Source organism: Pongo pygmaeus, chromosome 8, assembly GCF_028885625.2.
Source record: "Pongo pygmaeus isolate AG05252 chromosome 8, NHGRI_mPonPyg2-v2.0_pri, whole genome shotgun sequence".
In the NCBI taxonomy this organism is placed as follows: domain Eukaryota; kingdom Metazoa; phylum Chordata; class Mammalia; order Primates; family Hominidae; genus Pongo; species Pongo pygmaeus.
Genome location: NC_072381.2, coordinates 100,178,037 through 100,250,125, shown reverse-complemented (window position 1 = coordinate 100,250,125; position 72,089 = coordinate 100,178,037). Strand labels below are relative to the sequence as shown.

General features: G+C 36.3%; 1 protein-coding gene across 1 annotated transcript; it reads left to right on the top strand.

The window, feature by feature from the left end:
- The first annotated feature begins 37,053 nt into the window (after positions 1 to 37,053).
- LOC129006200 (cytochrome P450 2C8) lies at positions 37,054 to 70,336 on the top strand. Its single transcript, XM_054435640.1, has 9 exons — positions 37,054 to 37,316; positions 38,855 to 39,017; positions 39,189 to 39,338; positions 41,572 to 41,732; positions 48,852 to 49,028; positions 61,381 to 61,522; positions 64,268 to 64,455; positions 67,978 to 68,119; positions 69,796 to 70,336. Exons 1-9 carry the CDS (start codon positions 37,149 to 37,151, stop codon positions 69,975 to 69,977), a joined length of 1,473 nt encoding a protein of 490 aa, XP_054291615.1. The 5' UTR covers positions 37,054 to 37,148; the 3' UTR covers positions 69,978 to 70,336.
- The last annotated feature ends 1,753 nt before the right edge of the window (positions 70,337 to 72,089 follow it).

The window sequence follows — 72,089 nt, the reverse complement described above, 5'->3', positions numbered from 1 at the left end:
ACATACGAATGCTTTTACACTGTTGATGGGAAGGTAAATTAGTTCAACTATTGTGGAAGACAGTGTGGCAATTCCTCAAGGATCTAGAACCACAAGTACCATTTGACCCAGCAATCCCATTACTGGGCACATACCCAAAGGAATATGACTCATTCTATTATAAAGATACATGCACACATATGTTTATTGCAGCACTATTCACAATAGCAAATATATGGAATCAACCCAAATGCCCATTAATGATAGGGTGGATAAATAAAATGTGGTACACATATATCATGGAACACTATGTAGCCATAAAAAGCAAAGAGATCATGTCCTTTGCAGGGACATGCATGAAGCTGGAAGCCATTATCCTCAGCATACTAACACAAGAACAGAAAAACAAACACACATGTTCTCACTCATAAGTGGAAGCAGAATAATGTGAACATATGGATGCAGAGAAGTGAAAAACACACACTGAAGCCTGTCAGGGGTGGTGGGGAGAGGGAGAGTATCAGAATAAAACTAATGTATATGGGGCTTAATACATAGGTTATGGGTTCATATGTGCAGTAAACCACTATGGCACATGTTTACCCAGATGTAACACACTTGGATGTTCTGCACATGTATCCTGGAACTTAAAATAAAATTTAAAAACAACTCTTGTCAAGCAAAGTTTATGATTCTTTTTGTGGAGCACTTCATGCTGATGACATCTTGTCCATTCATTTAGGCAATGATGGAAAATCTTACTGATATGAAAAGTCACTGAACAGGGAATTGGAAACCTGGATTTGAAAGCAATGTCTTCTTCTCATTCGTAGGTAATACATCACCGTACTGAGCTGTGAGTTCCTTACTCTTAAAGATAAAGTAGGGAATTAGAAGAGTGGGTCGCTGAGGTTCCTTCTATCTCTAATTATCTGTAATTCTCTCGTTTTATAAAATGATACAGGTGGGAGTCTTATGATAGGAAGGAAGAGGAGAGTAGAGACCTGCATCTCTTAGGGAATAAAGCAGATGATCTAAAGAGAGCTGGTGTTCATTTTAACCATAATAAAGGAGTGTGTTTCTTTCAGAGTTTAGAGCAATGTGAATCAGGCATCAAATTGCTGCTTATCTTTGTTCTAGTATAAAAAGTTCACTAAGACCTGGGTTCATGCAAGTTCAAAAGGTTACCAAATCAAACTTTCTTAACCCCCTTTTTAATCAACTGATGCTGCAATGATTAACTCAATGTTTATTTTGAAAGTCGCTGATTAGAGGAAATAATGAAATGGTGTATCACAGTACACATTCATGAATGTTGAACTAAATAATTTGCTTAGAGAGAAGTTTTTGAGGTGCAAAGGTTATGGGTACTAGCCTCTGCTCTACAACTTGCAGACACCATGTTCTTGGCAAAGATGATAAGTCTCTCAGTCTTGATATCCTCATCTTTAAAATGGGGATGATTTTACCATAGGTGAAGGTAATTGAGAGAATCAAAAGTGATATAATGGGAGTGAACACTCTGTGAATTATCAGTCCCTGAAAACCTGAGGGTTAAACATTGTGTAACTGGAGTCTTGACAAAAACTCAATTTTTCCTTATAAAACAGCTTAGAATAATAATGCTGACCAATTTAAAATAAATATGATAAAAATTAAAATAAATATGTTAATATTTCTACAGGACATACCTTTGCACAAGCATTGCATTAGTTATCTAGCAATGTATATCATCCTAATGATACATAGGTCCTTATGCTCACTGAATTCCATCTCCCATTCAGGTTTGTATATTGTGGTCCTTATGTGCTATAAGTTTGTTTAATAAAGTCTCCTCTAAGAATAGACCACATGTTATGTACCAAAACAAGTCTTAAAATGTTCAAAAAATTGAAAAAATAAGCATCTTCTCTGACCACAATGGAATAAAACTAGAAATTAATAACAAGAGGAATTTAGAAAACTATACAAATATATGTAAATTAAACAATATGCTCCTGAATGACCAGTGGGTCAATGAGCAAATTAAGGAGGAAATTCAAAAATTTTTTGAAGGAAATGTTATTGGAAACACATTATATCAAAACCTATGGGTTACAGCAAAAGCAATACTAAGAGGGAAGTCTGTAGCTATTAAGTGCCTACATCAGAAAAGAGAAAAAACTTCAAATAAACAATCTAACAATACATCTTAAAGAACTAAAAAAGAGAAAACCAAACCCAAAATTAATAGAAGAAAAGAAATGGTAAATATCAAGGCAGAAATAAATAAAGCTAAAATTACAAAATTACAAAAAGCAATGAAACAAAAAGTTGGTTTTTTTGAAAACTTAAACAAAATTGACAAACTTTTACCCAGACTAACAAAAAAAGAGATAAGATCCAAATAGACAAAGTCAGAAATGAAAAAGGAAACATTACAACTGATACTTCAGAAATTCCAAGAGATCATTAGTGACTACTATGAGCAACTACATGCCAATAAATTTAAAAATCTAAAAGAAATGGAAAAATTCCTAGATACAAAAAACCTACCAAGATAGAATTAGGAAGAAATCCAAAACCTGAACAGACCAGCAACAGGTAATAACATCAATGTCAGGATAAAAAGTTTTCCCATGAAGAAAAGCCCAGGACCTGATGTCTTCACTGCTGAATATTACCAAACATTTAAAGATGAAGTAATACCAGTCCTACTCAAACTATTACAAAAAATAGAGGAAGAGGGAATACTTTCAAAGTCATTCTAGGAAGCCAGTATTATCCTGATACCAGAACCAACCAAAGATTCATATGAAAACAACTACAGAGCAATATCACTGATAAACATTGATGCAAAAATCTTCAACAAAATACTAGCAAACTGAATTCAACAGTACATTACAAATGTTGTCCATCATGATGAAGTGGGATTTATACCTGAGATGCAAAAATGGTTCAACATATGCAAATCAATCAATGTAATACATTGTTTCAACAGAATGAAGAATAAAAACAATATGATCATTTAATTGATGCTGAAAAGCATTTGATAAAATTTAACATCCCTTTATGATAAAGACTCTCAAAAAATTGGGAATAGAAGAAACATACCTCAACATAATAAAAAGAATATATGACAGACCCACAACCAGTACATACCGAATGGGAAAAGACAGAAAGCTTTTGTTCTAAGATCTGGAACAAGATGAGGATGCCCATTTTCACCATAGTTATTCAACGTATTACTGGAAGTCTGAGCTAGAGCAATCAGACAAAAGAAAAATGCCAAAGGCATCCAAGTTGGAAAAAAAGTCAAATTATTCTTGTTTGCAGATGATACATCTTATATTGGGAAAAACCTAAAGACTCTACAAGAACACTATTAGAAGTGATAAACAAATTTAGTAAAGTTTCAGGATACAAAGTCAACATATAAAACTTAGTAACATTTCTTTATGCTAACAGTAAACAATGTGAAAAAGAAAAAATAGTAATCTCATTTATGATAGCCACACAGAAAATTAAATAGCTAGGAATTAACAAAAGAAGTAAAAGATCTCTATACTAAAAACTATAAGACATTGATGAAGGAAATTGAAGAGGAAACAAAAAAGTGAAAAAAATTTCATGTTCATTGATTGGGAGAATCCATTTTGTAAAAATATATATTGTTAAAATATACGGCCCAAAGCAATGCGATTCCTTGCATTGCTACAGATTCAATGCAATTCCTATAACAATACCAATGACAGTCTTCACAGAAATAGAAAAAAAATTCTAAAATTTATATAGAACCATAAAAGACCCAGAATAGCCAAAGCTATTCTAATCAAAAATAACATCACTAGATTTCAAATTATACTGCAGAGCTATAGTAACCCAAACAGCATGGCACTGGTATAAAAACAGACACATAGATCAATGGAACAGAATAGAGAACCCAGAAATAAATCCATGCTCCTACAGCAAACTCCTTTTTGATAAGGTGCCAAGAACATACATGGGGTGAAAGACAGTCTCTACAATAAGTGGTGCTGAGAAAACTGGATAGCCATATGCAAAAGAATGAAACTAGACCCCTATCTCTTGCCATATACAAAAATCAAATCAAAATAGATTAAAGACTTAAATTTAAGACCTCAAATTACAAAACTACTACAAGAAAGCATTTAAGAAAATCTCCATGACATTTGTCTGGGCAAAGATTTCTTCAGCAATACCCCACAAGCACAGGGAACCAAAGCAAACATGGACAAATGGTATCACATTAAATTAAAAATCTTTTGCACTGCAAAGAATACAATCAACAAAGTGAAGGGAAAACCCACAGAATGGGAGAAAATATTTGCAAGCTACTCATCTGGCAAGGGATTAATAACGAGAATATGCAAGGAGCTCAAACATCTCTATAGAAAAAAAATCTAATAATCCCATCTAAAAATTTGCAAAAGTTTTGAATAGACATTTCTCAAAAGAAGAAATACAAATAGACAACAGGCATATGAAAAGGTGTTCAATGTCAATTATCATCAGAGAAATGAAAATCAAAACTACAATGTTACCTCACCCCAGTTAAAATGGCTTATATCCAAAAGACATGCAATAACACATGCTGGTGAGAATGTATACAAAAGCACACCCAGGTACACTGTTGGTAAGAATGTAAATTAGTACAACACAATGGAGAACAGTTTAGAGATTCCTCAAAAAAAAACAAAAACAAAAACAAAAACAAAAATAGAGCTACCCTATGATCCAGCAATCCTACTGCTGGGTATATACCCAAGGAAAAGGAAATCAGAATATTGAAGAGATAGCTGCACTCCCATTTTTGCTGCAGCACTGTTTACACTATTCTAGATCTGGAAGTAACCTAAGTGTCCATCAACAGATGAATGGATAAAGAAAGCATGGTATATATATATATATACACAATGAAGTACTTTCTAGCCATTAAAAAGAGTGACGTCCAGTCGTTTGCAGCAACGTGGATGGAACTGGAGATCGTTATGTTAAGCCAATTAAACCAAGCACCAAAAGACAAACATCACATATTCTCATTTATTTGTGATATCTAAAAATCAAATAAATTGAACTGATTGAACATAGAGAGTAGAAGGATGGTTACCAGAGGCTGGCAATGGTGGTGAGGGGCTCGAGGAAAGGTAGGGATAGTTTATGTGTGCCAAAAATAGAAAGAATGAATAAGAACTACTGTTTGATAGAAGAGTAGGGTGACTATACTCAACAATAACTTAATTCTATATTTTAAAATAATGTAAAGAATGAAATTGGATTCTTTGTAATTGAAATGATAAATGTTTGGGGGATAGATACCCCATTCTTCATGACGTGCTTATTTCACATTGCATGGCTATTTCAAAACATCCCATGTACCCCATAAATACATACATCTACTATGTACCCACAGAATTTTTTTAAATACTAAAAAATTAAATAAAAAATAAAAAAATGAATTACATAAAAATAAACACAATAAAGTACATAAATATTTTGCTTGTGTTAAAAGTTATTTTTTGGAAAAATAAAAGAACCTCAATAATTCCTGAACATTACTAATCCATGAGAATTTATAATTTTTGTATCAAAATGGGACATGTAAAATTTGCTTGCCTACATTTTTGCAGTTATTAATTTTGTACTTATTGGAGACATTGAGATGATCAGTCCAGAAGTATTTGACAAGCACCTATTGTGTATATGGATGTGGCCTAAGTTTCATGGAAAAATTAAAAATTAAATTGTTAAATAATTAGAATATACTAATTACACTGTTTTTAGTTAATAATAATCTAAGAAAGACAGAATGCATATGTCAGGTGAAATGGAAACGCAAACAAGTTAAAAAATACAAATATAAATTGAAAGTAGGCATAATCATATCACACAGCATACGGAAGAGAGAGAAGGAAGGGTTAAACCTAGGAGGGCCTCTTGCAATCCCTGAGGTTTGATGTAGATCTTTAAATATTTGCACAAAACATAGGAGTGGGGATTTTAGATGAGTATAATGGTGCTGTCAACTAAAGAAAAACATCTTGCTTTTAAAGAATTAAAGTTAATTTTATTCAGAGTCTTCCTGAGGACTGCAATCTAGGGTAGTTTTTCAGAGTTTCTGTTAAAATACTCCAAAGTACTGTTTCAGCCAAGAGCTTATATACTGGTGGTGGAGGTTCTGCATGTGCTCAGAAGTTGCATCAAATGTGGTTAGAAGTTACATTAGAGCTAAACTTCATGAAAGTTTCAATGTAAAGGTACATCTACTTATAAACTACAGATGCATAATTATTAAACCTGTAAGATATTATCTTAGGTACAGAAAAAGGCAAAGGCTATAATCATTAGACTTACATTTTTTAAAAATGCCATAATTCAGGAAAGATTAGTGGAGACCTGTACTGTATCCTGCTTATAGCCTTCAAGTTATTCTCCCTGAAAGCTGCACTCACTGGCTGAGTCAGAGTTTTGTGAATTCATGCTGACAAGTGGAATGAACAAACATAGATTCTTCATGACAAGGGCTGACTATGTGGCTGGACAGAGCCATATGTTTGCTACTATTGTCTTGCAGTATGAAGAGACATCCAGAGGTATTTGGTGGCAAAAAGATGGAGGAGAGAAACCTTAATTGAGTGGAACCAAAAATGAATTTGAATAGATATGGAGTTGGGGATGTCTTTCAATAACCTGCAAGCCTGAATGTTGACATGGAATGTTACTTGGTCAGGTATGTGCCAGAAAAAGAGTTGAATGTGGATAATTATTAGAGAAAATTATAGTAGTTCTGTAGAATGATACATACAATGAGAATAGAACTCAGGGACCAGATTATGAGATTGTTCCTCTCTTTGGCCTCTGTCTTGAAGGAAGTATGGATTATGGAAATGCAGATTCTATAATAAAGCCTGGCTGTCCATTCCAAGATGGCTGAATAGGAACAGATCTGATCTGCAGCTCCCAGCGTGATCAATGCAGAAGACAGGTGATTTCTGCATTTCCAACTAAGGTACCTGGTTCATCTCATTGGGACTGGTTAGACAGTGGGTGCAGCCCATGGAGGGCAAGCTGGAGGAGGGCAGGGCATCGCCTCACCTGGGAAGAGCAAGGGGTCAGGGGATTTCCCTTTTCTAGCCAAGGGAAGCCATGACAGTCTGTACCTGGAAAAATGGGACACTCCCACCCAAATACTGTGCTTTTCCCAAGGTCTTAGCAACTAGCAGACAAGGAGATTCTCTCTCATGCCTGGCTTGGCAGTTCACACACCCACAGAGCCTTGCTCACTGCTAGCGCAGCAGTCTGAGATTGAACTGTGAGGCAGCAGCCTGACTGAGGGAGGGTGTTCACCATTGCTGAGGCTTGAGTAGGTAAACAAAGTGGCCGGGAAGCTTGAACTGGGCAGAACCCACCGCAGCTCAGCAAGGCCTACTGCCTCTATAGACTCCACCTCTGTGGGAAGGGCATAGCTGAATAAAAGGCAGCACACAACTTCTGCAGACTTAGATGTCCCTGTCTGACAGCTCTGAAGAGAGCAGTGGTTTTCCTAGCACAGTGTTTGAGCTCTGGGAACAGACAGACGGCCTCCTCAAGTGGGTACTTGGCCCCCCTGTGTAGCTAACTGGGAGACACCTCCTAGTAGGGGCCAACAGACACTTCATATAGGTGGGTGCCCCTGTGGGTGGGACGAGGCTTCCAGAGGAAGGATCAGGCAGCAATATTTGCTGTTCTACAATATTTGCTGTTCTGCAGCCTCCACTGGTGATACCCGGCAAAATCTGGAGTGGACCTCCAGCAAACTCCAACAGACCTGCAGCTGAGGGACTTGACTGTTAGAAGGAAAACTAACCAGCAGAAAGGAATAACATCAACATCAACAACATCAACATCAACAAAAAGAACATCTACACCAATGGTCACTAACATCAAAGACCAAAGGTAGATAAAACCACAAAGATGGGTAGAAACCAGAGCAGAAAAGCTGAAAATTCTAAAAACCAGAGCACCTCTTCTCTAAAGGATCACAGCTCCTCACCAGCAATGGAAAAAAGCTGGATGGAGAATGACTTTGACAAGTTGACAGAAGTAGGCTTCAGAAGGTCAGAAATAACAAACTTATCTGAGCCAAAGAAGCATGTTCAAACCCATCACAAGGAAGCTAAAAATCTTGAAAAAAGGTTAGACAAATGGCTAACTAGAATAAACAGGGTAGAGAAGATCTTAAATGACCTGATAGAGATGAAAACCATGGCACAAGAACTTCATGATGCGTGCACAAGCTTCAGTAGCCAATTCAATCAAGTGGAGGAAAGGGTGTCAGTGATTGAAGATCAAATTAATGAAATAAAGTGAGAAGACAAAGTTAGAGGAAAAAGAGTAAAAAGAAATGAATGAAGCCTGCAAGAAATATGGGACTATGTGAAAAAACCAAATCTCTGTTTAATTGGTGTACCTGAAAGTGACGGGGAGAATGGAACCAAGTTGGAAAACCCTCTTCAGGATATTATCCAGGAGAACTTGCCCAATCTAACAAGGCAGGCCAACATTCAAATTCAGGAAATACAGAGAACACCACAAAGGTATTCCTTGAGAAGAGCAAACCCAAGACATAATTGTCAGATTCACCAAGGTTGACATAAGGAAAAAATGTTAAGGGCAGCCAGAGAAAAAGTCAGGTCACCCACAAAGGGAAGCCCATCAGACTAACAGCAGATCTCTCTGCAAAAACCTACAAGCCAGAAGAGAGTGGGGCCAATATTCAACGTTCTTAAAGAAAAGAACTTTCAACCCAGAACTTCATATCCAGCCAAACTAACCTTCATAAGTAAAGGAGAAATAAAATCCTTTACAGACAAGCAGATGCTGAGAGATTTTGTCACCATCAGGCCTGCCTTACAAGAGCTCCTGAAGGAAACAATAAACATGAAAGTAAACAACCGTTAACAGCCACTGCAAAAACATGCCAAATTGTAAAGACCATTGATGCTATGAAGAAACTGCAATGAACAGGCAAAATAACCAGCAAATATTATAATGACAGGATCAAATTCACACATAACAATATTAACCTTAAATGTAAATTGGCTAAATGCCCCAATTAAAAGACAAAGACTGGCAAATTGGATAAAGAGTCAAGACCCATCAGTGTGTTGTATTCAAGAAACCCATCTCACATGCAGAGACACAGAGACTCAAAATAAAGGGATGGAGGAAGATCTACCAAGCAAAAAGAAAGAAAAAAAAAGAAAAAAGCAGGGGTTGCATTCCTGTCTTTGATAAAACAGACTTTAAACTAACAAAGATCCAAAGAGACAAAAAAGGATATTACATAATGGTAAATGGATCAATGCAACAAGAAAAGTTAACTATTCTAAATATATATGCACCCAATACAGGAGCACCTAGATTCATAAAGCAAGTCCTTAGAGATCTACAAAGAGACTTAGACTCCCAAACAATAATAATGGGAGACTATTAACACCCCACTCTCAATATTACACAGATCAATGAGACAGAAGGTTAACAAGGATATCCAGGACTTGAACTCAGCTCTGCACCAAGCAGACCTAATGGACATCAATAGAACTTTCCACCCCAAATCAACAGAATATACATTCCTCTCAGCACCGCATCACACTTATTCTAAAATTGACCACATAATTGGAATTAAAGCACTCCTCAGCAAATATAAAAGAATAGAGATCACAACAAACTGTTTCTCAGACCACAGTGCAATCAAATTAGAACTCAGGATTAAGAAACTCACTCAAAACTGCACAACTACATGGAAACTGAACAACCTACTCCTGAATAGGAGTAGGTAAATAATGAAATGAAGGCTGAAATAAAGATGTTCTTTGAAACCAATGAGAACAAAGACACAATGTATCAGAATCTCTGGGACACATTTAAAGCAGTGTGTAGTGGGAAATTTATAGCACTAAATGCCCACAAGAGAAAGCAGGAAAGATCTAAAATCGACACCCAAGCATTAAAATTAAAAGAACTAGAGAAGCAAGAGCAAACACATTCAAAAGCTAGCAGAAGGCAAGAAATAACTAAGATCAGAACAGAACAGAAAAGATAGAGACACAAAAATACCCTTCAAAAAACCAATGAATCCAGGAGCTGGTTTTTTGAAAAGATCAACAAATTGATAGACCACTAGCAAGACTAATAAAGAAGAAAAGGGAGAAGAATCAAATAGATGCAATAAAAAATGATAAAGGGGATATCACCACTGATCCCACAGAAATACAAACTACCATCAGAGAATACTATGAAAACCTCTATGCAAATAAACTAGAAAGTCTAGAAGAAATGGATAAATTCCTGGACACACACACCCTTCCAATACTAAACCAGGAAGAAGTTGAATCTCTGAATAGACCAATAACAGGCTCTGAAATTGAGGCAATAACTAATAGCCTACCAACCAAAAAAAGTCCAGGACCCGAAGGATTCACAGCTGAACTCTACCAGAGGTACAAAGAGGAGCTGGTACCATTCCTTCTGAAACTATTCCAATCAATAAAAAAACAAGGAATCCTCCCTAACCCATTTTATGAGGCCAGCATCATCCTGATGCCAAAGGCTGGCAGAGACACAACACAAAAAGAAAATTTTAAACCAATATCCCTGATGAACATTGTTGTGAAAATCCTCAATAAAATACTGGCAAACCAAATCCAGCAGCACATCGAAAAGCTTATCCACCAGGATCAAGTCAGCTTCATCTCTGGGATGCAAGACTGGTTCAACATTTGCAAATCAATAAATGTAATCCATCACATAAACAGAACCAATGACAAAAACCACATAGATGCAGAAAAGGCCTTTGACAAAACTCAACAGCGCTTCATGCTAAAAACTCTGAATAAACTAGGTATTGATGAAACGTATCTGAAAATAATATGAGCTGTTTATGACAGACCCACAGCCAATATCATACTGAATGGGCATAACTGGAAGCATTCCCTTTGAAAACTGGCACAAGACAGGGATGCCCTCTCTCACCACTCTATTCAACATAGTGTTGGAAGTTCTGGCCAGGGCAATTAGGCAGGAGAAGGAAATAAATGGTATTCACTTAGGAAAGGAGGAAGTCAAGTTGTCCCTGTTCACAGATGACATGATTGTATATCTGGAAAACCCCATTGTCTCAGCCCAAAATCTCCTTAAGCTGATAAGCAACTTCAGCAAAGTCTCAGGATACAAAATTGATGTACAAAAATCACAAGCATTCTTATACACCAATAACAGATAAACAGAGAGCCAAATCATGAGTGAACTCCCATTCACAATTGCTTCAAAGAGAATAAAATACTTAGGAATCCAACTTACAAGGGACATGAAGGACCTCTTCAAGGAGAACTACAAAACACTGCTCAATGAAATAAAAGAGGATACAAACAACTGGAAGAACATTCCATGCTCACGGATAGGAAGAACCAATATTGTGAAAATGGCCATACTGCCTAAGGTAATTTATAGATTCAATGCCATCCCTACCAAGCTACCAATGACTTTCTTCACAGAATTGGAAAAAACTACCTTAAAGTTCATATGGAACCGAAAAAGAGCCCACATTGCCAAGACAATCCTAAACTGAAAGAATAAAGCTGGAGGCATCATGCTACCTGACTTCAAATTATATTATAAGGCCACAGTAACCAAAACAGCATGGTACTGGTACCAAAACAGATATATACACCAATGGAACAGAACAGAGGCCTCAGAAATAACACCACACATCTACAACCATCTGATCTTTGACAAACCTGACAAAAACAAGAAACAGGAAAAGGATTCCCTATTTAACAAATCGTCCTGGGAAAACTGGCTAGCCATATGTAGAAAGCTGAAACTGGATCCCTTCCTTACAACTTATACAAAAATCAATCCAGATAAGATTAAAGACTTAAATGTTAGACTTAAAACCACAAAAACCCTAGAAGAAAACCTAGGCAATGCCATTCAGGACATAGGCATGGGCAAGGACTTCATGACTAAAACACCAAAAGCAATGGGAATAAAAGCCAAAATAGACAAATGGGACCTAATTAAACTAAAGAGCTTCTGCATGGCAAAAGAAACTACCATCAGAGTGAATAGGCAACCTACAGAATGGGAGAAAATATTCTCAATATATTTGTCTGACAAAGGGCTAATATTAAGAATCTACAAAGAACTCAAACATATTTACAAGAAAAAGACAAAGAACCCCATCTAAAAGTGGGCAAAGGATATGAACAGACACTTCTCAAAAGAAGACATCTATGCAGCCAACAGACATATGAAAAAATGCTCATCATCACCGGTCATCAGAGAAATGCAAATCAAAACCACACCAGTTAGAACAGTGATCATTAAAAAGTCAGGAAACAACAGATGCTGTAGAGGATGTAGAGAAATAGGAATGCTTGTACACTGTTGGTGGGAGTGTAAATTAGTTCAACCATTGTGGAAGACAGTGTGGTGATTCCTCAAGGATCTAGAACTAGAAATACCATTTGACCCAGCCATCTCATTACTGGGTATATACCCAAAGGATTATAAATCATGCTACTATAAAGACACATGCACACATATGTTTATTGTGGCACTATTCACAATAACAAAGACTTGGAACCAACCCAAATGTCCATCAATGATAGACTGGATTAAGAAAATGTAGCACATATACACCATGGAATACTATGCAGCCATAAAAATGAATGAGTTCATGTCCTTTGCAGGGACATGGGTGAAGCTGGAAACCGTCATTCTCAGCAAACTATCACAAGGACTGAAAATCAAACACTGCATGTTCCCACTCATAGGTGGGAATTGAACAATGAGAACACCTGGACACAGGGTGGGGATCATCACACACCTGAGCCTTTCGTGGGATGGGAGGCTTGGGGATAGATAGCATTAGGAGAAATACCTAATGTAAATGATGAGTTGATGGGTGCCGCAAACCAACATAGCATATTTATATCTATGTATCAAACCTACACATTGTGCATGTGTACCCTAGAACTTAAAGTATAATTTAAAAATAATAAATAAATAAATTAATAAATAAACCCAGTTGTTCATGTTGTCATATCCTCAATGACCTATAAATATTAGCTGTAGTTAGAGAAGTACATGAGTGCCAAATAATAGGAGCCATGTGGGAAATTTTATTAATGATACTAGATATTGTATTTGATAAATTAAACCAAGAAGGGAAATGTTTGGATCATGAATTTGAATAATAGTAGAGTCAATTTGGACACTGGGATAAGAGTAATATAGATGTTAAAAGGATAAATATAGGTGTAAAGTCTTCTTTAAACTGGGGAGAGACCCAATCCAGAACAAACTGAAAACAACTCTAGACAAGAAATTTTTTACCTAAGACCACTAATATTTTATTCAATCACTTCTTAGTACTGGAAAGAAATGAGGAATCAGTCAGTCAGTGAAAATGGCAATGAGTCGATAATGCTGATGAAGGTGACTTTCAAAGAATTGTCCATGAATGTGACCAGTACCACTCAAATTATGTGTTCCAGATGGAATGAAGTAACGGTGGAATAGTTTGATACAATTGGAGGGGAAAGAAGCAAATTGTTCCTACTCTTTGCCTTCTTTCTCCAAGGTCAATGATTCTTATCTTTTGGGAATCAATTAATTTTAGAATCTCATTAAATGTATGAACACCTTACCAGAAGAATGTAACTACATGAGTTCCCAGTAGTTTTCACACATTTATATGGGGTTTCTTAATGCTATGGAGCCTCTCCACTAATCCAAGGTTAAAAAGAACTGTAAGGTTTCTTGTATTTCAGTTACCAGTGGCTATTTTCTCATTACTGTCTTTTAAAACTGCATTGCTCCTTAGACCTCACTATAGTATTCAGAATATAACTTTTTTTCTTTTTTGTTCTATTTATATAATATTTTTATTGAGGAAAATTCATATACCATTTCTTCATACATTTTAATTACAATTCATGGTTTCATTATTTTCTTTTTATTATTATTATTATTATTATACTTTAAGTTTTAGGGTACATGTGCACAATGTGCAGGTTGGTTACATATGTATACATATGCCATGCTGGTGTGCTGCACCCATTAACTCACCATTTAGCATTAGGTATATTTCCTAATGATATCCCTCCCCCCTCTCCCCCACCCCACAACAGCCCCCAAAGTGTGATGCTCTCCTTCCTGTGTCCATGTGTTCTCATTGTTCAATTCCCATCTATGAGTGAGATCATGTGGTGTTTGGTTTTTTGTCCTTATGATAGTTTACTGAGAATGATGATTTCCAATTTCATCCATGTCCCTACAAAGGACATGAACTCATCATTTTTTCTGGCTGCATAGTATTCCATGGTGCATATGTGCCACATTTCCTTAATCCAGTCTATCATTGTTGGACATCTGGGTTGGTTCCAAGTCTTTGCTATTGTGAATAGTGCCACAATAAACATACGTCTGCATGTGTCTTTATAGCAGCATGATTTATAGTCCTTTGGGTATATACCCAGTAATGGGATGGCTGGGTCAAATGGTATTTCTAGTTCTAGATCCCTGAGTAATCGCCACACTGACTTCCACAATGGTTGAACTAGTTTATGGTCCCACCAACAGTGTAAAAGTGTTCCTATTTCTCCACATCCTCTCCAGCACCTGTTGTTTCCTGACTTTTTAATGATCACCATTCTAACTGGTGTGAGATGGTATCTCATTGTGGTTTTGATTTCCATTTCTCTGATGGCCAGTGATGATGAGCATTTTTTCACGTGTCCTTTGGCTGCATAAATGTCTTCTTTTGAGAAGTGTCTGTTCATATCCTTTGCCCACTTTTTGATGGGGTTGTTTGTTGTTTTCTTGTAAATTTGTTTGTGTTCATTGTAGATTCTGGATATTAGCCCTTTGTCAGATAGTAGGTTGTGAAAATTTTCTCCCATTTTGTAGGTTGCCTGTTCACTCCGATGGTAGTTTCTTTTGCTGTGCAGAAGCTCTTTAGTTTAATTATATCTCAATTGTCAATTTTGGCTTTTGTTGCCATTGCTTTTGGTGTTTTAGACATGAAGTCCTTGCCCATGCCTATGTCCTGAATGGTATTGCCTAGGTTTCAGGTCTAACATTTAAGTCTTTAATCCATCTTGAATTAATTTTTGCATAAGGTGTAAGGAAGGGATCCAGTTTCAGCTTTCTACATATGGCTAGCCAGTTTTCCAGCACCATTTATTAAATAGGGAATCCTTTCCCAATTGCTTGTTTTTCTCAGGTTTGTCAAAGATCAAGTAGTTGTAGATATGCGGCATTATTTCTGAGGGCTCTGTTCAGTTCCATTGATCTATATCTCTGTTTTGGTACCAGTACCATGCTGTTTTGGTTACTGTAGCCTTGTAGTATAGTTTGAAGTCAGGTAGCATGATGCCTTCAACTTTGTTCCTTTGGGTTAGGGTTGACTTGGCGGTGTGGGCTCTTTTTTGGTTCCATATGAACTTTAAGGTGGTTTTTCCCAATTCTGTGAAGAAAGTCATTGGTAGCTTGATGGGGATGGCATTGAATTTATAAATTACCTTGGGCATTATGGCCATTTTCATGATATTGATTCTTCCTACCCATGAGCATGGAATGTTCTTCCATTTGTTTGTATCCTCTTTTATTTCATTGAGCAGTGTTTTGTAGTTCTCCTTGAAGAGGTCCTTCATGTCCCTTGTAAGTTGGATTCCTAAGTATTTTATTCTCTTTGAAGCAATTGTGAATGGGAGTTCACTCATGATTTGGCTCTCTGTTTATCTGTTATTGGTGTATAAGAATGCTTGTGATTTTTGTACATCAATTTTGTATCCTGAGACTTTGCTGAAGTTGCTTATCAGCTTAAGGAGATTTTGGGCTGAGACAATGGGGTTTTCCAGATATACAATCATGTCATCTGTGAACAGGGACAATTTGACTTCCTCTTTTCCTAAGTGAATACCATTTATTTCCTTCTTCTGCCTAATTGCCCTGGCCAGAACTTCCAACACTATGTTGAATAGGAGTGGTGAGAGAGGGCATCCCTGTCTTGTGCCAGTTTTCCAAGGGAATGCTTCCAGTTTTTGCCCATTCAGTGTGATATTGCCTGTGGGTTTGTCATAGATAGCTCTTATTATTTTGAGATACGTCCCATCAATACCTAATTTATTGAGAGTTTTTAGCATGAAGGGTTGTTGAATTTTGTCAAAGGCCTTTTCTGCATCTACTGAGATAATCATGTGGTTTTTGTCTTTGGTTCTGTTTATATGCTGGATTATATTTATTGATTTGTGTATATTGAACCAGCCTTGCATCCCAGGGATGAAGCCCACTTGATCATGGTGGATAAGCTTTTTGATGTGCTGCTGGATTCGGTTTGCCAGTATTTTATTGAGGATTTTTGCATCGATGTTCATCAAGGATATTGGTCTAAAATTCTCTTTTTTGGTTGTGTCTCTGCCCAGCTTTGGTATCAGGATGATGCTGGCCTTCCACACAATAATAATGGGAGACTTTAACACCCTGCTGTCAACATTAGACAGATCAACGAGACAGAAAGTTAGCAAGGATACCCAGGAATTGAACTCAGCTCTGCACAAAGTGGACCTAATAGACATCTACAGAACTCTCCACCCCAAATCAACAGAATATACATTTTTTTCAGCACTGCACCACACGTATTCCAAAATTGGTGTAAATTCCACATACTTGGAAGTAAAGCTCTCCTTAGCAAATGTAAAAGAACAGAAATTATAACAAACTGTCTCTCAGACCACCGTGCAATCAAACTAGAACTGAGGATTAAGAAACTCACTCAAAACCGTTCAACTACATGGAAACTGAACAACCTGCTCCTGAATGACTACTGGGTACATAACGAAATGAAGGCAGAAATAAAGATGTTCTTTGACACCAACGAGAACAAAGACAACATACCAGAATCTCTGGGACACATTCAAAGCAGTGTGTAGAGGGAAATTTATGGCACTAAATGCCCACAAGAAAAAGCATTAAAGAACCAAAATTGACACCCTAACATCACAATTAAAAGAACTAGAGAAGCAAGAGCAAACACATTCAAAAGGTAGCAGAAGGCAAGAAATAACTAAGATCAGAGCAGAACTGAAGGAAATAGAGACCAAAAAAACCCTTCAAAAAATTAATGAATCCAGGAGCTGGTTGTTTGAAAGGATCAACAAAATTGATAGACCGCTGGCAAGACTAATAAAGAAAAAAAGAGAGAAGAATCAAATAGACGCAATAAAAAATGATAAAGGGGATATCACCACCGATCCCACAGAAATACAAACTGCCATCAGAGAATATTACAAACACCTCTACGCAAATAAACTAGAAAATCTAGAAGAAATGGATAAATTCCTGGACACATACACTCTCCCAAGACTAAACCAGGTAGAAGTTGAATCTCTGAATAGACCAATAACAGGCTCTGAAATTGTGGCAATAATCAATAGCTTACCAACCAAAAAGAGTCCAGGACCAGATGGATTCACAGCTGAATTCTACCAGAGGTACAAGGAGGAACTGGTACCATTCCTTCTGAAACTATTGCAATCAATAGAAAAAGAGGGAATCCTCCCTAACTCATTTTATGAGGCCGCATCATCCTGATATCATTATTTTTATAGAGCTGTGCAGCCACGACAGAAATCAATTTTAGAACAGTTCCTTCAACCTGAAAATATATCCAATATGCTTAACAGTCACTTCCTATTGTTCCCCAATTCTCCAGCTCTAGGCAATGCTAATCTACTTTCTGTATCTATAGATTTGCTATTCTGGACATTTTACATGTATATAATCATACGGTAATTGATCTTTTGTTTCTGTCTTCTTTCACTTGCATAATGTTTTCAAGATTCATTGACATCATATCACACATAAGTACTTCATTTCCTTTTACGGTTGAGTAATACTCCAGTGTGGATATATTATATTTTATGTTTCCATTCATTGATTAACATTTTGATTGTTTCTATTTTTTGGCTATTATAAATAATGCTGGTATGAATATTTATGTACAAGTTTTTGAGTATATATATGTTTTCATTTGTTTATGGCCTATACCTGAAAGTGGAATTGGTGAGTCATATGGTTACTCTATGTTTAATCTTTGGAGCTACTGTGGCTGGATCACAGACACACCTATAAGAACTAAAAAGAAAATATTCGTACAAGAAAACATAGGTATAAAATTGGCTGAACCATTTTATATCCTCAGCAGGGTGTATGATGGTTTCCATTTTTTCGTACCCTTGCCAATGCTTTTCATTATCTGTCGTTTTCACTCTAGCCATCCTAGTGGGTAAGAAGTGGCTTTTTATTGTGGTTTTAACTTGTATTTTCCTCATGGCTAATGAGGTTGGGCATTGTTTCATGTGCTGAATGACCATTTGTATTATCCTTTTATAGAAATATGTATTCGGATTCTTTGCATTTTTAATTGCATCATTATAATTTTTTAAGTTACTGAGTTGGAAAAGTTCTTATATATTCTTGATACAAGTCTCTTATCAGGTACATAATTTGAAGATATTTTCTCCCATCCTGTGGGTTATCTTCCCTTTTCTTGCCAGTGCTCTTTGACATACAAAAGGTTTCTAATTTTTATAAAACCTAATATACTGATTTCTTTGGTTGCTTGTGGTTTTGGTGTCATATTTAAGAAACAGTTGCCTAATCCGAGATCACAAAGATTCATTCCAAGTTTTCTTCTAAGAATTTTATAGTTTTAACTCTTGCATTTATGTCTATAATCTCATTCTGAGTCAATTTTTCATTCTAGTGTGAGTTATGTGTCCAAATTTATTCTTTTGCACACGGATATCTAGTTGTCTTAGCGCCATTGATTGAAAAGAATATTTTTGTCCTAATGAAGAATCTTGGCACATTTGTTGAAAATCAATTGGCTATACATGTGAGGGTTTATTTTTGGATTTTCAATCCTATTCCATTGATCTGTAAATCTTTCTTTGTATGCCACTACACTCAATCATCTTTGTTGTAAATTTTGATGTTGAGAAGTGTTATTCCTTCAATGTTGTTTTTTCCACAATTTTTTTGGTTCTCAACAATTTGGGTTACTTACATTTCCATATAAATTTCAGGACAACCCTGTCAATGTCTGCAAAGAAGTTAGGAGGGATATGGTTATGGATTGTATTCAATCTGTAGATTTATTTAGGAAGTAATATCATCTTAACGATGTTAAACCTTCTAATAGATGAATGTGGGATATCTTTCCCTTTACTTAGATCTTCTTTAATTTCTTTCAACAATATTTTCCATAGGCTAGCTTAATCTTGATGGACTGTCTTTATACAACCACTGATTCATCAAATTCACTTCCTTTAATGGAAATATTAGCATTGGCTTATAAATGTTCTACTCTCCTTTGGCCGAAAAATAATTTTGAGTTGACAAATTTAGAAAAGTGTATGAAGTTGATGTTACAATTGAAGATGATTTTGTATCTCTAGCAAGTACAAATGTGGAAAGGATTGGTGTGTCTCAGTAGAGTTGATCACACAATATTGGAAGTTCCACATATCACTCAGAAATTATAAGAACATTAATAAAATAATCTTGGCATAGAAGATTGAATATGATTAAAAGTACTTTGGGTATGTTAATGATCCCCTGTAGTCAATATTTCAAATCGTCACATTTTATTGTCTTGAAAGCTGACAAAGTGTGTCTTCCAAATTTGTTCTGCTTAATAAGTTTTTGGTTACTCTTAGGTGCTTACATTTCCAAATAGCTTCTAATGGTACCTCTTTGTTAATTTCCCCAAAACACTCTTCTGGTATTTTTATCAGGGTGACATTAACTTTGTAGATCAATTTTAAAATAATTGATTTCTTGACATGTTGAATTTTTTAATTCATGAATCTGATTATGCTTCCAATTTATTAAGGGTTTTTTTATTTTCTTAGTAATGTTTAGTTTTAAGTGCAGTGACTTGTACATCTATTAGGTTTTTTCCTTAAGCAAATGATATTTTTGATGTTATTATAAATAGTGTGCATTACAAAATGCCTTCTCATTTCTTTGTTTCTGGTAAAGGAAATATAATTACCTTATTATATCTATGACCTCATATCTAGCAACTTTGCTTATTTTACTTATCATTGACAATAATCTTTTTCTTGATGCATTTGTAATTTCTAGGTACACAATTCTGTGATCTGATTTAATGTTTATTTCTTATTCTGTAATGGTCATAAGTTTATCTGTATTGCATTATTTCACTGGTAAGGACAGTGTTGAATATAAATCATGATAGTGGGGAGACTTGTTATATTTCTAATCTTCAGGAGAGAGTGGAGGTTTAATATCTCACAATTGAAAATGGTGTTTAATGTATAGTTTGGTAAATTTTTTTATCAGATTAAGGCAATTGTCTCTCTTATTATTTTAAGTTTTTTGGTCATGAATATGTATAATTTGATCAAGTGAATTCCGTTTGTTCAAATTTTATTTCATTTTTAATTGACAACAATTGTATATATTTATGGGGTATAAAGTGATATTTTGATACAGGTATACATTATAGAATTATCAAATCAGAATGATTATTATATCTATCATCTCAAACATTTCTTTGGGATGAAAACTGTTAAGCTTTTATCTATTTTGAAATAGATATTATTGCTAATTATAGTCATATTTCTGTGCAGTAGAACACTACAACATATTTCTCCTATCTAACTGTAACTCTGTGGCTATTTGCTGATGACTCCCCTTTCCCTATCTACCTCTTCTCCAAAGACTCTAGTCACCATCATTCTATTCACTATTTCTATGAGTTTGACTTTTTTAGATTCTACCTATATGTGAGATCTTATAGTATCTGCCTCATTGTGTCTGCCTTATTTCAGTTAACATAATGTCCTCTAGGTTCATCTACGTTGTCACAAATAACAGAATGTTCTGGATTTTTTTAAGATTGAGTAGCATTCCATTGTGTATATATACCACATGTCTTCATTCATTCATCTGTTGATGGACACTTAGGTTGTTCCAATATTTTGGCTATTGTGAATAATGCTGCTATGAGCATGAAAGTGCGGATATCACTTTCACATGCTGATTTTATTTTCTTTGGGTATAAACCCAGTAGTGGGATTGGTGGATTATGTGATAATTCTATGTTTAGTTTTCTGAGAAACCTCCATATTGCTTTCAAAAATGGTTGTGCTAATTTACAATACTAACAACAGTGTATGAATTTTCTATTCTTTACATCTTTGCCAATATTTATTTTTCTTTTTTAATCTATTAATATGGCCATTTATTTTGACCTGCCTATATATGTGATATACCTAACAGATATTAATATGCATTAATGAAAATACACATAGAGACACAGTTATATTTGATTTGCTATAGTTGAGGATATTTGTATTTATATTTATAGGAAACATTGGTCTGCTAATTTTACTCATCAAAATTTTATTGTCAGTTTTCTGATATTAAGGTAATGTATGCTTAATCATATTAAGGTAAATGTTGCTCTCTTAAAATAATGTAGGGAATGTTCCCTAGTATAAACATATATATATTTTTTGTTGAATTCATTTTTATTATTATTATTATTATTATTATTATTATACTTTAGGTTTTATGGTACATGTGCACAATGTGCAGGTAAGTTACATAAGTATACATGTGCCATGCTGGTGCGCTGCATCCACTAACTCGTCATCTAGCATTAGGTATATCTCCCAATGCTAACCCTCCCTCCTCTCCCCACCCCACAACAGTCCCCAAAGTGTGATGTTCCCCTTCCTGTGTCCATGTGTTCTCATTGTTCAATTCCCACCTATGAGTGAGAATATGCGGTGTTTGGTTTTTTGTTCTTCCGACAGTTTACTGAGAATGATGATTTCCAATTTCATCCATGTCCCTACAAAGGACATGAACTCATCATTTTTTATGGCTGCATAGTATTCCATGGTGTATATGTGCCACATTTTCTTAATCCAGTCTATCATTGTTGGACATTTGGGTTGGTTCCAAGTCTTTGCTATTGTGAATAATGCTGCAATAAACATATGTGTGCATGTGTCTTTATAGCAGCATGATTTATAGTCCTTTGGGTATATACCCAGTAATGGGATGGCTCGGTCGAATGGAATTTCTAGTTCTAGATCCCTGAGGAATCGCCACACTGACTTCCACAAGGGTTGAACTAGTTTACAGTCCCACCAACAGTGTAAAAGTGTTCCTATTTCTCCACATCCTCTCCAGCACCTGTTGTTTCCTGACTTTTTAATGATTGCCATTCTCACTGGTGTGAGATGGTATCTCATTGTGGTTTTGATTTGCATTTCTCTGATGGCCAGTGATGGTGAGCATTTTTTCATGTGTTTTTTGGCTGCATAAATGTCTTCTTTTGAGAAGTGTCTGTTCATATCCTTCGCCCACTTTTTAATGGGGTTGTTTTTTTCTTGTAAATTTGTTGGAGTTCATTTTTTTTCCTTCTCTATTCTTTATCTGTTCATTTATTTCTGTCTTTGGCATGCCTAGTAAGCCTTGGTTAAGTGCCAGTAGTTACATATAAAAAAATGCAGAGTTTCCAGTGAGGTTTATCTTCTTCCAGAAAGGGTTCATCCCTCTCACACTAGGCAGACAGAATTATTTAATACCTCCTGCCTTCACCCAGAATTAGATATGAACAACATCCAACATTGACTGTAGCCATCAGCTGACCTCTGAGGTTCTCCCATCTATGGATCCCTGAGACTAATTTTTAGCTCAAAAATTCTCCAATCTTCTAACCCACAGTTTCTGTGTTTAATCAGATTTTTAGTTGCTACTCTAATAGCTACTCCATTTCACTTGAAGCCAGCACATATGACTAGTATTATTTTAAAAATGAGATAACTGGGAGGCAGAGGTTGCAGTGAGCCATGATTGTGCCACTGCACTCCAGCCTGGGCAACAAAGCAAGACTCCATCTATAAATAAGTAAATAAATAAATAAATAAATATAAATTTTAAAAAAGATAACTAAAATTCTAGTTTGAAAGAAAAAATGGATTGTGAGTTTGATGAGGTTGAAATTACTACTGTCATCTTCTGGGTAAGAAGGAGTTCTGAATATCTGTGTTGTGCCATATGGAAGCCACTAGCCACAGGTACCTATTGAGTACTACAAATGTGATTAATGCAACTGAACAACTGAATTTAAAACTGCCTTTACTTGTAATTACTTAAAATTTAAATTAAATAACCATGAATCACTATTACTGTGTTGGACAATGCAGATCTAAGTTTTTTTCCAGTAATGCAGGCTTAGAAATCCTTCATCCTCCATCTGTAATACTAAAATCCGAAAAAATTAAAAGCAAATTAAGCTATTTGTAATTTTATTTGATGGCCAAGACTTTAAGTGAAGTGAAATGAATCCATTTATGTCCATTACTCATCCACCTTTGTGTAATTACTAATATTTATTTTTCTAAAGAAATATCAAAATGTTTGATTATATTTTATCATTCACATTACTGGAAGTTTCAAAAATCTGTAGAAAATATAACAATATATTTTTAACGTCAAACCATTCTGAATTAGAAAACATATTGGGCTCCAGGGATTTCAGATAAAGGATGGTGTACTTATACTTCCATGAAGACAAATAATCATATCCCGAGTTAAAGCAGAATAGTGGGAAGAGGGTATGATTGCCTACCACCCCCCACCCACAGATAATTTTGAAATGAATGGTAAAAATAATTTTAAGAAAGGACAATTTCCTCCAAGTTGTAAAATAGTTATGTGGATTTTATGTGCCCAAATTATGCCTCTTCTTAGGTTTTCATATGATTTTCCTTCCAGGAAAATACATGATCAGAGTCACAGTTGCATGCATAGGGAAGAAGGTTGAAGGAGCGTCATTTATGAACAGAGCATTCTCCCTTTGGCTTTTCTAAATAAGTCAGGTACTGTCTCATGCAAACCACCCTGAAAATGGAAAATTCAAGTAGATGTTCCAAAACACAAGTGACCTGTGTTCAGTCAAGTTTAGCCTGCAGGTATCTGTTTATGTGTTTTAATGTCAGTCCAAAGGTTTCTCTATAGATAGTGGACTCTGACCTGCCTGAATGTGTAAACAAACTGTAACCTACTCTTGCACCAGTTACCAAGTTTCAGCTAATCAAAGGCAACCAACTGTTCCAACTATGTTCAAGTAAGATAACTGCTAAGCTGTAACCAATCTAGCTGTTTCTGCACTTCACTTCTGTTTATTGTACATCACTTCTCTTTTTCTGTCCATAAACCCCCTCTGACTACATAGGAGTACAGAGTTGCTCTGAAGCTATTCTAGCTTAAGGGGCTGCCCAATTTACAAATATTATTTGTCTAGTTAAACTTTGTTAAATACAATTTGCCTGTAGGTTTTAATTTTAACAAATGTTGTCTGAAGTGGGATCCAAAGTAGGTATTTTAGTGACCCCCAAAACATCAAATGACCAAACGAGGTATCTGCCATGTTGATTCATGTCCATTACTTTCTCACAGCTACTGGGGATTGTGGTTAAATTCTCTCTTGGATTACAAAGCTCTACAGATTTGTATTTTGAGCTATCTGTGTTTGAACACATTTTTAATCCAAGCTGGGTTTAACGTCACAACAAAAACTGGATTAAATTAAAATTCAGATTAAATTTAATCATTAACTGACTTGGATGCAGTTAGAGGCCTTAAATGCCTGACTTGGTCTTACAGAAACTGACAGTAAATGGAAATACTGAAAAGGGTGTGAAGTTCAGTTTTCATAAATTGCAGAGTTTTTTTGTGTGTGTGTTCTATCCCCTTTGTTTCTTCTTCGTGCCTAGTTAGGTGGGGAAAAATCATTGGCTAAAGTGATCAAGAGGAATCTGAGAGCCAAAGCTAACATTTAACATAAAAATAAGATTCTTAATATCTAAAGAAATGAGTACTCTACCTTCTGGCTATGCCTACCTATACATGTATAATTATTAGGCTCCTAAAACAATAAATGCTTACAAAACTGATAGTTACTAAAAATATTAAATTACAGTAAAATGTTCCAAACGAACAACACTACACTTTAAAAAGTACACTTACAAAAGATAGCTTCCAAATTAGTCTCATTCAGGGATGCCTATTGATATGCAAGAGCTTCTAAAAGATAAATAAAAGGCTTAATTGAATAATTAATAAAAATGTTACATATGCTGATTCTCTTGGAAAAGGCAGAGCAAAATGGCAGAAGAGAAGGCAAAATTAGTTGAACCCTCATAGTATCCGGTTTTAACTACATATTACTAAAGAGGCACTAAAGAGATAGAAGAAAAACCAAAAACAATCTTGACTCTCCAATCACCCCTTCCCCACTTCTCAACAGTAGCAGCATGGTGCAGAGAATATTTCTGTGTGCTTGTGGAGGGAGAACACAGCAAATCTGAGGCATTGAACTCAGTACTGTCCTGTTAGAGAAGAAAGAAAAACTGGATTAAAACTCAGCTGATGTCCACCCATGGAGGGAACATTTAAACCATGCATAGCCAGAGAAGAACTGCCAATCCCAGTGGACCAAACTTGGGTTAACACCAACCTCACCACCAAGGGCTAAAGTACACTGTGTCTGTAAGTAAACTTGAAAGGCAGTCTAGGCCATAAGGACTACAACTCTTAGGTTAGTCCTGGGGCTGGACTGGGTCCAAAACAATAAACTGGGGGTGGGGAGGGCACACAACCTACTGAGATACCAGCTAAGGTGGCAAAGGGAATGCTGGTGTCACCTGTCTCATAATCGCAGGTTGTACAAGTTGTGACTTCAAAAATAACCCTTCCTTCCACTTGAAGAGAAGAGAGGAAAGAGAGGGTAGGACTTTGTCTCACACCTTGAACACCAGCTTAGTCACGCTGGATAGGGCACCAGTCACAGGCATGAGGCCCCCATTCCAGGCCCTAGCTCCCAGATGACATTTCCAGACACACCTGATCCAGAAAGAAACCCACTACCTTGAGGAGAAGAACCCAGTCCTGGAAGCATTTATCACCTGCTAACTGAAGAGTCCTTGGGTCCTGAATAACCAGCAGCAATACCCAGGTACTACATCAAGGGCCTTTGGTAAGCCTCTGAAACTTGCTGGCTTCAGGTGGGATTCAGAACATTACCAGCTATGGTGTCTATGGGGTGAAACTCCTTCCATATGAGAAAAGCTGAGGGAAAGTAAAGGGTTTTTTTGTTTTGCACCTTAGGTACAAGTGCAGCCATAGGAAGGTGGAGCACCAAGCAGGCTCTTGGGGTCCCCAATTCCAAGACTTGACTCTTAAATGGCATCTCTGGACCATCCAAGATGGGGGACGCCCTGAAGGGTGAGTCTCAGGCCAGGTAGCATGCATCACAAGCTGACTTAAGAGCCTTCAGCTTCAAGGGAAATATGTACATAAAATATACATATCCATGTATATGTAATGTATATGTATAAATTTGTGTAGTTACTATTCTAAATTACTAAAATAATTTATAATATTTAGTTTGTCAAATCCAAAAATTATAAAAAAAAAGCAACTTTAGATATGTTTCTACCATCTAATGATCCATTTTCACATGTTTAGAGATACTTCATTCAATTATTATTTTTCAATACATGTTTTCTAGCTATATAATAACTTTTTCCTATACAAGAAGACACATACTATAACAGTAACTAAAAGGTTATTAAAAATGTGTTTTCTTCATGGGACATTTTGAAAAATATACTTTCTGACAAAGGTACTTATTTTACAAGCTATAAAATATTATAAATATGGTAACATTAGATAAAGATAACTAAATCGGTTAGATTGCATTAGTAAAAACTAATACAGATTAATGGCAATCAGATCCACTTCCAGTGGAAAACATAAGTTCACCTCTTATAAAATAGTCACGAAAAGGCCTTTGCCCCTAATAACAAAACCTCATATACATTCACTCCTATATTCTAATATCACTAAATATTATGAGACTCTAATACATTATGCCATAATATATATTTTACCATGTAAAAAGCTTTTCATAATCTATTGACTAAATACAGTCCTACCTATGATAATCTAAAACCTAAACTTTGGGTCTTCTAAAAACAACATAAAAAAAGACTACCCTTGCCACGCAGACAATAACAAAATTTTAAGACCTCAAACCTTATGTTTGTAATCTCACAACTCAAAATGGTCCTCCAGACTCTAAAATCTATATACCCATCACAGATCTTAAAGTAAATCTTTCTCCCTGAAAACAGATAACATCCTAGACATGGACAACTACCCAAAATAACAAATCAAGACTTCTCTGCCATTATAGAAACTCTTAACTTTCTCAATTTTTTCCTACTTATGCCTTTATAAAAATTAAAACTAAAATAGTGGTCTTATGTACATTCATAGGATATACAAGCAAGCTCTGCCTCCTGGGTTCACGCCGTGCTCCTGCCTTAGCCTCCTGAGTAGCTGGGACTACAGGCACCTGCCACCACGCCCAGCTAATTTTTTGTGTGTTTTAGTAAAGATGGGGTTTCACCGTGTTAGCCAGGATGGTCTCGATCTCCTGACCTTGTGATCCACCTGCCTCGGCCTCCAAAGTGCTGGGATTACAGGCATGAGCCACCGTGCCTGGCCATAAACTACTCTTATCTTACATAGAAAGGCTGAATGATGAGCCAATCAAAAATAATAACTACAACAACTTTTCAAGAAATAGGCAGTGCCATAAGATATAAATAGATACTACAAAGAGTTAAAAAGCAGGTGGAGGAAGTTGAGGTGTAGAGCTTTTATTAGTTCATTTTTGCTTGTTTGTTTGTTTATCTAAACAGTGTTACATTTTTATCAGGTTAAAATAGTGGGTACTGAGACAGTATTTGCAAGTCCATGTGGGAATCTCAAGCCAAAATACATAAAATGGATACACAAAAAATATAAAGCAAGAAACTAAATTGTATCAACAGAGAAAATCACCTTCACTAGAAGGAAGACAGGAAGGAAGGAAGGAAAGAAGACCACAGAACAACCAGAAAACAAATGAGAAAATGGCAGGAGTAAGTCCTTACTTATCAATAATAACATTGAATGTAAATGGAATAAACCCTCCAATCAAAACACAGAGTGGCTGAATGGAGGAAAAAGCAAGATCTATTGACCTGTTGCCTGCAAGAAACACACTTCACCTATAGAGACACACATAGACTGAATGTAAAAAAATGGAAAAATATATTCCATGCCATTGGAACCCAAAAAAGAGCAGGTGTAGCCATACTAATATCAGACTAAATAGATTTTAAGACGAAAACTATAAGAAGAAAAAAAAAACTATAAGAAGAAACAAATAAGTCAACTTTGATGACCCCATTTAATGATAATGGAGACAATTTAGACAGATGATATGAGAATTTTAAACATATATGCATCCAACACTGGAGCACCCAGATATGTAAAGCAAATATGATTAGAGATATATAGAAAGGTAAACTTTAATACAATAATAGCTGGAGATTTCAACACTTTACTTTCAACATTGGATAGGTCCACTGGACAGAAAGTAAACAAAGAGGCTGGGTACAGTGGCTCACACGTGTAATCCCAGCACTTTGGGGGGCCAGAGTGAACAGATTACTTGAGCTCAGGAGTTTGAGACCAGCCTGGCAACATACTGAGACAATGTTTCTACCCCCCCCCCCCCCAAAAAAAAGAAAAGAAAAAGAGGGAAGGGAAGGGAAGGGGGAGGGAGAGGGAGGAGAGGGCAGGGGAGGCGAAGGCAGGGGAGGGGAGGGGAGACATCTGACATAATCTGCACTACACATCAAATGGATATAATAGATATTTACAGAAGGTTTTATATAATCACTCTAGAACACATACTCTTTTCCTCAGCATGTGGATTATTCTCAATAATAGACCATATTTTAAGTCACACAACAAGTCTTAAAACATTCAAAAATAATTGAAATAATATAAACCAACTTCTATGGCCACAGTAAAGTAAAACTGGAAGTCAATAACAAGAGGAATCTTGGAAAATATACAAATACATGAAAATTAAACAGTGTGCTCCTGAATGACCAGTGGGTCAATGAAGAAATTTAGAAGGAAATTGAAAATTTCTTGAAATAAATGATAATAGAAACACAACATAACAAAACCTATGAGATACAGCAAAAGCAGTACTAAGAGGAAGTTTATAGCTGTAAGTGCCTACATCAAAAAAAGAGGAAAACCTTCCTATAAATAACCATAACAATGCATCTTAAAGAACAAGAAAAGCAAGAGCAAATGAAAGCCAAAACTAGAAGAAAAGAAATAATAAAGATCCAAACAGAAATAAATTAAATTGAAAAGAAAACAATATAGAAGATGAATTAGCAAAACATTGATTTTGGAAGGTTAAACAAAACTGAAAAGCCTCTAGCAAGATTAACTTTAAAAAGAGAAGACCCAAATAAATGAAATCAGAGATGAAAAAAGAGACCTGACAACTGATACTACAGAAATTTAAAGGATCATTAGTGGTTACTATAAGCAACTATAAGTCAATAAATTGAAAAACTTAGAAGAAATGGACAAATTCCTAGACCTATACAACCTATCAAGATTGAAACATGAAGAAATCTAAAGCCTGACATGCCAATAACAAGTAATGAGATCAAAGTTGTATTAAAAATCTTCCTGTAAAGAGGAGCCCTGGACCCGAAAGCTTCACCACTGCATCCCACCAAACATTTAAAAAACAACTAATACCAATTCTACTCAAACTATGCCAAAAAAAAAAAAAAAAAAAAGAGCAGGAGGGAATACTTCCAAGCTCATTCTACAAAGCCAGTGTAACCCTGACAATAAAACCAGGCAAAAACATATCAAAAAGAAAAAACTATAGGCCAATTTTGCTGATGAATATTGATGCAAAAATTCTCAACAAAATGCTAGCAAGTTGAATTCAGCAATATTTTAAAAGGACCATTCATCGTGATCAAGTGGGATTTATCCCTGGGATGGAAGGATAGTTTAACTTATGCAAGTCAATTAATGTGATACATCCTATCAACAGAATGAAAACTATGTGATCATTTCAATTGATGCTGGAAAATCATTTGATAAAGTTCAACATCCTGTCATGATAAAAACCTTCAAAAAACAGGGAATAAAGGAAATAAAACTCAACATAGTAAAACTCATATATGATGGAACTATTAATTATGATAGCTATTATCTTAAAGAGGAAAAATTGATAGGTTTTTCTCTAAGATCTAGAGTTTAAAAACAATGCCCATTTTTATTTTCACCACTGTTATTCAAAAAAATATTGGAAGTCCTAGCTAGAGTAATCAGACAAGAGAAGGAAATAAAGGGCATTTGAATGGAAAAGGACAAATTCAAATTACCCTTGTTGCAGATGGTATAATCTTATATTTGGAAAAAACAAAATATTCCACCAAAAAAAGCTATTAGAACTGATTTAGAAATTTAGTAAAGTTGCATGATACAAAATCAACATACAAAAATAAGTAGTGTTTTTATATGTCAACAGTGAACAACCCAAAAAAAATTAAAAAGTAACCTCATTTACAATAGTCACAAATAAAATTAAAGATCTAGGAATTAACTTAATAATATGAGAGAAAGATCTCTATAATAAAAACTGTAAAACCCTAATTTAAAAAATTGAAGAGAACAGGGAAAAAAATAAAAAGATATTTCATGTTCATGGAATGGAAGAATCAATATTGTTAAAATATTCATGCTACCCAAAGAAATCTACAGATTCAATGCTATCACTACCCAAAAAAATGACATTCTTCACAGAAATAGATAAAAAAACTATCCTAAAGTTTATAAGGAATTACAAAAGACCTAGAATAGCAAAAGCTATTCTAAACAAAAATAATAAAATCAGAAGAACCACACTACCTGACTTCAAATTTTACTACAAGGTTAGAGTAACCCAAACAACATGGTACTGGCATAAAAAAAAGACACATAAACCAATAGAACAGAATAGAGAATCCAGAGACAAATTTACATAACTACAGTGAAGTCACTTTTGACAAATGTGCTAAGAACATACACTGGGGAAGAGACAGTTTTTTCAATAAATGGTGCTAGGAAAACTGGATATCCATATGCAGAAGAATGAAACTAGACCTCTATCTATAAACATATACAAATATCAAATCTAAATGGATTAAAGACTTAAATCTAAGACCTCGAACTATGAAAATACTACAAGAGAACAATGAGGAAAATCTCCAACACATTGGTCTGGGCAAAGATTTCTTGAGCTATACCCCACAAGCACAGACAACCAAAGCAAAAATGGACAAATTAGATCACATCAAGTTAAAACACTTTTGCATAATAAATAAAACAATCAACAAAGTGAAGACAGAGCCCACAGAATGGGAGAAAATATTTGCAAACTACCCATCTGACAAGAGATTAGTAACCAGAATACATAAGGAGCTCAAACATTTCTATAGAAAAATATTTAATAATCTGATCAAAAAATGGGCAAAATACTTGAATAGATATTTCTCAAAAGAAGATGTATGAATGGCAAATAGGCATATAAAACTGTGCTTAACATCGATCATCAGAGAAACGCAAATTAAAACTACAATGAGATATCATCTCACTTCAGTGAAAATGGCTTATATCCAAATGACAGGAAATAACAAATAAAGAGAATATGGAGAAAAAGGAGCCCTCATACACTGTTGGCAGGAAGGTAAATTACTACAACCACTATGAGAGAACAGTTTAGAGGTTTCTTGGAAACTAAAAATAGAGCTACCATATAATCCAGCAATCCCATTGCTGGGTGTATACCCTAAAGAAAGGGAATCAGTGTGTCAAAGAAATAACTGCACTCCTATGTTTGTCACAGTACTGCTCACAATAGCTGAGATTTGGAATCAACCTAAGTGTCCATCAACAGATGAATGGATAAAGAAAATATGGCATATATACACAAAGAAGCTCTATTCAGCCATAAAAAAAGAATGAGATCCAGTCATTTGCAACAACATAGATGCGACTGGAGATCATTATGTTAAGTGAAATAAGCCAGACACAGAAAGACGAACATTGCATGTTTTCACGTATTTGTGGGTTCTAAAAATCAAAGAAATTTAACTCATTTCATACCCCTCATTCTCCCACTACCCTTCCTGTCCTCTGGTAACTCTACTCTCTATTAGAGAAGTTACTCTCTCATAGTTACAAAAGGCTGGGAAGGGTAGTGGGAGGGTGGGGGGTATCTGGGGTGCTTAATGAATGCAAAAAAATAGTTAAAATAAAAGACCTAGTATTTGATAGGAAACAAGGGTGATTATAGTCATTAATAATTGAATTGTACATTTTAAAATAACTAAAAGAGCATAATTGTATTGTAACTCAAAGGATAAATGCTTGAGGGGATGGATATTCTATTCTTCGTGATGTGATTTTTACACATTACATGCCTGTATCAACACATCTCATGTACTCCATAAATAAGTACACCTAGTATGTACCCACAGAAATTAAAAATTAAAGAAAAATAAATAAAATGAATTCCAAAACAAAGAGAGTCTCTCTACTGTAAACTTTACAAAAAATAATGTGAAATCGTTACTTCTATATTAGAACAGAATAGAAAACCCATAAATAAAGCCACATACCTATGGCAACAGATCTTTGGCAAAGTTAACAAAGATATACACTGTGGAAAGGACACCCTATTCAATAAATGGTGCTGGGAAAATTAGCTTGCCATAAACAGAAGAATGAAATTCGGTCCCTAATTCTTACTACATATCAAAATTAACTTAATATGGATTAAAGACAAATGTGAGACCTAAAACCATAAAAATCATAGAAGAAAACCTAGGAAAAATTCTGACATTGGCCTAGGCAAATAATTCATAACTAAGACCTCTAAAACAAATGCAACAATATCCTGTGACAATTGGAACTTTGCCCAGTTTTTAATGGGGTTATTTGTTTTGTCTTATTGACTTGTTTGAGTTCCTTATAAATTCTGCATATTAGCTCTTTTTTGAATACACAGTTTGCAAATATTTTACTCTATTTTGTAGGTTGTCTGTTTACTCTGTTAATTATTTCTTTGCTGTGCAGAAGCTTTTTAGTTTAATTAAGCCCCATTTGTCTTAAGATGTTTTAGCAAAAATAAGAATCTAGATGTAAATCTTACACTATTCACAAAAGTTAACTCCAAATTGTTTATAGAACTAAATGTGAAACACAAAACTATAAAACTCTGAGAAGATAACATAGGAGAAAATATAGAAGACCTTGGCAATGGTTTTTCAAATACAACAAGTGCACAATCCGTGAAAGAACAAATCAACAATCCGAACTTTGTTAAAACAAAAAAGTTTTACTCTGTAAAAGACACTATCAAGGGAGGGAGAAAGTCCAGCTAAAAGAGGAATAATAGTTCCAAAAAATACAAGAATATATCTTTATAAGAATAGAACACTGTCATCCAAAATACTCAAAGAACTCTTAAAGCTCAACAACAAAAAAGTGGACACCCTCAATAGAAACATGGGCAAAAGATTTGAACAGACACCCCACCCAAGAAGATAAACAGATGTCAAATAAGCATGAAAACTGTTCAACATTACACATAATTAGGGGCCTGCAAACGAAGACAACAATGACACATACCTTTATAATAATGAACATCTAAGGCATTGATAAAACCAAATGTTGGCAAGGATTTGAAGCAATGGGAGCTATTAGTTATTGCTGATATGAATGCAAAATGTCACAGACACTCTGGAAAAGTTTGGTGGCTTTTTACAAAACTAAAATATGCTTACCATGTGATCCAGCAGTTGTGTTCCTTGATATTTGCCAAATGAGTTGAAAACATATATCCACACAAAACTTGCACAAGGACATTTATAGCATCTTTATTCATTATTGCCAAAATTGGAAGCAACCAAGATATCCTTCACTAGATGAATGGATAAACTGTGGTACATCAATGCAAGGGAATATTATTGTATTACTATTTGGTGGTAAGAAGAAATGAGCTTTCAAGCCATAAGAAGACATGGAGAAACCTTCTGCATATTAATAAGTGAAGGAAACCCACCTGAAAAGGCTACATACTGTGTGATTCCAACTATATAACAATCTCTTATAGTAAAGGCAAAACCATGGCAACACTAAAGTGAACTATGGTTCACTTGTTACCAAGGACTTGCATGGAAGGGAGAGAATACGCAGAGCACAGAGGGTTTTTAGGACAGCAAATCTATTCTGTATGATGCTATGATGGTGGATATATGGCATTATACATCAGTCAAATTTATAGAACGTACAACACAAAGAGTAAACCCTATGTGAACTTTGAACTTTGGTTGATGATTATGTCTTATTGTTGGTTCACTGACTGTAACTAATGAACACCACTGATGGGGGTTGTTGATTGTGGGAAAGACTATTTGTAGGTGCTGTGAAGGGGGTTGTGGGAACTGTTGCTTGGAGCCTAAAATTGCTATAAAAATAAATTCTATTAATTAAAAAAACCCCGCTCTAATTCACAACTCTATCCAAGCTGAGGTTGTCAATCTGTGACTGTAGAGGGCTTAATTAATGCTAATACACTTGATCATTTGGACTCAGGTGGGAATTCTATGGGATAGGGTATTTCACTGAACCACCAGGCAGGAAAACTGGGATTCTAATACAAAATATTTTACTGGTGCATTGATAATGCTCTAACTCGCTGAGTCACCAATTGCTCATTCCTGAAAAACAAAGCAAAATTAAATTAGTAGATCTCAGAGATCCCATCTGTCTTTAAATTATCTATGTTCCTTTTATTCTATAAAAAGAAAGGTCAAGGCAGGAGCCTCAGCTCAGGAGAAAAAACAAGGAGCAGAGCAAGGACAACTGTTTCGTAAGGAATAAAATTATTGCTCTAAAGAGAGAAAGTGAGCTTATTTTATCCAAATAAACTAACTTATACCTATGTGAGTGAGGCAGCAAATTACTACTTCCCTTTGCCCTGGATAAAGGGTTCACCAGGACCTGGACTCACTCACCTTTTAAAGGTTATAAAACCAAACACATCTGACCCACATTTTACTCAACTGGTGCTAGAATTATTAACTAAATTAATGTTTATTTTGAAAGTCACTGATTAGATTAATCCACAAGTATTGAATTTTAGTCAATCTTGGTGCCCCAGTTTAACTGAATGTTTTGCTTAGAAGGAAGGCAGCAAGATGCAGGGGTTATGGTTTCCAGCCCCAGCTTGGTCACTTGCATTCTGTGTGTCCTTAGCTAAAGTACTGAGTCTCCATGCTCTAACTTTCTCCTCTCTAAACTGGGAATAATTTTACAGTGGGCAAAGATAATTGAGAGAATAAAAAGAGATGTGATGAGTGTGAAAATTCTCTGTAAATTTGTCATAATGTCTATAAGCACAATCGATAAAACATTGTATAACTGGGTCTTAATATTTTCTTAATGAAAGAGCTGGAAATAACTGTACTGGTCAATTTAGAATAAAGGTAATCTTTTCAGAGCATGCCTTTGTATACACACTTTGTTATTAGTGATCTAGTAATGTTCATAAATCCAGTTGTATTTAGATCTTCATGACCATTGACTATCAGTTCCCATTCAGGTCTGCACATTGCAGTGGTTCTGTGCCCTGGGTCCATTCAATGATTTCCCTGTGTTCCATCTTCTATTGAATCCACAACTGTTGTTCTGTGTATAATTTCTCTTCCTTGCTGTGTATGATTACATTCTATTATTTGTAACAATAACAGACCAAAAACAATAGAAGCAGCCATGTCTGGAGGTGACTGGGAGGCGGAGAAGCCATAGATTTTCAAGCCCTGTGCCATAAATTATGTGAGATTGGCCCTTTCCTTAATAGTGCTGAACAACTTTCACTTGTGAGGTGATGCAGAGGGGAAAACTCTAATTTTTATTTCTTCTTTTGAGCATCTCCGGTCCTCTTATCCTTATAAACAAATAATGGACTTCTATTTAATGTGAAGCCTGTTGCTTTCTGAACAGAGTCAAGGTGGTGTATCTTCAGAGTAACTAATGTCTGGGGTTTGTTTTGTTTTTCTAAAATTGTTCTTGAGCCAGCTGTGGTGTAAGTGGTAATGAACCCCAATGGGTATCAGAAGATCTCTGCTCAAATCCCAGTTTTGCCAGCAATGAGCTGTGTGGCACTGACAGGTGTCCTGTTCTCCCAGAGTTTCTTTCCCAATTTGAAAAATAAAAAATGATAATCTTTACATTCCAGTATCTTTTAATGATGAATATACATTTACATATATTTTTTATATATTTAATATAATATTTAATAGTATAAATATGTATTTATGTTATTATTATGTAATAATGTATGTAACACTCCCTGCTAATTCAGTGTGTCTCTTTGACATGTAAACAATCACCTATTATTATAATAATGTAATAATAACATAAATATTATTATGTAATAACATATATATTTATGTATGATGTTTATATACATTTGAATATATATAAATATACATTTATTAGCTAATAATTTGATATATGTGTGGTAATTCAACATGTATGAATTATATTCACTATTTCATGTTTAGGCAGCTGTATTTTAAGTGAACTATACTAAATATTTGAAAGGCTTTTGTTATCAAGGGTTAAGTCTCCTATTTTTTGATATAGCATTATAATGTACATTTTTTATATACAAAATATAGAATACACTGATTTCCCTCAAGGTCATAAATTCCCAACTGGTCACTAATCTGAGAATATTGAATTTTGAGTATATTCTAACATAGAATCATTTACTTCAGTGTTTCTCCATCATCACAGCACATTGGAACAACCAGGGACTTTTAATTACCAATACCTGGGCTCCAATCCAATACAATTAAACCAGAATCTCCTAGATGGGCACTGGAAAGAAGGAGTAGGACAAAAGAACATTTTATCTCTATCCGTGGGCCAAAGTCCACTCAGAAAAAAAGTATAAATTGGATCTAGGTGATTGCTTACTTTACATGTCAAAGAGACACACACTGAATTAGCAGGGAGTGTTATAAAAGCTTTGGAGTGCAAGCTCACAGCTGTCTTAATAAGAAGAGAAGGCTTCAATGGAACCTTTTGTGGTCCTGGTGCTCTGTCTCTCTTTTATGCTTCTCTTTTCACTCTGGAGACAGAGCTCTGGGAGAAGGAAGTTGCCTCCTGGCCCCACTCCTTTTCCTATTATTGGAAATATGCTACAGATAGATATTAAGGATATCTGCAAATCTTTCAGCAATGTAAGTATGCCTTATGTTCTTCCAGCCAATTGCAAAGGATAAGTTATTTGACTGCTATCTTTAGACAAAATATATTCCTGGAAGCACACTATTATAATAGATCATTGTAAAGCAAAATACTCCCTCTGAACTTCTTTGATGTTTCTTTTGTCTTCCTATTTTTTTTTTTGAGATGGAGTCTTGCTGTATTGCCCAGGCTGGAGTGCAGTGGCACTATCTCCACTCACTGCAAGCTCTGCCTCCCAGGTTCATGCCATTCTCCTGCCTCAGCCTCCCCTGAGTAACTGGGACTACAGGTGCCTGCCACCATGCCCGGCTAATTTTTTGCATGTTTTAGTAGAGACAGGGTTTCACCATGTTAGCCAGGATGGTCTCGATCTCCTGACCTCCTAATCCACCTGCCTTGGCCTCCCAAAGTGCTGGGATTGCAGGTGTGAGCCACCGCACCTGGCCTCTTTTGTCTTTCTAAGTCTGTCATTGTCAGAAATAGCGGAGTGAGTTGATGCATTTTGTGAATACAGAAACATTGGGGTCATTGCATGATAGAATCATTTAATACAGTGGCAAAAGTTTGAAGTGCTGTTTCCCCTCTTTGTTTCATAGTGTTTTGCTATGATTTTTGACTGAAGGTGAAGGGAAGTGTGTGTGATTAGAAATTTCATCCAGTAAGTCCTCTACTATAGTAGTCACGTGTTTTATTCAGAATGGTCATGAAAATTGAACTTCTCTGAAGATTCATTTGATGGTTGTTGTGAAATAAACATCTGTGGGTTCAGGACAAACATAAGTGCATGAAAGAAAGAAGTAATCAGTCAGGGCCCAATTGGTGGTTAACAGAATTCTTTTGGATTCTGAACAAAGCCACTGTCTGTGGCCAAGGTTGCTGGAGGATGGAAGAAATTGTTCTTCCAGGAGATGCTGAATATCCTGATTCTAACTTTGTGGTGCTTCATCATTCTATATTGGTAATACCAGCAGTTACAAATTGGACTGGGCATTAGAATCACCTGGGGTGACACTGAAAATACAGATTTCTAGGGTTCATCACAGGACTGCTGTATCAGAATCCTCATGCTAAGAACTTTACAAGTGACCCTGAAGTCCTTAGCTGGGTAGTGGCCTCAAGGTGGACATGGGGGAGTGATAAATTGCTCAAGCATCAGTTTAAATTAGCAGAGATTCCAGTTTGGAGCTTCTATATATTACCTGTGGGACTCTGAGAATGAATTTGCAGTTCTCTGGCCTCAGTTTCTTCATTTTTAAAACAGGGCAAATGAATGTGCTGAATGTGTTGAAGTGAGGATGAAATGTGATTTGTGTACCAATTGCCTGGGTTATTGCGTGGCACATGACAGGCCATCTATAAGTGGCAGCTATAACAATCACCATCACATTTATGTACAAAATTCAGAAATATCGAATCTGTGTGTGGCAAATATGAACATTAAAAAATACAATGAAAATATCAGTCTGAATCATACATAATATTTGGAGCAAATAGCGACTTATTTTGCTGCTATTTGCATTTCCTTTCCCAGTTTTCAAAAGTCTATGGTCCTGTGTTCACCGTGTATTTTGGCATGAATCCCATGGTGGTGTTACATGGATATGAGGCAGTGAAGGAAGCCCTGATTGATAATGGAGAGGAGTTTTCTGGAAGAGGCAGTTCCCCAATATCTCAAAGAATTACTAAAGGACTTGGTAGGTGCACATATTCCTGTGTCAGCTTTGGTAATTGGGGTGAGGGGGATGGAAAACAGAGCCCTAAAAAGCTTCTCAGCAGAGCTTAGCCTATCTACATGGCTGCTGAGTGTTGCAGAGCTTTCTTCCTTGGCTGTGAATTCTCCCAGTTTCTGCCCCTTTTTTTGTTAGGAATCATTTCCAGCAATGGAAACAGATGGAAGGAGATCCGGCGTTTCTCCCTCACAACCTTGCGGAATTTTGGGATGGGGAAGAGGAGCATTGAGGACCGTGTTCAAGAGGAAGCTCGCTGCCTTGTGGAGGAGTTGAGAAAAACCAAGGGTGGGTGACTCTACTCCGCCGCTGACCTTAACAGTTACCTATCTTCACTAATGACAGCCTTGGAAACATTTCAGGGGTGGCCAGATCTTCATTGTGCATCCTGGTTGTCAGCCCTCAGGTGGTGGAAGGAGATTTGAAGCACAGAGACAAGGGAGGTTTTGTGTATCTGTGCTTTGCCTGTATCAATGTGTTGGTTCATAGGGTGTAGGAATAAAAGGTCATTTAATTCTATTTCTGCTCAATTTTGTTTCCTTGTTTTCAAATCAGAAATCTTAAATAAGGGTCTTGAGTTCATTTTTGAAAAGAGTTAAAGAAGGTTTCCCCCATAGCATAAATCTGCATTACCTCCACCAGAACATTTCACCAGAGAACACTTGGAAAGTGGACATGGTGAAAGTGACCTCATCACACCTTATGGAACATGAACCAAGTTATATGTGCTTTCATTTAATTAGAGTTTTTTCATATGGTCAGACTCACATGTCTGGAAATTCCTTCCAGGTCCATGCCTACAGCTCCGGCCAGCAATGACACTATATATCGTTAGGTATATCTCAGTACAGTTTTCATCAGTTCTTATTTCTCAGGAGACACAGTACTATTTGAAAACTGTCAGGATGAATTATTTATTGTTAACCACTACTTACTGTAACAATTAATATATTTTAAGTAAATATAATCTATAGTATAACTCAGCAAAATACACAAATACCAATTTGTAAATAATTTGTTTAACTAGATTTTAACTATTATGAAAAACTCTTTATCCTGTCTTCCTTAAATGTAATTTGGCTATGTTTTCAGTTTTGTCATCTTTTTTCCCCTGTATTGGTTCTTAGCTTTGAAATTTGTGCTAATCATTTTTCTCCCACTGCCAGTTTACTCACCTATGAAGTGCTTGTTATAATCAATCTGATTATCAGCTGGAATATAAAATTACCTTTTTAAATTCACTCTCCCAAATGCAGTAAAAAAAAAAAACAAGCAAACCTGGATATCAGATTGTACCTGAGAAACACACACACACACACACACAAACACACACACTCTCTCTCTCTTCCTCACCAAGGCTTCCCAAATTACTTTTCACCCCGTTGGCTAAAACAACAGTTTTTCTGAAATTTTAGAGCCCTGTAATGTTTAAAGGAGTCTGACATAGAAGCAGCTAACTCAGCAGGTTTCTTGTTGTTCAATGTTCTAACTTTATTCAGAACCCTTTCATTTCATGTCACTCTTATTTAGGACCTATAGATGTGAATTTGGGCACTCTTTCCATTTATGTTCAGTAGTCACTTGGTTAGAGCAATTTCATTTTAGAGATTCCTTCACCTAAAAAAAGCCTTTTTAATAATTTCTTTACCTGTAAAATTACAGATTTGGCCTAACTTATGGTCAAATTTAAAACTTTATTAAAACATACTTATCTTGATGACTATACTGAATAATATCCCAGAATCCACAAGAGTAGCTTTGCCCAAATGAATTAAATTTGGAAGATGATTGGAAATGATAAACATTATTTCCAAAGGAAGGAAATTGATTTTTTACAAATTGAAAAAAGAAATAAAAAGATTCCATTTATCAATTTACTTTTTGGTTAGCTTTACTGCGATTTAGATTTGAAATAAAAAGTTAACATTTTACTTATTTAGATAAACAAATCTGTTATACTTAATGCTCACTTATATTAGTTTTTCTTCTCATATCATATGGATATACTTGCTTTTCACATTTGTTCCCTCAAACACATGCCTTCACCCACAATATCCCTAACTTTATTCCTATTGGTTCAGCACATTATACTTTCAGCTATTCATTATACATAAGACATTTCTAGGTCCCCAACTTTTCTCTTCCTGTCTCTGTGTTTTATTGTCGAGAGGCTTTGCAAACAGACATGATTCTGCTCTAAAAACTTGAATTATTAGGATTTTGAAAAAGTCTTCTTTTTCCTTCCAAAATAAAAGATACCTGGGGTTAAAAGAGTTTAAATAAAGGGAGTGGATGTGAATTACTACATGCAAAATGACATTGTTTAGCTAGCCTGTAATGCTCAACTCATATTTAAGGTCAAAGTAATGTGTTTATTTCATGCATGCTGATTTTTTTTGGACACATGGGGAATTTGTAAGATATTGTTTAAAATTTCTAAATTTCCTTTATGTCTTAACAAATGCAAATCTTTTAAATTTTATTTTTTAATAATATTTTTAAAACTTTTTTAAATCTTTAGCCTCACCCTGTGATCCCACTTTCATCCTGGGCTGTGCTCCCTGCAATGTGATCTGCTCCGTTGTTTTCCAGAAACGATTTGATTATAAAGATCAGAATTTTCTCACCCTGATGAAAAGATTTAATGAAAACTTCAGGATTCTGAACTCCCCATGGATCCAGGTAAGGCCAAGATTTTATCTTCCTGGGAAATGATTTATGCTCTTTTTTCTGATAAGTCCAAAATTCTATATGGACCAAGCCATGAAGTGCATGTTTGAACACCACAGTCCTGCTCAGAAATTTATGAAGTGAACATCTGGGAAAGATGACCAAGCCTTTTATTTTACACACAGAAAATGAATGTCCAAATACAGGGGTGGCTTTTAAGTCCAATGGCTTCCTGACCAGTGGTTTATCCACTAAATCCCAAAGCCTGTTTCAAAAAGCCCAAAAGCATGTCCATATCACCCCATGGACATCCGGGCCCTTTCTGAAGGCTTCCATTACTCAGTAGGCTTATCCTTCAATCAATGTTTACTGACCTCTTCATCACATTACTTGGCAGAAATATTCTAATTTAGGGAAAGATTATCTCCATCAAGGAGGGAGAATATTTGTGACCATAGAAGGTGCCAGGAAACACTGAGTAGGGCAGGTGTGTTTGATGCTGCTGCTGAGATCCTGGCTGATGAGGCAGCTAGGTTAGGAATGACAAAAATTATTGGTTTTATGGTGTATGAACCATAAACAAACATCCAAATTTTACCCTGTGCTGAATTGGCATGCCCTACACTCTGCCTAAATAATAATTGTGTGATCTTAGAGAAATCACTGAACTGCTCAGGTGCACGGCTGGGTTTTAAGGTATCTTTGAGCTGCTCCCACTTCTAAAATACTGGTTCCATTTTTGAAGCTACTTGACAGAAATAAAAACAGTGCATTCTAGCTTTGTGCTGTCAGGTTGCCCAAAACCCCTTAACCTCTAGCGTCATCAACTAAATATAATTCATAGTAATTCATGCCATCTTATATTTAAAGACTGTAGGGAAGACTTGATTTAAAAATGAGAAAATTGATACTAAAATGCTTTTATACAATAAAAATGATGTATGAGTGAAGAAAATAATTACCACCTTTGATTTCCTGTTCAAAATTTTCACCCTCCAATCTTTAGGTACAGAAAATTGCTATACATGCACAATAAAAATTTCCCCATCAGAAGCACAAGGGGTCAGGGAATTCCCTTTCCCAGCCAAGCAAAGCTGTGAACACACGGCACCTGGAAAATTGGGTCACTCCCATGCTAATATTGCACTTTTCCAGTTGTCTTAGCAAATGGCACACCAGGAGATTATATCCCACACCTGGCTTGGAGGGTCCCATGCCCACGGAGCCTCACTCATTGCCAGCACAGCAGTCTGAGATTGAACTGCAAGGCAGCAGTGAGGCTGGGGGAGGGGTACCCACCATTGCTGAGGCTTGAGTAGGTAAACAAAGCAGCCAGGAAGCTCGATCTGGGTGGAGCAGACCGCAGCTCAAGGAGGCCTACCTCCCTCTGTAGAATCCACCTCTGGGGGCAGGGCATAGCTGAACAAAAGGCAGCAGAAACCTTTGCAGACTTAAATGTCCCTGTCTGACAGCTTTGAAGAGAGTAATGGTTCTCCCAGCATGGAGTTTGAGATCTGAGAATGGACAGACTGCCTCCTCAAGTGGGTCCCTGACCCTCGAGTAGCCTAACTGGGAGGCACCCCCCAGTAGGGGCAGATTGACACCTCACAGGGCCAGGTACCCCTCTCAGACAAAACTTCCAGAGGAACGATCAGGCAGCAACATTCGCTGTTCAGCAATATTCGCTGTTCTGCAGCCTCTGCTGCTGATACCCAGGCAAACAGGGTCTGGAGTGGACCTCCAGGAAACTCCAACAGACCTGCGGCTGAGGATCCTGACTGTTAGAAGGAAATCTAACAAACAGAAAGGACATCCACACCAAAACCCCAACTGTATGTCACCATCATCAAAGACCAAAGGTAGATAAAACCACAAAGATGGGGAAAAAACAGAGCAGAAAAACTGAAAATTCTAAAAATCAGAGTGCCTCTCCTCCTGCAAAGGAACACAGCTCCTCACCAGCAACGGAACAAAGCTGGATGGGGAATGACTTTGATGAGCTGAGAGAAGAAGGCTTCAGATGATCAAACTTCTCCAACCTAAAGGAGGAAGTTCGAACCCATCACAAACAAATTAAAAACCTTGAAAAAAGTTTAGATGAATGGCTAACTAGAATAAACAATGCAGAGAAGTCTTTAAAGGAGCTGATGGAGCTGAAAACCATGGCAAGAGAACTACATGACACATGCAAAAGCTTCAGTAGTTAATTTGATCAACTGGAAGAAAGGGTATCAGTGATTGAAGATCATATGAATGAAATGAAGTGAGAAGAGAAGTTTAGAGAAAAAAGAATAAAAAGAAATGAACAAATCCTCCAAGAAATATGGGACTATGTGAAAAGACCAAATCTATGTCTGACTGGTGTATCTGAAAGTGAAGGGGAGAATGGAACCGAGTTGGAAAACACTCTGCAGGCTATTATCCAGGAGAACTTCCCCAACCTAGGAAGGCAGGCTAACATTCAAATTCAGGAAATACAGAGAACATCACAAAGATATTCCTCGAGAAGAGGAACTCCAAGACACATAATTTTCAGATTCACCAAAGTTGAAATGAAGGAAAAAATGTTAAGGGAAGCCAGTGAGAATGGTCGGGTTACCACAAAGGGAAGCCTGTCAGACTAACAGCAGATCTCTAGGCAGAAACTCTAAAAGCCAGAAGAGAGTGGGGACCAATATTCAACATTCTTAAAGAAAAGAATTTTCAACCCAGAATTTCATATTCAGCCAAACTAAGCTTCATAAATGAAGGAGAAATAAAATCCTTTACAGACAAGCAAATGCTGAGAGATTTTGTCACCATCAGGCCTGCCATAAAAGAGCTCCTGAAGGAAGCACTAAACATGGAAAGGAACAACTGGTACCAGCCACTGCAAAAACATGCCAAATTGTAAAGATCATTGAGGCTAGGAAGAGACTGCATCAACTAATGAGCAAAATAACCAGCTAATATCATAATGACAGGATCAAATTCACACATAATAATATTAACCTTAAATGTAAATGGGCTAAATGCTCCAATTAAAAGACACAGACTGACAATTGGATAGAGTCAAGACCCATCAGTGTGCTGTATTCAGGAAACCCATCTCACATGCAGACACGCATATGCGCTAAAAATAAAGGGAAGGAGGAAGATCTACCAAGCAAATGGAAAACAAAAAAAGGCAGGGGTTGCAATACTAGTCTCTAATAAAACACACTTTAAACCAACAAAGATTAAAAGACACAAAGAAGGCCATTACATAATGGTAAAGGGATCAATTCAATAAGAAGACCTAACTATCCTAAATACGTATGCACCCAATACAGGAGCACTCAAATTCATAAAGCAAGTCTTTAGAGACCTACAAAGAGACTTAGACTCCCACACAATAATAATGGGAGACTTTAACACCCCACTGTCAACATTAGAGAGAACAACGAGACAGAAAGTTAACAAGGATACCCAGGAATTGAACTCAGCTCTGCACCAAGTGGACCTAATAGACATCTACAGAACTCTCCACCCCAAATCAACAGAATATGCATTCTTCTCAGCACCACACCAAACTTATTCCAAAATCGACCACATAGTTGGAAGTAAAGCACTCCTCAGCAAATGTAAAACAGAAATTATAACAAAGTGTCTCTCAGACCACAGTGCAATCAAACTAGAATTCAGGATTAAGAAACTCACTCAAAACCACTCAACTACATGGAAACTGAACAACCTGCTCCTGAATGACTACTGGGTACATAACAAAATGAAGGCAGAAATAAAGATGTTCTTTGAAACCAACAAGAACAAAGACAGAACATACCAGAATCTCTGGGATACATTTAATGCAGCTTGTAGAGGGAAATTTATAACACTAAATACCCACAAGAGAAAGCAGGAAAGATCTAAAATTGACACCCTAACATCACAATTAAAAGAACTAGAGAAACAAGAACAAACACATTCAAAAGCTAGCAGAAGGCAAGAAATAACTAAGATCAGAGCAGAACTGAAGGAAACAGAAACACAAAAAACCCTTCAAAAAAATCAATGAATCCAGGAGCTGGTTTTTTGAAAAGATCAACAAATTGATAGACCACTAGCAAGACTAATAAAGAAGAAAAGAGAGAAGACTCAAATAGATACAATAAAAAATGATAAAGGGGGTATCGCCACCAATCCCACAGAAATACAAACTACCATCAGAGAATACTATAAACACCTCCATGGAAATAAATTAGAAAATCTAGAAGAAATGGATAAATTCCTCGACACATACACCCTCCCAAGACTAAACCAGGAAGAAGTTGAATCTCTGAATAGACCAATAACAGGCTCTGAAAATGAGGCAATAATTAATAGCTTACCAAGTAAAAAAAGTCCAGGACCAGATAGATTCACAGCCAAATTCTACCAGAGTTACAAGGAGGAACTGGTACCATCCCTTCTGAAACTATTCCAATCAATAGAAAAAGAGGGAATCCTCCCTAACTTATTTTATGAGGCCAGCATGATCCTGATGCCAAAGCCTGGCAGAGACACAACAAAAAAAGAGAATTTTAGACCAATATCACTGATGAACATCGATGCAAAAATCCTCAATAAAATACTGGCAAACCAAATCCAGCAGCACATCAAAAAGTTTATCCACCATGATCAAGTGGGCTTCATCCCTGGGATGCAAGGCTGGTTCAAAATATGAAAATCAGTAAATGTAATCCAGCATATAAACAGAACCAAAGACAAAAACCACATGATTATCTCAATAGATGCAGAAAAGGCCTTTGACAAAATTCAACAACCCTTCATGCTAAAAACTCTCAATAAATTAGGTATTGATGGGACATATCTCAACATAATAAGAGCTATTTATGACAAACCCACAGGCAATATCATACTGAATGGGCAAAAACTGGAAGCATTCCCTTTGAAAACTGGCACAAGACAGGGATGCCCTCTCTCACCACTCCTATTCAACATAGTGTTGGAAGTTCTGGCCAGGGCAATCAGGCAGGGGAAAGAAATAAAAGGTATTCAATAAGGAAAAGAGGAAGTCAAATTGTCCCTGTTTGCAGATGACATGATTGTATATCTAGAAAACCCCATCATCTCAGCCCAAAATCTCCTTAAGCTGATAAGCAACTTCAGCAAAGTCTCAGGATATAAAATCAATGTGCAAACATCACAAGCATTCCTATACACAAATAACAGATAGAGAGAGCCAAATCATGAGTGAACTCACATTCACAATTGCTTCAAAGAGAATAAAATACCTAGGAATCCAACTTACAAGGGATGTGAAGGACCTCTTCAAGGAGAACTACAAAACACTGCTCAACGAAATGAAAGAGGATACAAACAAATGGAAGAACATTCCATGCTTATGGGTAGGAAGACTCAAAATTGTGAAAATGGCCATACTGCGCAAGGTAATTTATAGATTCAATGCCATCCCCATCAAGCTACCAATGACTTTCTTCACAGAATTGGAAAAAACTACTTTAAAGTTCATATGGAACCAAAAAAGAGCCCGCATTGCCAAGTCAATCCTAAGCCAAAGAACAAAGCTGGAGGCATAATGGTACCTGACTTCAAACTATACTGCAAGGCTACAGTAACCAAAACAGCATGGTACTGGTACCAAAACAGAGATATAGACCAATGGAACAGAACAGAGCCCTCAGAAAGAATACCACACATCTACAACCATGTGATCTTTGACAAACCTGACAAAAACAAGAAAGGGGGAAAGGATTCCCTATTTAATAAATGGTGCTGGGAAAACTAGCTAGCCATATGTATAAAGCTGAAACTGGATCCTTTCCTTACTCCTTATACAAAAACTAATTCAAGGTGGATCAAAGACTTAAATGTTAGACCTAAAACCATAAAAACCCTAGAAGAAAACCTAGGCAATACCATTCAGGACATAGGCGTGGGCAAGGACTTCATGTCTAAAACACCAAAAGCAATGGCAACAAAAGCCAAAATTGACAAATGGGATCTAATTAAACTAAAGAGCTTCTGCACAGCAAAAGAAACTACCATCAGAGTGAACAGGCATCCTACAGAATGGGAGAAAATTTTTGCAATCTTCTTATCTGACAAAAGGCTAATATCCAGAATCTACAAAGAACTTAAATGAATTTACAAGAAAAAAACAACCCCATCAAAAAGTGGGCAAAGGATATGAACAGACACTTCTCAAAAGAAGACATTTATGCAGCCAACAGACACATGAAAGAATGCTCATCATCACTGGCCATCAGAGAAATGCAAATCAGAACCACAATGAGATACCATCTCACACCAGTTAGAATGGTGATCATTAAAAAGTCAGGAAACAACAGGTGCTGGAGAGGATGTGGAGAAATAGGAACACTTTTACACTGTTGGTGGGACTGTAAACTAGTTCAACCATTGTGGAAGACAGTGTGGTGACTCCTCAGGAATCTAGAACTAGAAATACCATTTGACCCAGCAATCCCATTACTGGGTATATACCCAAAGGATTATAAATTATGCTGCTATAAAGACATATGCACACGTATGTTTATTGCGGCACTATTCACAATAGCGAAGACTTGGAGCCAACCCAAATGTCCAACAATGATAGACTGAATTAAGAAAATGTGGCACATATATACCATGGAATACTATGCAGCCATAAAAAATGATGAGTTCATGTCCTTTGTAGGGACATGGATGAAGCTGGAAACCATCATTCTCAGCAAACTATCGCAGGGACAAAAAGACCAAACACTGCATGTTCTCATTCATAGGTGGGAATTGAACAATGAGAACACTTGGACACAGGAAGGGGAACATCACACACTGGGGCCTGTTGTGAGATGGGGGGAGGGGGGAGGGATAGCATTAGGAGATATACCTAATGTAAATGACGAGTTAATGGGTGCAGCACACCAACATGGCGCGTGTATACATATGTAACAAACCTGCACATTGTGCACATATACCCTAGAAGTTAAAGTATAATTATATATATTATATATATATATATATATATAAATTTCCCCATCAAAATGGACATGACATCTTATTCATATTTATAGCTATAATTTCAATCAGGGCTTGGTGTAAGATACATATATCTTATGACATGTTTATATTTAATATTCTTTTCTCTTTTAGGTCTGCAATAATTTCCCTCTACTCATTGATTGTTTCCCAGGAACTCACAACAAATTGCTTAAAAATGTTGCTCTTACAAGAAGTTACATTAGGGAGAAAGTAAAAGAACACCAAACATCACTGGATGTTACCAGTCCTCGGGACTTTATTGATTGCTTCCTGATCAAAATGGAGCAGGTAAGATATTAGCAACAGATCAGTATTTTGATTTCTTGTCCATTTTGTGATTCATCGAATCCTTCTGTAATTTACTAAGGATGTTTAAATGATCAGGCCAGTAATGCTTGACAAGCATCTTAATTACTTATTGTATTTATGGGCCTGCACTAAACATCATGGAAAATACAAAATTGTCCAATGGCTAGAATGCATAGACCCTCTTCTTGAAATAAAAATAATCTACGTGAGTAGAATAATATAGACACTGCAATCAAATGGAAACAATTATACATAAATAGAAAATATAAAATATCCTACCATAAACTGAAGATGGATATCAATATTGCACATAGATTATGTGACAATGGAAAAGAATGGCTTATCATAAATGGGCTTCCTGTATGCCCTGCACATTGAAATAGCCCTTAAAATATTTGCAGTGTAGAACAGAAGAAAGGTTTCAGATGGACTGAGTGGTCTGTGGAGAGGTGAGTGGTGGGAAAGAGTTGGTGGATGGAAGAGAGAAGGTTTAATTTAGTGTAACCTAAAATGAATTTGCACAAAGGAGTTGGAGGTTGATATTTATCAGGTGACCTGTAAGCGTGAATCTTGTTTTCAGTGAACTATTTATTGAAAAAGCATATTTCTTCCTATTGAATTGTCTTGAAAACCTCAATAAAAACCAGTTGAGTATAAATGTGAGGATTTGTTTGTGGGCTCTCAATTCTACTCCATTGATCTGTCTGTCCTTATGTCAGTAGTATCTCATTTTGAAGTCTTAATTACTGTAGTTTTGTATCAAGTTTTCAAATCAAAAAGTGTGAGTCCTCAAAGCTTTTCTCAAGACTATTTGGGCTTTTTTGGGTTCACTCAGTCTCAATATAAATTTAAGAATTCATAAATTTAAGAATTAAGAAACTTGTCAATTTCTACAAACAAGCCCATAGGAATTTTAACAGATTGCATTAAATCTATAGATTAATTCAGAAAATTATGACATTTTAAATACTGAGATGAAATTCATATACCATATATCACCCAATTTAAAGTGTACACTTTAATGGTGTTTTGTTTAATTACAATATTGTGCAACTGAGGTAGGAAGTGGGAATCAACTCCAGAGGTGGGTCTTGGACACAGGACCAGATTGATGGCTAGCTAAAACAGCGCCAGGATGAAAGCAGCTTTCAATCATTCCCACCCACCAGTATGCTGTGTCAATTTGCTATTCCCATGGCAACATCCAGGCGTTACCTCCCCTTTCCATGGCACCCAATGATCCAAAAGATAGGACTCCTTCCCTGCACAAACTGTCCCTTAATATGCATGCAATTAAAAGTGGGTATAAAAATGACCGCAAAACTGCCCTGAGCTGCTACTCTCTGCCTATATCATAGCCCTGCTTTGCAGGAGCCCTCACAGAGCTGTACCACTGCCTGTTCAACAAAGCTGTTTTCTTCTACCTCTGAGTTGCCTTTGAATTCTTTTCTGGGCAAAGCCAAGAACCCTCCCAGACTAAGCTCCATGTTGGGACTTGCCTGCCCTGTATCACAACTACCATCTCTCTCTACTTTCAAAACTTTTTTTTATCACTCCAAAGAAACATACTATATCATTAAATAGTTACACCTCATTCCCCACTCCATCATGTAGTAAACATTAATCAAATATCTTTATGGATTTGCCTATAATGAATATAGCATATAAAAGGACCCATGGCATATGTGACCTTTTTTCCTGGCTTCTTTCACTTAGCATAATGATATGGAGGGTCAACTAAGTTTTAGCATGTGATAGTACTTTGTTGTTTTTTGTGGTTGAATAATATTCCATTTTCATGTACACACATGACAATTTGCTTATCATTCATCTGTTGATCATTTGTGTTATTTTCACCTTTTGGCTCTTACAAATAATGTTGCTGTGAACATTTGTATACAAGTTACTTCATGAACATATTTTCATTTTTCCAGGGTATAGTCCTAGGAGTGTTATTTCTGGGTCATATGGTGATTTTAACTTTTTGAGAAACAACTAAACATTTCTACAGTAAATGCATCATTTTAAAATCCCACTAGCAATGTTTGAGTGTTCCTCTTTTCCATATTATAGCCAATATTTGTAATTTTCTGTTTTTTGTGTCAGCGCAAAGTGGTATTTCATTGAATGATATTAATTAGCTTTTTACCATTTTTACATGTTCTTTGGAGAAATGTTATTCAAGGCCCTTGCTTGTTTTTATTTTATTTTATTTGTTTTGGAGACAGGGCCTCTCTGTGTTGCTCAGGTTGGAGTACAGTGCTGTCATCTTGGCTCACTGCAACCTCTGACCCTTGGGCTTAAGTGATTCTCCTACCTCAGCCTCCCAAGTAGCTAGGAGCACAGGCACAAGCCCCCACACCCAGCTAATTTTTGTATTTTTTTGTACAAACTTGGTTTCACCATGTTTCCTAGGCTGGTCTCAAACTCCTGAGCTCAAACAGTCCACCCACCTCGGCCCTTCCAAAACACTGGGATTGCAGTTGTGAGGCACCATACCTGGCCCTTTGCTCATTTCTATACTGGGTTGCTTGTCATTTGTTGTTGAACTGTAGGTAATTGTTTATGGATTCTGGGCATTAAACCCTTACTAAATACGTATGAAATACAAATATTTTCTCCCATTCTATAGGTTGTCATTTCACATTCTTAATTTTGTCCTTTGATGAACAAACATTTTAAATTTGGCGAGGCCCAGTTTATCTCTCCTATTTTAGTTGCTTTGGTGTCAAATCTATGCATCCACTTCCAATTCTGAAGGCATTAAGATTTAACCCGATGTTTTATTCTAAGAATTGTATAGTTTTAGTTCACATGTGAGTTTTTCGTTCACTTTCAGTTATATTTTGCATAAGAATGAGATAGGGGTTCAACTTCATTCTTTTGTATGTGGTTACCCAGTTGTCCCAACACTGTTTGTTGAAGAAACTCTTCCTTTATTTATTTATTTATTTTTGAAACTCTTCCTTTAGATTAAATGATCTTGGCACATTTGTTGAAAATGAACTGGGCATAGATGATTAGGTTTACGTTTGGATTTCAATTTTATTCCATTGGTCTTTATTTCTTTCCTTTTGCCAGTACCATGCTGTTTTGACTACTATAGTTTTGTTTTGAAGTCTGGAAATTTGGAAATTGAGTCCTCTCCCTGTAGTTGCATATAAATTCAGGATTGGCTTTTCCATTTTTGCACAAATAAAAATTTTAAAAAGGACATTGGAATTGTGACAGTGATTACATTCAATCTTTAGATTACTTTTGGAAGCATTGCCATCTTAACAATTTTAAGTCTTTGTTATTATTATTATACTTTAAGTTTTAGGGTACATGTGCAAAATGTGCAGGTTTGTTATGTATGTATACATGTGCCTTTTCAATCCTTTAACATGACATGATTTGCCATTTATTTAGGTACTCCTTATTTTTCTAAGCAACATTTCATAGTTTTCAGTCTTTTATCTTCTTGATTATAGATTCTCAGGGCTTTTGGCCCTTTTGATGCTATTGCAAATGTAACTATTTCCTTGATTTTATTTTCATATTGCTCATTGCTGATATAAACAGACACAACTGATATCTGGACCAATCTTACACCCTAAAATTAAGCTGAAAACATTTATCAGCTCTAGTTGTTTTTTGTGGGTTATATGGACTTTTCTTTATATAGAACTGTGTTATCTTAAAACAGAAATAGCTTTACATCTTCCTTTCTTACCTAAATGCCTTTTATTTCTCTTTCTTGTCTAATTGTTTTGGCTAGGACCTTAAGTGCTATGCTGAATAGCAGTAGTGAAATTGGATATACTTGGATATACTTTTCCCCCTGATTTTGGGGTATAAGCCTTTAGATTTTCACAATTTGATATAAAATACCTTTGGAATTTTTATAAATACATTTTATTATAAGAAATTTCCGTTCTATTCATATTTTTGAGTGATTTTATCAGGAAGAGTATTGAATTTTGTCTTATGCTTTCTCAGCTTCTATTCAGATGGTCATTTTGTTAGATTTTTCCTTTCTTTCTAATGAGGTGGTGTATTACATTGATTGATTTTCTTATTGAAGCACTCTTGCACTCCTCATATAGATCCCATTTAGTTATGACATATAATCCTTAATTTTTTAAAAAAAATCCATAATATACAAGTTGCTATATTATTTCTCTTTCTTGTCTAATTGTTTTGGCTAGGACCTTAAGAACGATGCTGAATAGCAGTAGTAAAAGTAGATATACTTGGGTTTTTTTATCCCCTGATTTTAGGGCATAAGCTTTTAGATTTTCACAATTTGATATAAAATATCTTTGGAATTTTTATAAATACATTTTATTATGATAAGGAATTTTCCCTTCTATTCATATTTTTGAGTGATTTTTAAAATTATACTTTAGGTTCTGGGATACATGTGCAGAATGTGCAGGTTTGTTACATAGGTATACATGTGCCATGGTGGTTTGCTGCACCCATCAACCCGTCATCTAGGTTTTAAGCCCCACATGAATTAGGTATTTGTCCCGTGCTCTTCCTCCCCTTGCTCCCCACCCCAACAGGCCCTGGTGTGTGATGTTTCCCTCCCCGTGTCCATGTGTTCTCATTGTTCAGCTCCCACTTTTGAGTGAGAACATGCAGTGTTTGGTTTTCTGTTCCTGTGTTAGTTTGCTGAGAATGACGGTTTCCAGCTTCATCCATGTCCCTGAAAAGGACCTGAATTCATTCTTTTTTATGGCTGCACAGTATTCCATGGTGTATATGTGCCATATTTTCTTTATCTAGTCTATCACTTATGGGCATTTGGGTTGGTTCCAAGTCTTTGCTATTGTAAATAGTGCTGCAATAAACATACATGTCCATGTGTCTTTAGAGTAGAATGATTTATAATCCTTTGAGTATATGCCCAGTAATGGGATTGCTGAGTCAAATGGTATTTCTGATTTTAGATCCTTGAGGAATTGCCACACTGTCTTCCACAATGACTGAACTAATTTACACTCCCACCAACAGTGTAAAAGTGTTCCTATTTCTTTGCATCCTCACCAGCATCTGTTGTTTCCTGACTTTAATGATCACCATTCTAAGTGGTGTGAGATGGTATCTCATTGTTAATTTTATGTGTGGGTATTGTAAATGGGATTACTTTTTTAAATTATTTTTTAAATTGTTCACTGTAGGAATATAGAAATACTACTGACTTTTGTATGTTATTTTGTGTCTTGCAACTTTACGGAATTTATTATTTCTCATAGTTTTTTAGTGGAGTCTTTAGATTTTTTAAAATATAAGATTCTATTATCTGCAAATGAGTATAATTTGACTTCTTCCATTCTAATTGGGATCCCCTTTATATCTTTCTCTGATTGCTCTAGCTAGGTATTCCAGTACAATGTTGAATAACAGTGGTGAAAGTAAGCATCCTTGTCGTTTTCCAGACCTTAGAGGAAAGGCTTTCAGTTTTTCCCTATTTAGTATATTACTAGCTGTGGGTCTTTTGTAGATAGCTTTTATTATGGTGAGGTATGTTCCTTCTATACCCTGGTTTTTTTAGGGCTTTTACCATGAAGGGATGTTGAATTTTATCGAATAATTTTTCAGTATCAATTGAAATGACCATATGCTTTTGTTCTTTATTCTGTTGATATGATGTACCACATCGATTAATTGGCATATGTTAAAGCACCCTTGCATACAGGGATAAATCCCACTTGGTTGTGGTGAATGAGCTCTTTAATGTGTTCATTAATTTGGTTTGCAGCTATTTTCTTGAGGATTTTTGCATGAATATTCCTCAGAGACATTGGCCTATAACTTTTTTTTTAATGTCTCTTTGGTTTTGTTATCAGAGTAATACTGGCCTTATAGAATTAATTTGGAAGTATTCCCTCCTTCACTATTTTGTGGAATAGTTTGAGTAGGATTGGTATAAGTTCCTTAAATATTTGCTAGAATTCATCATTGAAGTCATTGGGTCTTGAGCTTTTCTCTACTAGGATGCTTTCTCTTGAGTTCAATCTGATTATTTGTTATAATTTTGTTCAGGTTTTGGATTTCTTCATGGTTCAATTTCAGTAGGTTGTATGTATCTAGGAATTTGTTCATTACTTCTAAGTTTTCCAATTCATTGGTATATAGTTGTTCATGGTAGCCACCAATGATCCTTTGAATACCTGTGATATCAGTTGTAATGTCTTCTTTTTCATCTCTGACTTATTTGGATCATGTCACATTTTTCCTTAGTCTGGCTAAAGGTTTGTCAGCTTTAATGCTTCTAAAGAACAAATTTTTGCTTTGTTGATATTTTGTATTGTTTTCTTTATTTCAATTTATTTCTGCTCTGAGCTTTATTATTTCTTTTCTCCTACTAATTTTGGGTTTGGTTTGCTCCAGCTTTCCTAGTTTTTTAAGGTATATTGTTAGGTTGTTTATTTGATGTTTTTCTTCTATTTTGATAGTTGACACTTACAGCTATTAACTTTATTCTTAGTACCACTTTTGCCGAATCCCATAGGTTTTGATATGCTGTGTTTTCTCATCATTTGTTTCAAGAAATTTTTCAATTTTCTTCTTAATTTCTTCATTGTCCCACTGTTCACTCAGGAGCATATTGTTTAATTTTCATGTATTTGAACTTATACAAAATTGACTCAAGCTGGATTAATGACTTAAATGTAAGGTCCAAAACTATAAAAACCCTAGCAGAAAATCTGGGCAATACAATTCAGGACATCTTTGGGAGTTTTATTATTAAATGCCTGGAAGTAGTCTTCATTGGGTTTAATCTGCTTGGTGTTCTATCAGCTTCTTGTACTTAGATAGTGATACCTTTCTCTAGTTTTGGAAAGTTCTCTGTTATTTTCCCTTAAATAAATTTTCTACTCCCTTCTCTTTCTCTATCTCCTTTTTAAGGCCAATAACTCTTAGATTTGCATTTTGAGACTATTTTCTAGATCCTGTAGGTGTGCTTCATTGTTTTTTATTCTTTTTTCTTTTGCCTCTTCTAACTGTATTTTCAAATAACTTGTGGTAAAGCTCACTAATTCTTTCTTCTGCTGGGTCAATTCTACTATTCTACTAAAGACTCTAATGCATTCTTCAGTATGCCAATTGCATGTTTCAGCTCCACAATCTCTGCTTGACTCTTGTAAATTATTTCAGTCTCTTTGTTACATTTATCTGATAGAATTGTGAATTTCTTCTCTGTGTTATTTTGAATATCCTTAGGTTTCCTCAAAACAACTATCTTATATTCTCTGGCTGAGAGATCACATATCTCTGTTTCTCCAGGATTGGTCCCTGGTGCCTTATTTAGTTCATGTGGTGAGGTCATGTTTTCCTGGATTTTCTTTATACTTGTAGATATTCATCTGGGGCCGGGCATTCTAGAGTTAGGTATTTTTGTCGTCTTTGTAGTCTGGGATTTTTTTTGTACACGTCCTTCTTGTTAGGCTTTTGAGATATTAAAAAGGACTTAACGTATTTTTGATTTGCCCCTAGAATACTGCACTGGCAGTGAGCTGCACTTCTTTTAATAAATGGGAAATGAGTTAAATGTTGTGATCTAAGCTGTATCTGCTTTAGGGGCACTCCAAGCCCAATAATGCAATGGTTCTTGAAGACTTGTAGAGATACTGCCTTGATGGTCTTGGACAAGAGCCAAGAGAATTCTCTGGATTACCAGACAGAAACTCTTGTTCCCTTCCCTTAATTTCTCCCAAATAAACAAAGTCTCTCTCTCTGTTCTGAGCCAATTGAAACTGGAGATGGAATGACACAAGCACTCATGTGTCCACCACCACTGTGACTGCACTGGGTGAGACTTAAAACCAGCAGAGCACTGGGTCTTGCCCAAAGCCTGCTGCAACCATTCTGTGGCTACTGCCTATGTTTCCAAGGATCTGGGGCTCTACAATCAGTTGGTGGTGAATCCAGCCAGGCCTGTGTCCTTCCCTTCAGTGCAGCAAGTTCCTTCAGTAACCAGTGATGTCCGGAGGTACCACCCAGAAGCCAGGGACTAGAGTCAAAAACCTTAGAAGTCTATTTGGTGTTCTGTTGTACTGCAGCTGAGCTGGCACTCAAACCACAAAATGCAGTTCTTCTCACTCTTCCCTTTCCTTTCCAAAGGCAGTGGAGTGTCACCCCTTGAGCAGTGCTACCACAGGACCATGCAGAATACAGACCCTGTACAAGAGCCAAGTCCTGGTTTTGGAGAGTCCAGGAGTGCACTTGGTGCTCTACCCTCCTGTGATCAAGCTAGTACCTAGTTGCAAGACAAAGTCAACTTTATATTTTACTCTGATTTCTCAAGTAGAAGGAGTCTTTCCTGATAGCCAGCTAGCTGGGAATGTGTTGAGTCTTACCTGAAGCCAGTAAGTCTCAGAGTCTTACCCAAAGCCCTCAACATAGTACCTGGGTATTGCTGCTAGCTATTCAAGCCCCCCACTCCTCAAGCAGAAGAAAGGAGTTTCTTTTGGAAGTGAAAACTGTGCAGCTTGGGATTAGGAGATGGGGGATGTCAGCACTCCCTTACCCATCCCCAGCTGCTGTCTCAGTAGGTTGAACCTCCCACCCCAGTCTACTGTCTCTGGGCCCAGTTCAGCACTAGGACTCACATAAAAGTTATAGTCCTTGTAGCCAAGACTGCCTTTCAGGTTTATTTACAGTCCCAGAGCCCTATAGTCCACAGTGATGAGGCTTGTAGAAACTCGGTTCTAACCACTGGTATCAGAGATTCACCTCTGGCCAGGGCTGGTTTAAATGCTCCCTCTGTGAGTGGGCATCAGCTGAATTTGGGCCTGTTTTGCTTTCTGCCATAACAGAACTGCACTAATTTTATGCTCTATAATTGCTGTGCTCTCCCTCCCTCAGTACTCAGAAATACTCTCTGAACCATGCCACTGCTGCCAGGGGAAGAGAGGACGTCAGTAATTCAATAGTATTTTCTCTCTCTTTCACTTCCTTTTTCAGTTAGATATATTTACCTCAAGGTACTGTGCATGCTCATCTGATTTTGGTTCTTATGAAGGTACATTTTGTGTAGATAGCTGTTAAACTGATGTCTTTGCTTGGGGAATAATCAATGAAGCATTCTATTCCGTCATCTTGCTCCACTCTCCCATTTGTATATCTTCTTTTGAAAAATTTCTGTTCATGCTGTTTGCCCACTTTCTAATGGGATTATTTGGATTTTTTTCTTGCTGTTTTGAGTTTCTTGTAGACTCTGGAAAATAGTCCTTTGTTGAAGGTATATTTTGCAAATATTTTCTCCCATTCTGTAGGTTGTATGTTTACTCTGCTTGTCATTTCTTTTACTGTGCAGAAGCTCTTTAGTTTAATTAGGTCCCATTGTCAACTGTTTTTGTTGAAATTGCTTTTAAACACTGAGTTATAAATCCTTAGCCTAAACCAATGCTCAGAAGAGTTTTTTCTAGGTTTTTTTCTAGAATTTTTATGATTTCAAGTCTCATATTTAAGTCTTTAGTCCCTCTTGAGTTAATTTTTGTATATGGTGAGATATAAGAATCATATTTCATTCTTCTACATGTTCCCCTGGGTAATATCAGCCAAGCACAAATCCCACAGCTACCAGCATAGGTGGCTCTTTCCTGCAAGAACCACCTCCTAGCTGGTAGCCAATAGGCACAGTGTATTACAACATCTTCTGGCAAAATAACACAGCATTTGGGAAGGAGAAAACTTTTATCTTATCTCAGCTAACACCATACCCACATCACCCCAGCTAATCGGAAGGTCTTGAGTGTGTTCACAAACCCAGTACATTGCTAGTACAGCTGGCATTTGAGAAAATTACCACACTAAGCCTATTTATAACCAAGTAAATCTTACAAAGTCTATGTCACTCTCTTGCCATCTCCATCAGAGGTGGTGCTTGCACCTGCTGCTGGGAGACCAGAGGACAGTTAGGCCCAGTTAAGCCCCATTCAACATTGCCCTCCTTTGTAGCAAAGAGCGGAACCCAAGCACTGTACATCTCTCAGACCTTTCCACAGCCTGAGGCATCAGAGATTTTCAGTTGGCTGACAAAGATGTCAATGATCAATTATCCTCAGAAGGAAGAGCCAATATTACAGGTGAATAATCATAGGCCAAATGGACTGTTAAAGAGAGAGCAATGGAGCTTATTGGTCAATTCATAAGAAGAATCTACAACTCACAAACACGCACACAAACACGCACACACACACACACATACACACACACAAATAAAGTAAAAAGAAGCTGGCAGAGGTGAAACCCTGAGAGACTTAGTAATCCATGGAAAGGGCAGGTAGGAGTGTTCTCAGCCTCCCTACCCAATTTGGCAGACTGCTGGGATCTGAAGTCAAGGTGACCTTCCTTGCCTTCATGAGCACAAGTACTGTAGTAGGCTGTGATTTTCAGACTTCTCGAGGATATTACCTTGTTCACACAAGGTCCCTTTCCTTTTCCTTGGATCTGAGCTGTTTTTAACTATTTTGGTAGAATTAACTAGTGAAGTAATCTTGAGTTGGAACTTTTTTTGAGGGGGGTGGAGTTGTTCAATACTAATTCAAATACTTATTGTACGTGTATTCACACTTTCAATTTATGAGAACTTTATTCGATTAGTCCCTTAACCTTGGCATTTGCATTGCCCCTACTCTTCTTTATCCAATATAGGCAGTTAATGCCTCAAGTTTTTGTATTAATAATTGCCATTTCTCTCCACTTTGTATTTTCCTATTTATTCCTGAACTTATTCCTAAGAATAAGTTGCCTGTTGCCTATCTGGATTACAATTTAGATCTGTCTTGTCTTTGTGAACTCATTCTCTTTTACTATATTTCATTCTTGATTTTGTTGACTTGTTTGTTTTACACATTTCAGCTTTGTAATGAACATGTAGGTGATACTGAGTCTTTGTAAATTTTTGACAGAAGAAAATTGCAAACTCTTGATTCAAGAGTGTAACACTTTTCATGATATAGCCCTAATTTACCTATATTTATAAACTAAAATTGTGTTCACTTACAAATAATAAAAAAAATCATAAAAATGAATGTGTTAGGCTGTTCTTGCATTGCTATAAAGAAATATCTGAGGCCAGATAATTTATAAGAACATGAGGCCCAACTGGCTCACAGTTCTGCAGGCTGTACAGGCATGATGCTTTCATCTGCTCAGCTTTTGGAGAGTCCTCAGGGAGTATTTGCTCATAGAAGAAGGCAAAGCAGGAACAGGCGTGTCACATGGCAAGAGGAGAAGCAAGTTGGAGAAAGTTTTAAACAGCCAGATCTTATGTGAACTCACTTATTATCAAGATAGCATCAAGGGAAATAACGCTCATGAGAAATCTACCCCCATGACCCAATCACCTCTCACCAGATCCCACCTATAACAATGGGGATTAAGTTTCAACAAAAGATTTGGGAGAGATAAATATTTATTATCCAAACTATATCAAGAGCTTAATCAAATAGTTGGCTTATATATCTCAAATACAAGAAGTCTTATACTGGGCTAGACTAGAAATAATATGGTAGCCCTGAAGCATGAGAGAGTCAAGTGCCTTCTTTTTTCTTTAACCATATTTAGTATAGAAGTCTTCATTACTATGATCAAATGCTCATGTCCCAAGATGATGTCAATCCTACCTCCCCCTTCACATTTCTGTTTTGAGTAATGAGGAGAAAAGAGAAGAAGATTCATGTTCTGGTTTGAGTGTGCCCTCTACAGTTCATGTGCTAAAAGTGAATGCCCAATGCAACACTGATGACATGACTAGGTCATCAGTGTTCTGCCCTCATAAATATACTCATGTTTTTATTGCAAGAGTGAGGTAGTTCTTGATAGCTTGTTATAAATGTGAGTGTGCCCCCCCAATTGCTCTCACTCTTACCCTTTCTTGCTCTTCTACTTTTTGCCATGCAATGAAATAGCATGAAGGCCATTGCCAGAAGCCAGTGCCATGCTCTTGGACTTCCCAGCCTTCAGAATCATCAGAAATAAATTTCTTTTCTTTATAAATTACCAAGTCTATAGTATTCTGTTTTATAACACAAATTGAACTAAGACAGGGCATCAGCATACTTCTGCTTTTATTTCTGGGGAAAGAAATATTCTGTGTGACTAACTTAAGCAGCATATGACTTCATGAATGGAACTTGTAGGTCTGTCAGGAAATAAAGTTTGAGTCAACTGATCTGCAGTTTCTGCCATACCACACAGTTGCTTTTTCTAATACTGTACTGTCCAGTATCTCTTTTGGCTAACTTTATAAAATAGTATGTTTTTTAACATTTAGTGTATGTAGATATACTGGCACATAATTTGTCAGATAATTGCATGAAATCATTTCTAGGAAAAGGACAACCAAAAGTCAGAATTCAATATTGAAAACTTGGTTGGCACAGTAGCTGATCTATTTGTTGCTGGAACAGAGACAACAAGCACTACTCTGAGATATGGACTCCTGCTCCTGCTGAAGCACCCAGAGGTCACAGGTAGGACCACAGATGATGAACAAAGTGAATTTCAGAACAATGCTGAGAAGATGGTGCCAGTGTCCTCCACCTTGTTTCAGTCAGAGAAGCTTCATTCTTTAAATTTCTGTGTCATCAGCTGTAATCTGTTTAAATTTGATGACATGATTTAAAAGGATATCTTTGTACAATGGAGGAGGATGACGGAGATCAGTAAAAACAGTATGGCAGTAGCAAAATAAATAAAGCCCTGATGAAGTGTCTAGATTTCAGCAGAGGTAATTTGTGGTAAGGAGAGCCAGCAGAAATTGGCCTAGTATTGAATGTAGGTTTTATTATGAAAAGTCCACTTTGAACAGTAGGTTCATTTCTCATTTTGAAAATTCCATGCTCTAATGCTGGGGTGGGGAGATGAAAACAATCTTTATTGAAGCATAGGTGGAAATTCTAGAATTGTACTGAGGCATCGTGAGATAAATTCCAGTCTGGGAAGTAATCTAAAAGTTAGGCTCTTAAGGAAGGTGTTTCTATTTAAGCAGAGGCCATACCTAAAGGAATTTTATTATTCCAGAAGTGTGTTTCATAAAACTGCTATTTGACCAAATAGGGATATTTGGAAGGGAGTTTAATAATTGCATCTTTCACATACAACTTTTCTTTAGAATTTACAATTTACCTTTAGAGTAAACTCTACATTTCCTTAGAATTTACATTTAAATAGTTCCTGCTTTGCAGCAGATAACATACCTTTTTCCCTGTGTCAGGATCCCACTGAAATTTCAATAACTAAATTACAAATTAAAATTAGCCTGTTGAAGTGAAAAGAGAGGAGAATAGAAAATAGCCAATAAGTCTTTGGCAAATTTCTAAAACATGGAGAGACAATGGAGGGCTGACAATTGACACAGCATAGAGGATGGATTTGTAATGTAAGTATCAGCAGAGGAAGATTTATCAAGAGGAGAAGCTAATCTGTGTCACTGTGATTCTCATAAGGTTCAGTATTTGGAGGCACCAAGAGCCAAAGAAGGTAGGGAATGAGACTGAAAAGGGTGGCTCTCCTGCCCAAGTTTCCTCCATAACTCCTTTTATCAGGTACCTGATTTCTTCCCACTGGGAAAGGGAAGCATACTCTCCAGAGAAACTAAGCCTAAGAACCCCTGTACTCGGGGACACTTTACAGGGCCAGGAAACTGTGAGATGTGAAGACAGAAAAAAAAGGTTTGGGAAAGATCTATTCCTCAGATTCAAAGACTCAGCATTTTTCTTCATCTTGCTTCCTGACATTCAGCAGCCAGCTAGATACTCTCCAGAGAAGAAACAAGTCTAGAGAAAAAACCTCCATATTTTGCCAACTTAATAGAAAGTTATCTACAAGTGTCCAGCAGAGTGAATGAAATTAAAACATCCATCACAGGACGCAAAGTCATGGAATTTCAGAGCACCAGAAGTAAAGGGAAAATTAAAATCTTTCAGAGAGTTATATCAGGTCATATATAAAATATCAGCATTCAAACAGCGTCAGAATTCTGAAGCATATTATCTTGTATATTCATAGAAAAAAAGTATTTGGGACCTACATGCTTGCTACAAATTTCACCCTCTATACTAACTTTCTCCAATACTGGGGGTTGTGCTCCATCTCATGTCTGAAACTAAGTCAGAAGAAATAATGGGTACCAGGAATCAAGAGACCTCATATAAGAGAATGACAGTGTCAGAGAGGTTGCTGTGCTCCTAGGAAACAACCACTTCAGAAGGGACCAGGTGAATAATACATGTAGAGGAGACTTCAAGAACCAAAGAGATGTGATTGATAGTCTGAGATTTCCCTATAATTGGGAAATTATTACTAGGAGTTTCAAACATGTGCAAATACTCTAACTTGAAGAATAGAAAATTGTGATTTAACTAAAGAACCAAGGAAGAATGTGTATGTGTGTATACATATGTGTGTGTGTGTGTGCTTCTGTGAGTATATTTAGAATGATGTAAACAATGAATAGTGATATAACCAGAAATTGTGTTCTAAATATATTCTGGTAAGTAGAAGGAGGAGAATTGTGTGTGTGTACATGTGTGGGTGTGTCTGTGTGTACACATATAACTTTGTGGGCGTGTGTCTATATATGGAGTAGGGATGGAGATGAAAATTCTCATCTCTCATACCAGAAAATCATTAAATATTGTCTAAAAATTGTTGAGTAAAAAATAGAAAGAAATACTGGTTATTTAGAAATACAAATATAAATTTCAGAAGAAACTGCTAGCATGCTCAAAGTGGCCACAATTGGAAATGGAAGAATGAAGACAGTACCATTGCTAATTGCATCACTGCCCCTGCTCCACCACTGCACACACAAATATATTTATAACACCATTACAATTTAACATTATACCCCATATATTATTTTGATAATACATATAATATTTGATTCTTGTTTTTCTGTTTGCAAGCACTGTAATTTCTTGACTTATTATGTTCTGTTTATTTTTTAAATAATTTATTACTTAAATTTGTATTGGTTGTCATATATACTAATTTATAGAAATGTACTTATGCACTGTAATGACTAGTTTGTAGGAGAGTGGTATGTATCTATATTACGGTAATCCTTTTTATATGGCTGGTTGTACTTCTGGACATGTAACTCATGTTTGTAATGTTGCTGGGATTTTTATACCATGTTTAATGTGGCCGTGAATTGCTATGACAAATGTTCCATATATCTTCGTTTCCATCAGTTCTTTCTTGTGTCTTGTCAGCTAAAGTCCAGGAAGAGATTGATCACGTAATTGGCAGACACAGGAGCCCCTGCATGCAGGATAGGAGCCACATGCCTTACACTGATGCTGTAGTGCACGAGATCCAGAGATACATTGACCTTGTCCCCACCGGTGTGCCCCATGCAGTGACCACTGATATTCAGTTCAGAAACTACCTCATCCCCAAGGTAAGCTTGTTTCTCTTACACTATATTTCTGTGCTTCTGAAATTTCCAAAGTGCTAGTTTGGTTCCAACCCTCTAACAACACAAGATGAGAGAAGTGCAAAACTCCTACATGTGGCAGCTTGATGGACTTTCTGCTATTTTGTTTGGGGCTATAAAGATTTATAAAGCTAGGTCTCCTTAATAGGCTACTCTTAGGTGTTACACTTTCAAATAATTGTTGAAAATATCAGTGTGTCAGTTTCCCAAAACACTCTTCTGAGATTTTTATCAAATTGACATTCATTGTGTAGTTCGATATGGAAAGACTTAACATGTTCATGCATTGAATTTTTTAATTCATGAATATGGTTATGCTCGCAACTTATTGAGCTTTATTCTATTTTCTCAGTAATGTCTTATTTTCAGTGCAGTGGTTTACAACTCTTTTATTAGGTTTTCCCTAGATAATTAATATTTTGTTGTTATAATTTTTTAATGTTTTTTATTTCTTTGTAATTGGTGTATATAATCGTATTCAATTATACTATTCTGATGACCTTATATCTAACAATGTTCCTAAATTTACTGATCATTGCCGATAATTTATCTGTAGATATACTTGGAATTTCTATGTACATTATTTTGCTATCTGGGTTAATATGTATTTTATATCTTATTTTCCAATGATTTTGTCTTCAATTTATCTTTATTGCATTATTGTGCTGGCTAGGATTTCCAGGATAGCATTGAACAGAATTGGTGATAGAGGGCATCCTGATTTCATTTCTGATCTGCTGGGGGGTAGAGTATAAGAATATTAATATTTCACTACTGAGAATGATGTTTTAAGTATTTTTTTAAATAATTGACTTATTTAACTTCATTTATAAAAGAATTTTCATGAATATAGTTTGAAATGATACTCTACATTTGTTATGAAACAGATAGTTGGTATTTTCATAAATTCCCAGCCCCCAGAAGGCTCATGTCATTCCAAGTGATCAGACTCCTGCATCTTCCCTAAATAAGGCTAGCAAACTGGGGATGGCAGGGAGCAGAGCCCAGAGCACCTTGGTAGTTTTGCACAGATTTTTTAAAAGCCAGTAACTTCCTTCTGGCCGTTCTAAAAGACAAACACTTTGGAGAAAAGTTGTGCAGTAAGGGAAACTATCAAAAATCATTCTCGTAGAACAGTAAGGCAGTGAGGCAAACAAAATCTCCCTCATGATTTTAAAGTCTGTAATAGAAATTAACAGTGTCATCTGCAGCCTGATTATGTACTTTAAGATCCCAAAAAATTGCTGCTGTTTTAAGTATTTTAGTAGATATTCTTTATCAGAAATCTTTAAGATTTTAGTAGATATTCTTTATCAGATTAGGGAAGTTTTTTCTCTTCTCTTATTTTTATATAAATTTTTGTCATGAATGTGTGTGCAATTTTATCAAATTGATTCTCTGCATCTATTTATATGATTGTATATACTGGCCTCACATCCCTCACTAGATATACATAAGTATACACCTGGATTTGCTCTGTTACTTATTGTTCCGGACTTCTGTATTTATATTCGTAAGATATTTTGGTCTGCAATTTTTCTTCCTCAAAATTTTCTTTTCAGAGTTTTGATAACAAGATAATGCTGGCTGCATAAAACTAGGTGAGAAATGTTCCCTAATGTGGGTCTGTTTTTATTGCTTTCCCTTCCTTCCACTTTTCTTCTTGTGACTGCTTAGTTGTATCCTTGAAATGCCTAAAAACCTATGGCTCAGTACCAGATATTATATATGAAAAAATGCAGAATTTCAGAGAACGTTTATCTTTTTCCAGAATGTATTCATTCCCCTATCATAGGCAGTTATAATGACAACACCTCCTGTCCTGATTCAGAATTTAATATGACATGAACACAGTCAAAAATTGACTGTAGGTATGAGCTTACCTCTCTGAAGTTCTCCCGTCACTGGGGCCAATTATTGTCTTTGTAATCTGGAGGCCAATTTTGGTCTTTGCAGCTTTACAATGCTGTCTATCACATGGTTTCTGTATTGATCCAGATGTTTTAGTTGCTATGCTATAAACTACACAATTCCACTTATTATTATTCAATTAAAAATAATAAAAGTTATATTTTCATGAAGGAAAACAATGAGACTGATAAGGTTTCAATTACTAATGTCATCCTCTGGAGAAGATAGTATTGATAACTTATCAAGATGTGATGGGGTTTTCCCTAATTATCACTGATTTTTTACAAGGATTAGGATGTCAATCCACAGTTTTTACCAACGCACACAACCAGAAGAGGTTTTTCTTTCTCAATACAAGGGTCTATCTACACCTCAATACTGCAGTATGTAATGCCCCAAAACAAAGATTTTTCTTTTACACAATAATAGAGTAGTCACACTCAGTAGCTATTGTTCAAATAATAATACAGCCTAAATTTAAATTTTCACAATTTTTCTAGATATTTTTATGGTTTTTCTCCTGCAGTTTACTATCCAGGCAAGGAACAAGCATATAATTCATTTATATTGACCTTTTCACCTTCTGTAATCAAGGAAAGTTCCTTTCCTTGTTTGTTTTTTTTTCAATCAATTGACCTTTTTGAGACCAGCAGTCATTTAAAATGTTCCTCAGGCTGGTTTGGTATGACTGTTTTCTAGAGGCAGATTCCAGCTGCAATTTTGGCAACAAAACTACATAGGTGCTTTAAATATCTCACTGAATCACATTGATGAGATGGGAGCATAAAATGTCACATATGTCATTATTGGTCATGCTAAGTTCCTCACATAATATGGTTGTATCCTCCAGATATTACCATTGTAGGGGTTCTGCTTTTTATATACAACTAGTAAAAATCTATGGGAGTGCATTAAGACTATGTGAAACTCCTGCTTCCAGAATCACACACCCAACGGTTCTAGCTTTAATTGATGATCCTTACCTGACCTGATGATCCTGACTTGAATTGTTGCAAAGTGATAATCTTTGTAATTTCATCATCTTTTCAGTGTTTTAAGCTAAAATTAATCTGTAGCATGGCAATAATAAACACTCAATAGTTTTTACTTCTTATTGCACTTGTGGTTATCATCCCAGATGACATCATATTAAAATAGATTACATGTTTATTTACAAAAGTTCTATGAACAGATACTCTGGACATTTCAAGTGTCAACAGAGACTTCCATTTTAAACCATAATCTACATAATCAAAATACAAGATGTGTGAAATTTGAAGTGATGAAATAGAGCAGCAAATGAGGCCAGACAAGGGCATCCAAACTTGATGATCTGGAAAACACATTCAGAAGGTTGCACACAAGTATCCAAGACGTAAGACTTCAAATGTGATTGGAAAGCTCTTCAGCAAGCATCCACCACTGACCTTAAGCTCATCCATGTAAATTACTGTGTCTGGCTGGACCTGAGTTTCCTCATCTATAGATCAACGTTATGGAGCTACGTGATGTCCACTACTTCTTCTCACTTCTGGACTTCTTTATAAATCAGATTATCTGTTTTGTTACTTCCAGGGCACAACCATAATGACATTACTGACTTCCGTGCTACACGATGACAAAGAATTTCCTAATCCAAAGATCTTTGACCCTGGCCACTTTCTAGATAAGAATGGCAACTTTAAGAAAAGTGACTACTTCATGCCTTTCTCAGCAGGTAAAAGAAACTCGTTTCCATTAGTATTTAAAGGAAAGAGAGAACTTTTTGGAATTAGTTGGAATTTACATGGCACCTCCTCTGGGGCTGGTAGAATTGCTATTTGTCCATGATCAAGAGCACCATTCTTAACACCCATGCGCTCCACCCTCACAATACACCCTCATTATTGGGCCAGATAGTGGGGCTTGCAGGAGTTAACTCTGTTGTTCCCAATTGAGAAAACTAACATCTAGGTTGACTGAACTCTGCCACTAGATACATCACTAAGGCACCCAAGAGCTCCTCCTAGAAGGTAAAATTCATCTGTTCTTTCCTTACCTGCCTTGACAAATGTATCTAAGTCCACAACTGCATTGAGTGTCTTCTACATGGTGTCTATCACCTCCCAGGCTGAGCTCCAAGGGCACAACTTTCAGTGAGAACAGAGGCTCACTCTTGAGTTAGGGAAGAAGAGTAAACAGGTCATTGTAATTTAGTCAGACCAGGACTGTGAGAAGGGAAAGCACAGGCCCCTGGGTGGGGGCTACAGGGGGACTCTGCATGCTTCTTGCTCTCTCACATAACACAGTGAGGCATAAAATGGAGTAAGCAACTCAGAGGATGTTTCATGTGCTTCAAAGGAGGTGATAAAATTTAAGGGAAGGCTGGGCATTTTGAAGGAGATAATGAATGACAGAGCAGGACATTTGCTTTAAATCAAGGATGTCAGAACCTTTGCCAAATAATTATGGAGTTCAGGAAACATTGGCAAGCTAAGAGATTACTTTGCAGTGATTCCAGAGCACGCTGTCTTCCCCCAATCATGATCATATATCCTGGATACTTGCTGTTCACACCTGTGTTTTGTGTGCTAAGTCTCTGGCCATGGAATCTCCTTCCTTTATTCTTTGATCTTTTATGTCTGCTTTATATTTGGCACTGTAGATACCAACATGACAAGGACAGAGACCTTCCTTCAAGAATTCACATTTTACCACAATAGATAAATAAATATAGAATTATGATTCCTGGTAATCCATGCTTTAATGAAAGCATGAGTATGCTGTTGAGGAAAACCAGAGAGCATAGGATTTGATTACTTGAGGGGATTGTAAAGAGTGTGAAGATGAAATGAAATTGAACCTATGTCCTGAATGTAGCCTAATAAAGACGTATCTTAGCCAAAATGAACAACAGGATATGAAACTTGAAACTTCATGGTGTGTTCAAGATTGATGAAGAGAGTGTATGACTAGAGCTGAGAACAGATTATGTGAAAAGTGGAAGGAAACATCATGGAATATCAGGCTTGGAACAGGAAACAAGAATGTGCATGTATTTCTATAATGACAGATGGAAACTCAAAATGGCAAAAGAGCTGTTTAATGTGGGAATAAATAAAGAAATGACTGTTATGGAGCTGATAATCAATGAATATTTGTTGAATGAAGGGTGCCTATTGAGATTAGATGTTAGACAGATAGCAAATGTGTCTCTTTTTGTACATTTGTTTGTCCCACCATCCATTAATCCATCCATCATTTCATCCATCCATTCATCCACATGTTCATTCATCTACCCAATCATTAATCAGTTATTTACTGCATATTCTGTTTGTGCAAGTCACAAACAACTGTTTGTCATAGTCACAGTTAAACACAAGGAGTAACTACTTTCCTCTTTGTTATCTTCAGGAAAACGAATTTGTGCGGGAGAAGGACTTGCCCGCATGGAGCTATTTTTATTTCTAACCACAATTTTACAGAACTTTAACCTGAAATCTGTTGATGATTTAAAGAACCTCAATACTACTGCAGTTACCAAAGGGATTGTTTCTCTGCCACCCTCGTACCAGATCTGCTTCATTCCTGTCTGAAGAATGTGAGCCCATCTGGCTGCCGATCTGCTATCACCTGCAACTCTTTTTTATCAAGGACATTCCCACTATTATGTCTTCTCTGACCTCTCATCAAATCTTCCCATTCACTCAATATCCCGTGAGCATCCAACCTCCATTAAGGAGAGTTGTTCAGGTCACTGCACAAATATATCTGCAATTATTCATACTCTGTAACACTTGTATTAATTGCCACATATGCTAATACTTTTCTAATGCTGACTTTTTAATATGTTATCACTGTAAAACACAGAAAAGTGATTAATGAATGATAATTTGGATCCATTTCTTTTGTGAATGTGCTAAATAAAAAGTGTTTGTTATTAATTGCTGGTTCAGTTCTCAGACTTTCCCTCTTTTGTGCATAATGCAAGAAATAAATTAAAGAAAAGAGAGTGCCAGGAGGCCAGGCTTGTCCTCATAATAATAAGCAGAGAGAGTGACAAAGGAGAAGAGGGTGAGGAAGGTCTCTGGATGTTTGTCATCTAGAGTTACTGAAGGTTTGGCTTTATAACACAGAAAGTCTGTCCAAGGGAAGAAACAACCTTCAGGGAAATATTGAGAGAATCAGTTCAGTTGTGTATTATTTGGAGATAAAATGAGGCTAATTACTTCAGGGCCATAGAATCAAATTACCAATGCATTTATGTTAAGTGTAAAACAAGAAATATAAATTAGAAAAATAATGTAATCTGTTGAGACTTTCCAAGGATTTTGTTCTTGTTTGGAGAGAGAAGAATAAAACCCAGAACATATGATTAGCAATATGAAAGTATATATTCATACTTGACTCTAAGTTGAAAACATAAAGCAAAAAAATTCAAATATTTATTAGTGTTCACAATAATACCAAAACAGAGGCATGAATTTAGACACTTAATCTCCATTTCTACTTCACTGATCCACTCATCTTTAACCCCATAGGCAAAAAAATGGAGCAGGGACATGAGGGCACTCAAGCACAAAGCCTCTATAAACAGTCAGAACCAGTACAGCAGGTTCAGTGGTCCTCTTATCAGAATAAGGTTACTGAAATCAGCCTCTTGTCCAATGAAAGCTGTAGCTATGGCTTGTGGAACAGTGGGTAGGGGTGAGCATCTGGTGGAGGCCCATGCTTGTATAGTTGCTAGAGAAAAATTAAAACCTTGTGCCAGTTAGAACACAGTTTATTCTTTAAGTGTAGAGGTGAATGACCTAACTCTTGCCTGCCATGACCTTAGGTCCTATTTATAAGTTGGTATCTTATTGCCACAAAAAGTCCACCCCATCAGTCTTACGATCTCTATTTAACACTAATGTTGATGAGTTGTTTTGTGTAAACCACAAAAGAGAGGGGGTCTAAAGAGGCGTGTCTGACCTCCCATCCTCTCGTGGCTGGGAATACAGTTTTTAAGGTTTTTGCTGGGGTTCCCTTGTCCAAGCAGGCTTAGGATTTATTTTTAGTTACAATAATTACAGAATTTCAAAGAATCTACCCACAGAATACATCTAAGTTACATAGTTGAGAAGAACATAGTTACAATGGAGAAGACAGCCAGACACTATCTGAACCTAGTAATCAAATGACATCATTCTAATGAAACACATTGAAATTGTCTGTCACTCAAAAATGAAAAGTATCCTCTGTGATATTCCTAGCAGAGATTCCTCTGCTGAATTTAGTCATTAAAAAACATCAGACAGGCCTAAATTGAGGGACATTTTATAAGTATTCAGCCTATACTCTCAAAGAGTGGCAATGTCTTGGAAGTCAAATAATAACTGAAGAACTGCTCCATACTGAAGATGATGAAAGAGACATGACAGCTAGTTGTGGCATGCAATTCTGGATTCTGAACTAAATTTTGAGAGGGACAAAAAGCATATATTTTGGGACTTTTGGTAAAACACCAACAGGAACAAGAATTAGAAAGTTCCAATGCATTAACAGTAATTTTCTGATCCTGATGGTTTTACTATAGTTATATAAGAGAAGCACAGGCACATTGTTTTGAGTAAATATGTACTAAAATACTTCAAGTATCTGGAATCAGGTTAGTATTTACTTTCAAAAGGTTCCATGTGAAACAATTATTTGTATGAACAAGCAGT

Coding starts and splice junctions, on each gene's coding strand:
- LOC129006200 (XM_054435640.1), top strand. CDS start 37,149: ATGGAACCTTTTGTGGTCCTGGTGCTCTGTCTCTCTTTTATGCTTCTC. Junction 37,317..38,854: donor TCTGCAAATCTTTCAGCAAT/GTAAGTATGCCT, acceptor TTCCTTTCCCAG/TTTTCAAAAGTCTATGGTCC. Junction 61,523..64,267: donor GAAGCACCCAGAGGTCACAG/GTAGGACCACAG, acceptor GTGTCTTGTCAG/CTAAAGTCCAGGAAGAGATT.